Source organism: Bos indicus, chromosome 2 (genome assembly GCF_029378745.1).
Source record: "Bos indicus isolate NIAB-ARS_2022 breed Sahiwal x Tharparkar chromosome 2, NIAB-ARS_B.indTharparkar_mat_pri_1.0, whole genome shotgun sequence".
Lineage (NCBI taxonomy): Eukaryota > Metazoa > Chordata > Mammalia > Artiodactyla > Bovidae > Bos > Bos indicus.
Genome location: NC_091761.1, coordinates 112414835 through 112486923, shown reverse-complemented (window position 1 = coordinate 112486923; position 72089 = coordinate 112414835). Strand labels below are relative to the sequence as shown.

Genomic DNA, 72089 nt, shown 5'->3' with positions numbered 1-72089 from the left:
TTTACATAACGAAAGAAACTGTATTTAACAGTTTGCAAAATTTCTCAAATCTATTGGATTGACCAAGAAGTTTCCACAGCATCTTATGGAAAAACCTGAATGAGTTTCTTGGCCAAATCAATATTTCATAAACAATTTTTATTTTGGCATATGATAATTCAAAGCAATTCATAGCCTTTAAAAAATCCCCTGGTGGGCTAATGGTAAAGAATCTGCCTGCCAATGCAGGAGATGCAAAAAATGCAGGTTCAATCCCTGGTCCAAGAAGATCCCCTGGAGAAGGAAATGGCAACCCACTCCAATATTCTTGCCAGGAGAACCCCATGGACAGAGGAGCCTGATGGGCTACAGTCCATGGGGCTGCAAGGAGTTGGACATGACTGAATGATTGAGCACTACACTACAAAAAATTATTAGAGGTGGCTAGTACCAAATATTGAGAAGAAAAACAGGAAACCCTTGTTCTAAATTGGCATCTTCTTTTGTTCAATCAAATCAGCGTCAAAGCTGGTGGGATTTACTACTCAAGAGGAAAATGTCTCTTCTGACTCCATTGATTTCATCATTTTAATGCAGGTGGAACTTTGATTCTGTTGAGCCAGTTAAGCTGTGTTCTTGGTCTTCCAGTGCTTTATCTTAATACCAGGCAAATCCCTCATGGCTAGCAAATGTTTACTGAACAGAACCAAATTTATTGAGCATTCCTAGGTGCATGCAACCATGCCAGGCATTGTGCAGAGCAGAACAGGCCGGTAAGGCAGCATCTCCACCGCATGTAGGTTTAGAGTCTCTTGAAGGAGATATCACTATCAGTGAAATGACTGGGAAATGGTTAAGTAGAATGAACACGTGCCGACTACTTATGGTGTTGAGTTGCTTAGTGCTCTGCTCTGGACTGTCTCTCTATACTCACTTCCTTGGTGATCTTAGTCAAGGCTTCTTATTTTAAGTAAAATTATTTTATTATGATAAGGAAGATTATATTGTACAGTGTTGTGACTTAAAAAAACAGTCAAATTTCACTTATGGCTTTTAATGGCTTTAAATACCACTGATATGCTTCTGACTCTCAAATGTGTGTCTTCCACTCCAAGTTGTCCCACTTGCATCTCAAACTCATAGCCCAGACCCAACGTACTCCATGACCAGGCACTGTCCTCCTGGGAAATGACATCACCGTCCACCTGGCTGTTCAAGCCAGAAACCTGGACTGTCTAATTTCTCTCCTTCCCTAACCCTCCTTATCCAGTTTCCTCCAAGCCTGGCTGGCCCCACCTCCTCTACCTCCCAAATAATTCCATGGGTTTTTCACATCTTTGCTGCTTCCTTCAGTGCCTTGTAGTAGGAGCCTCCTAACTGGTCTCCTGACCCAACCCACTCTCCTTTGTGGTTACTGCCAAAAACATAAATCAGAGTCTGTCACTTATTTGAAATTCTTCACTAGAGTCTATACGTGGGTTAAAATTGGATAGAACCATGCATGTGTACAAATGAATAAACACATATAAAAAATCTGTAAAGCTGAATAGGATCTGTAGTCTAGTTAACGATGTTGTATTGATGTCAGTCTCCTGGTTTTGATATTAGTCTCTTGTAAGATCCTGCTCTTGGGGGAAGCTGGGTGAAGGGTACATGGGAATCTACACAACTTCTTATGCGTTTATAATTAGTTAAAAAATCAGATTTAAAAAATTTGCTCAAGAATGAAGAAAACCATTGGCTTTGTACTTCAGCAAATCCAGCTCCTTACCATGGCCTGTGGAAATCACTGACTGCTATGGTTCCTGCCAACCCTTTTCCAACTCCTCCCAATGTCATTGTTCCATCAGTTACACTTTCTCAGGTACAAGGGATTCCTGGCAGTTCCTAAGACATAGTGAACACCTTTCTGCTGTAGGACATTTGCATATGCTGTTTCACGTGCCTACAAATGGTATCCCCATGGCTGGTTCTTCTTCATCCCTTGGAAATGTCTTTCCTGGCACCTGACACCTATATCGGACCCCACTTGGCTCTTTTCCTTAACAGAACTCTTTGTGTTCTGTAAGGAGAGCTTGCCTAGTATTCATTGGAACATAGAGCCTAGTGAGAAAATATCACTGATCACATTTGTTTTACTTACTACTGTATCCTTGGTCCCCAGCATGGTGTGTGGCCAATCAGTTCAGTTCAGTCACTCAGTTGTGCTTGCCTCTTTGCGACCCCATGGACTGCAGCACGCCAGGCCTCCCTGTCCATCACCAACTCCCGGAGTTGACTCAAACTTATGTCCATTGATTCAGTGATGCCATCGAACCATCTCATCCTCTGTCATCTCCTTCTCCTGCCTTCAATCTTTCCCAGCATCAGTGTCTTTTCCAATGAGTCAGTTCTTCACATCAGGTGGCCAAAGTATTGGAGTTTTAGCTTCAACATCAGTCCTTCCAATGAACATTCAGGACTGATTTCCTTTCAGATGGGCTGGTTGGATCACCTTGCAGTCTAAGGGACTCTCAAGAGTCTTCTCTAACACTACAGTTCAAAAGCATCAATTCTGTATTCAATACATATTGACTGATAAAAAGAGCAAACAAACATGTTTAGGGTCCCAGAAAATGAAGATGTCAGTGTTGAAAGGAGCTTGAGGAAAACATTTTATAGAGCTTGCTAAAATTTGAATTAATAATGAGTATCTGGTGTAAATGTTGTATTCTATGGACTACTACTCAGCCATGAAGAATGAAACAACTGTAAAGAATGAAACAATATCACTGACAACAACATGGATCTACTTATAAATTATCATACTAAGTGAAGTAAGTCAGAAAGAGACAAATATCATATGATATCACTTATATGTGGAATCTAAAATATGACACACATGAACTTATCCACAAAACAGAAACAAACACACAGACATAGAGACCAGGCTTGTGGTTGCTGAGGGGGAGAGAGTAGGGGAGGGATGCATTGGGAGTTTGGGATTAACAGATGCAAACTATTATATTATACATGTATACACACACACACACACATATAACTGATGATTGTACACCAGAAACTAATACAGCATTGTAAATCAACTATTCTTCAATAACATAAATTAAAATTTTAAAATTCTATCTTCAAAATATAAATGGATAAGTTCAATTCCATTTTATGTTTTATCTGTTTTGAAATTTTATCTGCAACCTATTTTAAAACCAATTGCAGAAACTACTGCAATGTCTAATATTTTAAGTCTTCCCCATAACATCTGAATTTATTTAAACTCATTTTTTCTGATATTTTTGTGTGGGTAAAAGGAGGGAGATGATGCATATAAGTTACTTTATTTAAATATATGTTCCTCCTTATTGAAGCTCAATATGCACATTTCAGATAATTTAGAAAATACAGAAAGATAAAAATAAAAAGAAATGTCAGTTATCCTATTCTCCAGAGATCATCACTGTTCACACTTATATTTTCTTACTGCTCTATGAATATTTCTCTACCCAAATTAGAAACATACTATATATCAAATATCATACCTTGGCTTTAAAATTTTAACACTAACGTAAGCAGTTTTACATCAGTAGATACTTTTTGAAAAAAGCTTTTCAAATGATAATGCCATAGTTTATAAAGTGAGGTGCACTTCAGTTTATTATTATCCAATTAGAAATTTAGGTTGTGTTTTTTCCCCTTTCACAGATTTACAATGGGATGAATATCTCTGTCCACAAATATTTGTCAAAGTTTCTAATATTGGCTTAGAATAACTTTTTAGAAAGAGGATTATTGAGAAAGTTTTAAAGTTCTTGATAATATATATATATTTTTAAATATTTGGCCCAATTGTTTTCCAAAGGAAAAAAGAAAACAAAGACACAAATCAAAATCTGCATTCCCCTAGCTATTCCTTTATTACAGAGCCACTATGGCATTTTACTTTATTCTAAACCCAAACTGATATGACCCAGCCCATGTGAGAGCCCTTCCAAGAGATATATTATGTAGGTACCAGAAGGCCTCACACTGGGGTGACCCTGCATAAGAAATGATCTCAATGCATGGATAACCCAGCCAGTATTATCCTGTCTTCTGCATGTTTACTTCCTTATTATTCTAGGGAGAAGTGTTAGTATTCAGGTCTGGTTTCCTGAACCTTCAGTTGGCAAGAAAAGTGAAGGAAGTGGGTTAGTTTAAATTCCCAGGGTATTCCTTTGCATCAGTAAAAGTAACAATGTTTGAATAGATACCTGTATTTCAGCCGGGCCCCAGGGTGCCTGAAGAATTTAGGGCATGATTAAAAGAGTTGAAAGGAAGCGGTGTCAAAAGACCTAGAAAATCTAGTGTGTCGAGAATGAAAACAGGATTTCAAGCCTTTGAACTTCACATGCCATTCACAGCTGTGCATCCTGGCAGATTTGGGCCACTGGGTAAACATCTTTGGAAAAGAAGCGTTTGACCTTTGAAAACCTTTTTGCACCTGAAGGAAGATGAACAACTGCAGTGACAATGGGCTGACGAGTTTTCTGGAAATCAGTTATTTTTATTTTTAATGAGGTAGGACATTACTGCACGAGTAAAATGAGTATTTTTGGCTCTTCCATCTGTGTCTCAAGGACTAAGTTTCAAAATTGTGTTGGCCGAACACAGTGAGAGTTTTTCACAGTTTTGATTGTGGTGATTACCAACAAGTAAACAATGTCTGCGTGTGTGTGTGTACACAGTGGCAAGGATGTTAGAATTATATATTCTGTAGACCAGGGAATCCAATATATCCAGGTAGGTTGAACGTTTCTGCTCAGAGCTCTTAAGAGCTTCAGTGGTGACGAAAGAGGAGTCACTCAGTAACCTCAGAACAACAAAGCTTGGCATAAATATCCCTGTCTTCAAAGCAGCAGTTTTAGTGGACTTCTGTTCCTTTACCTCTGTATTTCCTGTTGTTCCAGAGCTTATGTGGCTAACAGAGATACAAATCACCATGCATGTGGCATGCTTCCCTTTGAAGGAATGCTAGGGTGTAACTAATTACTAAGCAAATGGACAATTATTTTTTGAGAGTTTTTATTCAGCATGTTTGTTGATACAGTGATTAGGCTATTTATAGTAATCTTTTCAAGCAGTTTCTGCATCTTTCCTTGGGCCAGCAAACAGATAAAATTCGTAGAGATTTGACGACGGGGTGTAAGAGTGGTAGCTCTTTTGGTAAGAATGTGGTGCTAATGAGGGCATGATCCCCTGAAGATCAGAACAGCAGTTCCATTGGTACTGACGGAGAATTCTCATCATCACCAGCTATCTCAGCTTGGGGTTATTCATCATCAGAGGAGCTGTATCAGTGGGAGAGGATGGTCCAGGGCAACCTTTTCACCATCTGTGGTTCACCTCCTAGTGATGAGTTGTCTCCGTTACCATCCTAGAACCTGAGGATTCTCTTCTTAGAGAAGAAAGAGAATTAACAGAGAAAATATGCCTCATGGTGCACCTCTGGCTTTTCCTTGAAATGCCAGGTATCAACTGGCAAAGCTAACACTTCAGGGAACACAAGTCATTCCCTGTGGTCACAGGAGGGAGGAAGTGACCTGAGTGGTACAGGAAGTGGTGTGGGAAGCCCTGGCAGTGCTAGTTTTAAACACACCTCCCATCTGACAGTCAGGGGCTTGCTCTGGGCACAGCTATCACCATACAACAAGCACTTGGTCAGTATTCACTGCTGAGATCAAGAAAGATTGAAGCTGCCCTTGCAAAACCTCATCAGACCACCCATCACCTTCCCTCCCACCCAGGGGATAATCTGTAGCTGGCCTAACCAATTTATGATGGAGTACAGGAAGCTAACAAAGGGATTTTCTGATCATGTCTTTAACTCTTTAAAAAACGTGCTTTCTAATTTAAGAGCAGAACTTGGCTTTTTCCTCTAAAGCCCTTTCCCATCATATGTATTATTATTGCTCAGAACTCTATTGTCCTAGATCTTCACACATCCAAAACTGAGGGCTGTTGAAGACATTTTTATTTATAGTTTTGGCCATGCCATGAGACATGTGGGATCTTAGTTCCCTGACCAAGGATCGAACCCAGATCCCCTGCATTGGGAATTCGGAGTCTTAACCACTGGACTGGGAATATATTTTTACAGTTAAAGGTAATACCATAAACTATGTTTATAAAATTAGCCATCTTCCCTTTCAGGGGATACTAATACCTAAATGTAAAATGTTTCATTTCTTTTAAGGAATATAGAAGAAATATAGCTTCCACCGTATAAGATAAATAGACATGATAAACCAATTCAAGGGATGTCTGAAGGATGGTTGTTCTTTCCCTTATGGGAATCTCAAGGTCTCTTTGTTTGGGGGGCCAATGAGTACAGCAGAAAGTAGCTAATTTATTTCACTTATTACTTTTACTTAAATATTTTAAAGTTCTTATAACATGACACTTCTCCCTTAAATATGGGTTACACATCTCTAAAAAGTCAGGACTTCTCCCTATCTTACCAAAAGATCTAACAACAGTAATTCCTCAGTTGTATCTAAGGGGCTTCCCAGGTGGCTCAGTGGTAAAGAATCTGCCTGCCAAAGCAGGAGATGTGGGTTTGATCCCTGGGTCGGGAAGATCCCCTGGAGGAGGAATTGGCAACCCACTCCAGTATTCTTGCCTGGAAAATCCCACGGACAGAGGAGCCAGGCAGGCTACATTCCATAGGGTCCCAAAAAGTCAGACATGACTGAACACGCACACACAGTTGTAGCTAATACTCATCTTCTTCCCCTGCCCAAATGTGCCCACTTGTCCCTAAATGTCACTTCAGCCGGTTCAGTTGCTCAGTTGTGTCCAACTCTTTGCACCACATGGACTGCAGCATGCCAGGCTTCCCTGTCCATCGTCAACTCCACTTACTCTTGGTTTATTTGAATCAATCAAGTCTGCACACTGCATTTGTTTATGTCTCTTCATCATTCTCTTTTAATCCAGAACCATCCCCTCCCTCTTTCTTCACTCCGTTGATGTAACGAAGAAACATCCAGCGATTTCATAACAATTAGTTCATTTTATTAATTGCTAAACAAGAAGCAACCACAAAGGGCAAATTAGTTTTGCCAACTTAATGAAACCAGATGTCTTCATTCCATGACTGGTATTTTTGGTCTGGGGTTTACTGATATTCAGCCTCAAGAGCAAAGGAAACAAAAACAAACCCTAACTTTGACTTGAATGTGACTAGCAGTTGTATGGCAGAATCCCTGTGATTTGGTTCATGAGTCTCTGAATCCTTGACTGCTTGTCACTAACTGGTACCCAGTTACTATGAATGCCCACTGTAGTTTTCATCTACCCTTCATGATATTCAGGTCACTTTTCAGACAGCCAACATCCTTTACCTGTGGGTCGCTTTTCAGAAGGTATGCAAGCCCCTACCAGCACTATGAAGTATCTCCGTGGAGCCTGTATGACTTAGAAAGATGTTTACTGATTTTCCCTTTTACTTGGTTGCAACTTAATTCTTTGGTACCCTTTTCTCATATGGAAAAGAAAGCCCCCGTGACAGAATGGTAGCTGGTACTAGTATTCCCTCCAGTAACTGGTAATCTTAAATCTTAGAGTGCACATGTATTAGGGATATGGGGAAAGGGTCCTTTATTCCAGTAGTCTCCAACTTTTATGACACCAGGGACTGGTTTCATGAAGGACAATTTTTCCATGGATAGGAGGGTGGGAAGGGCTTCCCGTGTAGCTCAGTAAAGCATCTGCCTGCAGTGCAGGAGTTCGTGTCCAACTCTTTGTGAGCCCAAGGACTGCAGCATGCCAGGCTTCCCTGTCCATCACCAGCTCCCAGAGTATACCCAAACTCATGTCCATTGAGTTGGTGATGCCATTCAACTATCTCATTCTCTGTTGTCCCTTTCTCCTCCTGCCTTCAATCTCTCCCAGCATCAAGATCTTTTCCAGTGAGTTAGTTCTTCACATCAGGTGGCCAAAGTATTAGAGTTTCAGCTTCAGCATCAGTCTTTCCAATGAATATTCAGGACTGATTTCCTTTAGGATGGACTGGTTGGATCTCCTTGCTGTCCAAGGGACTCTCAACAAAGAGTCTTCTCCAGCATCACAGTTCAAAAGCATTAATTCTTCTGCGCTCAGCTTTCTTTATAGTCCAACTCTCACATCCATACAGGACTATTGAAAAAACCATAATTTTAACTAGATGGACCTTTGTTGGCAAAGTAATGTCTCTGCTTTTTAATATGCTATCTAGGTTGGTCATAGTTTTTCTTCCAAGGAGCAAGTGTATTTCATTTCATGGCTGCGGTCACCATCTGCAGTGATTTTGGAGCCTCCCCCGCCAATAAAGTCTCTCACTGTTTCCATTGTTTCCCCATCTGTTTGCCATGAAGTGATGGGACCGGATACCATGACCTTAGTTTTCTGAATGTTGAGTTTTAAGCCAGCTTTCTCACTCTCCTCTTTCAGTTTCACCAAGAGGCTCTTTAGTTCTTCACTTTCTGCCATAAGGGTGGTGTCATCTGCATATCTGAGGTTATTGATATTTCTCTCGGCAATCTTGATTCCAACTCGGCATTTCACCTGATGTACTCTGTATATAAGTTAAATAAGCAGGGTGACAATATACAGCCTTGATGCACTCCTTTCCCGATTTGGAAACAATCTGTTGTTCCATGTCCAGTTTTAACTGTTGTTTCCTGACCTGCATACAGATTTCTCAAGAGGCAGGTCAGGTGGTCTGGTATTCCCATCTCTTGAAGAATTTTTCACAGTTTGTTGAGATCCACACAGTCAAAGGCTTTGGCATAGTCAATAAAGCAGAAGTAGATGTTTTTCTGGAACTCTCTTGCTTTTTCGATGATCCAGCGGATGTTGGCAATTTGATCTTTGGTTCCTTTGTCTTTTCTAAATCCAGCTTGAACATCTGGAAGTTCACAGTTCATGTACTGTTGAAGCCTGGCTTGGAGAATTTTGAGCATTACTTTGCTAAAGTAATTAGATGTGTGAGATTAGTACAATTGTGCAGTAGTTTGAACATTCCTTGGCATTGCCTTTCTTTGGGATTGGAATGAAAACTGACCTTTTCCAGTCCTGTGGCCACTGCTGAGTTTTCCAAATTTGCTGGCACATTAAGTGCAGCACTTTAACAGCATCATCTTTTAGGATTTGAAATAGCTCAACTGGAATTCCATCACCTCCACTAGCTTTGTTCATAGTGATGCTTCCTAAGGCCCACTCGACTTCACATTCCAGGATGTCTGGCTCTGGGTGAGTGATCACACCATCGTGGTTACCTGGGTCATGAAGATCTTTTTTGTATAGTTCTTCTGTGTATTCTTGCCACCTCTTCTTAATATCTTCTGCTTCTGTTAGGTCCATACCATTTCTGTCCTTTATTGTGCCCATCTTTGCATGAAATGTTCTCTTTGTATCTCTAATTTTTTTTTAAGAGATCTCTAGACTTTCCCATTCTATTGTTTTCCTCTATTTCTTTGCGTTGATCACTGAGGAAGGCTTTCTTATCTCTCCTTGCTGTTCTTCGGAGAGATAAGAGCTTCCATAAGCCTCTTATCCTTATCCATCAGAGGGCAGACAGACTGAAAACCACAATCACAGAAAACTAACCAAACTGATCACATGGACCACAGCCTTGTCTAACTCAATGAAACTATGAGCCATGCCATGCAGGGCTACCCAAGATGGATGGATCATGGTGGAGAGTTCTGACAAAACGTGGTCCACTGGAGAAGGGAATGGCAAACCACTTCAGTATCCTTGCCTTGAGAAGCCCATGAACAGTATGAAAAGGCAGAAATATAGGATACTGAAAGATGAACTCCCCAGGTCGGTAGGTGTCCAATACACTACTGGAGATCAGTGGAGAAATAACTCCAGAAAGAATGAAGAGACAGAGCCAAAGCAAAAACAACACCCAGTTGTGGATGTAACTGGTGATGGAAGTAAAATCTGATGCTGTAAAGAGCAATATTGCATGGGAACCTGGAATGTTAGGTCCATGAAAGCAAATTGGAAGTGATCAAACAGGAGATGGCAAGAGTGAACATCAACATTCTAGGAATCAGCGAACTAAAATGGACTGGAATGGGTAAATTTAACTCAGATGACCCTTATATCTACTACTGTGGGCAAGAATCCCTTAGAAGAAATGGCATAGCCATCACAGTCAACAAAAAAGTCTGAAATGCAGTACTTGGATACAATCTCAAAAATGACAGAATGATCTCTGTTCGTTTCCAAGGCAAACCATTCAATACCACAGTAATCCAAGCCCCAACCAGTAATGCTGAAGAAGCTGAAGTTGAACCATTCTATGAAGACCTACAAAACCTTCTAGAACTAACACCCAAAAAAGATGTCCTTTTCATTATAGGGGACTGGAATGTAAAAGTAGGAAGTCAAGAGATACCTGGAGTAACAGGCAAATTTGGCTTTGGAGTACAAAAGGAAGCAGGTCAAAGACTAACAGAGTTTTGCCAAGTGAACACACTGGTCATAGCACACACCCTCTTCCAACAACACAAGAGAAGACTCTACACAGGGACGTCACCAGATGGTCAATACCGAAATCAGATTGATTATATTCTTTGTATCCAAAGATGGAGAAGCTCTATACAGTCAGCAAAAATGAGACCAGGAGCTGACTGTGGCTCAGATCCTGAACTCCTTATTGCCAAATTCAGACTTAAATTGAATAAATTAAGGAAAACCACCAGACCATTTAGGTATGACCTAAATCAAACCCCTTATGATTATACAGTGAAAGTGAGAAATAGACTCAAGAGATAGATCTGATAGAGTGCATGAAGAACTACGAACAGAGGTTCATGATATTGTACAGGATGCAGTGATCAAGACCATCCCCAAGAGAAAGAAATGCAAAAAGCCAAAATGGTTTTCTGAGGAGGCCTTACAAATAGCTGAGAGAAGAAGAGAAGTGAAAGGGAAAGGAGAAAAGCAAAGATAAACCCATTTGAATGCAGAAATCCAAAGAATAGTATGGAGAGGTAAGAAAGCAGTGCGTGAGACCTGGGTTCAATGTTGGGAAGTTGCCCTGGAGAAGGAAATGGCAACCCACTCCAGTATTCTTGCCTGGAGAATCCCATGGACAGAGGAGCCTGGCAGGCTACAGTGCATGGGATCGCAAGAGTCCGATGCGATTTAGTGCTATCTTTCCTATCTTTCTAGGAGGGTGGGAAGCTGGTGTCAGGCGGTAATGCAAGCAAAGAAGAGCGATGCGGAGAGGCAGATGAAGCTTGGCTCACCCGCCACTCACCTCTTGCTGTGCGGCCTGCTTCCTAAGTAGCTGAGAACTGGTACTGGTGCACGGCCTGGGGGTTGAGGATCCCTGCTTTATATGCAATGAAGGGAAATTGCCACTTAAAAAAAAAATAGGACTCCTATTTAGGAAGTATTTATTAAATGGTACTCACTGTTTTGCCAGTTAAGGTTAGAGGTTATCCTTTCTTGCACCCGTGGACCAAAGTGCATGCATTGGCTTGTGTTCTAGTTCCAGTTAAACCATATTAAACTGGGAGACCCGAGGCAATCCACCCATTTTCCTTAGCCTTATATTCTCAATCTAAAAAATCAGGAGGGACTTCCGTGGTGGTCTAGTGGTTAAGAATCTGCCTTTCCGCACAGGGGATTCAGGTTCGATACCTGGCCGGGGAAATGAGACTCACATGCCTCGAGGCAATTAAGCCGGGATGCCACAACTGCTGAGCATGCGCTCTAGCTTCCATGTGCCGCAGCTAAGACCCGATGCGGCCAATTAAGTAAATTAAGAAAAAAAAGTCAGGGGATCCAACTAGACTTCTAAGCTCCCATCTAGCTGTTGAGCTTGATGACCTCATGACGTTAATAGTAACTTTAATTTTCCCATAGTGTCTCTCGCCTCCTCCCATAAATAACCTCTTCCAACAGGCGCTTGCCTCTGAATGTGTTGGAAGCCTCTGTAATGGTTTGGCAGCCATGAGTCAAGATGTCCTAGTTCTTACCCTTCAAGTATGACTTTGCTAAACAGGTAATTTCTTGTCTAGTTTTACCCACAGTAAGTTTCCCACATATGGTAACTACTCATCTTTTTAATTGAAACCAGTGAACCTAAATATATTTATGTTAAAATGTGGGTTATCAGAGGGTTGCCTAGAATTGATTACAGTAAAAAATATGTGGACCAAGCAAACAAGCTGGGACTGAAGAGTACCAGCTGAAAATGCAGCATACACAGTGTCTGAGCTAAAAAAAAAAAAATCAACCCTGCGCTAGCGCACATGTAGGTTCTTTTCCTCACTAATCCCCACAGCGACCAGGGGTAGAGCCAGCCCATTTGGGGAAGGAGCTGCTGCTGCTGCTGCTGCTGCTAAGTCGTTTCAGTCGTGTCTGACTCTCTGCGACCCCACAGACGGCAGGCCACCAGGCTCCCCCGTCCCTGCGATTCTCCAGCCAAGAACACTGGAGTGGGTTGCCATTTCCTTCTCCAATGCATGAAAGTGAAAAGTGAAAGGGAAGTCGCTCAGTCGTGTGTCCGACTCCTAGCGACCCCATGGACTGCAGCCCAGCAGGCTCCTCCATCCATGGGATTTTCCAGGCAAGAGTACTGGAGTGGGGTGCCATTGCCTTCTCCGGGGGAAGGAGCAAAGAAACTTAATTCTGAGCATAAAAGAGCAACGATTCCAAACCAGGTCTTCCCCATCCTCAGACCAGTTTTCTTCCCTGTGTTGCAACTCAGCCTTTTAAATTGTGTATTTGAGCAGTATTATTGTTTATACTTAGATTGTGTGTGATTCAAGATCTGTTCTCATTTTTCTCCTGCGTTACGCTACAGAATAGATACCACAGACACATTTAGAAACCTTTTCAGAATGATTCATATTGGGAGAAAAATCCAGCCACATGATATTTGTATCAGGTAGCCATAGAAACTGCAACTTCAATCAGTCTCTCATAAAAGTTCTTTTGTGAAGTTGAATAGACCCAAATTCCTGCTTCGTGGTTTAAAAACCCATCGGTTATTAATGTGTACGGTTATTTCCCCATCTCTTCTATTTTTGCTGTGTGGTTGGCACAGCCGTGGCCTTTGGCAGCAGCTGGGATATAAATATAAAGTGGGAATTGAGGCCCATTGGGAGTGGAAGAACAGCTGACGGAGCAGAGCAAAGCCCCAAGCCCTGCGGGGCCGACCAACCAGCCCAGGCTTGCTGGTTTCGGTCTGATTGACTTGTCGGCTTTGTGCTGAGTGAGGGAGCTTTCACGGTTTAAATGTTGGCATGGGAAGCGGTGTTTCTTGCCCTGAGAATATCCATCTCTATTTGTAATCTACATGGTAATTAAGGTCAGACTTTTTGATGGAGCATCGTCTGTGGCAGAATTTGAGGTGTGGTGTTCTATTATATCCCTCTTTCTAGAATATTTTAAAAGCTGCACGTTATATGTTAGGAAAATGTTTAACAATTGTTTATGGTTCCCAGTCAGCTGGCGTCATCCTTACTAATTCATAGATGTGTCACTTCATGAATGCAAGTACTTAAGTTGGCTATGTACCTGTCTAACACACAGATGAGAGTTCATAATGCTTATGATCCCTTTTGCAAAGGCTGGCAGGATTTTTTGTCATTGTTTTGTTTTATTTCTTTGGGATTGTTTCTTAAGCTTCTAGTAAGAAAATATTGCTATAGCTTATTAATTATAGTTTACCTGTAACCCAAATTATTGACAACTAGCTAACATTTTTCCACTAGGGGAACAGAAATCAAGTGCATTGTGTGGAAAATTTGCCACATATATTCAGCTAACAGTGAACAACTTTCTGTAGCAAACGTTTTTGAAATGCTCAGGTTTCAGTACATAGTCCCCAGTTTGGAGAACCTCAAATTTTCTGTAAAATTATTACTATTGTAACAGAAAATGAAAACATCAAATAATTAAAAGTTATTTTGCCTTTACATATTCAGGTATCATATGACCAAAACTTCTGTGCTTTTATGTTTTTCCATCTGTTTCTCGATGTTCTCATCTATAAAATGGAAATAAGCATAGTACCTACCTCATAAAGTTGTTGTGATGTTTAAGTTAGTTAATAGATCCAATATTTAGAACAGTGCCTGGCACACAGTAAATATTCAATAAGTATTAGCGTTATTATTATTTGTCTGATACTGTCAGGACTTTCTTCTTTCCTGGGTTGCTAATAACATTCTGTATCATATGACGTCTTCTGAAACTCATATATGAAAACTTCCTGGCCACATCCAGCTAAACCTGCTCTTCCTGCAGAATTTCCTGTCTTAGCACATGGCACCAGCAGCTACATGAACAAACCCTTCATTCCACCATGGCCCTGCATACCACAGGGCCTTTGCATGTGCTGGTCCTTGTCTTAGAATGTCCTTCCCGCTTCTCCCAGGTAAATTCTGCTTCTTTTCAAGATCACAGCTTCCTTATTCTGAGATGGCCTGTTTGACCTTCCTGAACAGGGCAAATATTCTACCCTGCTGTCTGTAATGTAACATGGGTACCACTTTACATTTCACTGAGTGATGATTTGACCAATATTTGTCTCTGCCACTGAAATATAAACTCCATGAAGACTAAGGCAGCATTAATTTTTGTTAGTTATGGTGTCCTCAGCATCTAACCCTGTGCCTGAATTACATGATAGGTACTTAGAAACATTTGTTGAAAGAATGGATTAGAAGACTGATGTTCATATATTACTTGAATTTGTGCACATATTATTATTGAATTCTAAAAATAATACATGGTATTTGTAATAAATATAAGTAACATAGAAATACATGAAGAAACAAAGAAAAGAAATATTCTTTTATCTTGTAATCCCATCTCTCTGAAGTATCCTCTGTTGTCACTCTTATTCAGACTTGGTTTATATCCTTTAGACTTCCCTCCTGTATTTATCAATAATACACATACATACATATATATGAAATCAGAATCTTATGAGGTATACAAAGGCTTTCATTTCATTTAATACTATACTGGGGCTATCTTTCTAGGTTGATACATAGGAATATTTTTTTTTTATATGGGCCATTTTTAAAGTCTTTATTGAATCTGTTACAGTATTGCTTCATTTTATGTTTTGTTTTTTTGGCCTTGAGACATGTGGGATCTTAGTTTCCTGACCAGGGATCAAACTTGCATCCCTGCATTGGAAGATGAAGTCTTAACCACTGGGCCACCAGGGAAGTCCTGAGGTTGGTATGTAATATGTCTCCCCCATTAAAATGATAATGAAATACTTTAGAAAGGTCTAGAAACAATATAATGAGCACACCTGTACCCACCACCCAGCTTGATAAATAAAGATGATCAATACATTGATCATATCCCCCTGCAACATCTTGAATTTAGTGCTTCTTGTCCCCATGAATTTCTTTATTCTTTGCCCAGAAGTTGAAAACTGCTCAGTCATGTCTGACTCTTTGTGACCCCATGGACTGTAACCCACCAGGATCCTTTGTCCATAGGATTCTCCAGACAAGAGTACTGGAGTGGGTTGCCATTCCCTTCTCCAGAGGATCTTCCGGACCCAGGGATCAAACCTGGTTCTCTCATGTTGCAGGCAAGTTCTTTACCATCTGAGCCACCAGGGAGGCCCATTCTTTGGCTACCTAGGTTTATACCCACCACCATGCGAGAGTTCTTGCATGTTTCCAAATTTTAAAACAATGGTATCATTCTATATGTATTTTCTGAAACTTGCTTTTTTCACTCAAATTTATGTTTATGAAATTCATTCAAACTGAAGTGGGTAGTTCAGGCTCATTCATTTCCCTTGATTCTAATGCAAGAATGTGATATAAATAGTTATCTATTCTTCTTTTGGTGCATTCCGATGGTTCCCTCTCCCCCCACTCCTTTTTTTAGTGTTTCAATCAATGCAGTTATAAAACATTCTTGAATTTCCCTTCTTTTGTGTGTATGTGAGAGAATTTCTCCAGAGTCTATACTTGGGAGGGGAAATGCTGAGCGTAGGGTATGGAGCTCTTCAGCCTTACTGGGTGGTGTCAGTTGGCTTCTCCCAAGTCTCCTCATTGTTTCTTACAGTTGCATAGTATTCCGTGAAAGTAGTATACACTAATTTATCCATCATTCCTTTTGCTAGATACCCATTTGTGATACCCAGTAGTACCCATTTACTGGATATTATTTGGGGAGTTAAAACCCATATTAAACATAAAAATCTTTCATAAAGCGATGACTACACTAGCAGAACACTTGAGAGCTTGGGTGGCCCGCTAGGGTATTTTAGTTTATTTGATTCACTCCATGTAGAGAGGCGGGTCAATTATTATTATTAATAATTTTATTTTTATTTATTTATTTAATTTATTTTTGGCTGTTCTGAGCCTTTGTTGCTGTGTGCAGCCTTGCTCTACTTGTGGTGAGTAGAGCCTACTCTCTAGCTGTAGTTTGCGGGCTTCTCGCTGCGGTGGCTTCTCTTGTTGCGGAGCATGGGGCTGTAGGGTGCTCAGGCTTTTGTAGCTACTGCTCCCAAGCTCTAGAGAACAGGCTCCGTAGCTGTGGCTCAGGGGCTTAGTTGCTCTGCTACATATGGGATCTTCCTGGACCAGGGATCGAGTCTGTGTCTCCTGTATTGGCAGGCGGTTTCTTTACCACTGAGTCATCAGGGAAGCCCAAGGCAGACCAATTATTATTATTGCTACTTTTTATCTTTAATGAATGATGAAACCAAACCTGAAGGATTAGAAATTCCAGGTCCTCGCTGTGTGGGCAGCAGAGCTCAGTAGAGTGGCTCGCATCCCTGGCTCATAGCTTGTTCCCTTCTCCTCTCCTTCTTACACAGTGCAGAGAAAAAATGTTGCCTACCATTCCAGTTCTACAAGGGTCAAGCCTTTAGGCACTTCAGGCATTGCACCCTGAGGGGAATTCAAGATGGAGAAAAACAGGAAGCATCCTGTGCTTTGGATATACTGGCCCCTAGGTAGTTAAGATGCATGTCTATGGAAAATTTGCAAAGACCCCAGATTCTTTCATCTTCCAGAACGTAGAAAAGCACTAAAATAAAAAACTTGAGATGTCTGTTTTTTGTGACTGGCAGTAATCTTATTAGGCTTGACCACATGTTTTTCCCAGGAAAAAGGTTCATGTATATCTGGCTCCTGCCTCACCTCTTTTTAGTAGCTCCTCAAAGCTATTTGAGAGGCTGTCTTCCGGGCTGTCGTCCTCAGTAAGATCTTGGATGAAATCTAACTCACAACTTTTATGTTGTGCGATTTTAGCTCAGTCAACAACAGCTACTGAGGGGTTCAGTCAGGAACAATAACTGGTCAGAGCCTTAGAAATGATGTCAGAGCAGAAGACTACCACAAAGTTGATGGAGGAAATGCACCTTCTTTGTCGCACCTGTGAAAACGCTGGGTATCTGCTCACAGGCTCTGTGACTGGACTGCATTGTCCTGGGAAAGGGGAAACAGATGGCAATTTAATAGGAAGCCTGATAGCATTGTTTGGGGTTGGGCGGGGATGATCCTCTGGGGAGCCAGGAGAGAAGCGTCAGCTAAGAGCCACGCCAGCCTGGAGAAGAAGCTTGCCACGGCCACTTTTTCCCTCCCCTTCTCTGCCTGGAGGAGCCCAGAGTGGGGTGGGAATCGTAGAGGTTTCCATTATCTGCCTGCCACTGGTTCTAACTCCTAGAGAAGCCAGAAGTTCTGACCACAGGGTACAGGATGTGTGTGTGTGTGTGTGTGTGTGTGTTTAGGAGAAGGTCTGGGATGGTGAATGCTGAGTATATAAAGAGTATCAGAGCAGGAATGCTAAGGATGGAGAAACACGTGAACCAGAGGTGTCCAGGGCATGGGACCCAGTGTGTATAATGCCCAACCCTCATACCTTCCTTTTTCCTTTTTATGTGCTGACATGAGTCTTGAACTTGAATGGCTCTCACCTGACTGTATATATGCAGCTGCTGTGCATGGCTTTCCTTGGGAGTGGTGGGGAAGCATGTTTCAAAAACCAGAAACCCAGGCTCTGCCACTAACCAGCTACGTGAGGCTGGGAAAGCCCTTTCACTTCCCCACAGCTCTTATATTTTAGAAGATGCCAAGATTCCTTCTTCCCTGCAGATTCCTTCTATCTTGTGCCTGCTCTGCAGATACAGGGTTGTAGGCTGCTGTCAAGGGTTTAAAAGTGAGCACACCACAATCCCATCCCAGCACCTTTTCTCCAGCTCCCACCTCAAGTTCTGAATTTCTAGCTCCTGGCTAGCAAATGAGTATCAGACAAAGAGTCAGAGTTCAGGTTGTCTGGGGAGCGAGGAAAAGAGGCTTGAATGACTCAAAGTCTGCTCAGTGCTTTCTTTGAGTTTGCTCCATTGAGGAGGTAGACTGAGTCACAAGTGTTATTCTGTAATACTGAGTCTTGTGGTCTTTCCGGCCAACACTATCTCCTGAAACCCTCACAACCCAAGACACAAACACCCACGCAGGTTTTGTACAGTGAGGCCACTCTTCAGTTCTCTCTGGGTGCCACTCACATGCCCCATGTCCCTTATTCTGTTCCAGGGTCCCGTCTGCTTGTTGCCTTGCCTGTTCTCGTTGTAGATTCTCCACCTACATCATCGTGTGAATTCCCACAGTTGCCTAGAAATCAATGGTTCCCCACCCACCTTCTCTGATCTGTGGCTCCCCTCTAGATTCCATGTTAAATGGCCACCAGACATCTCAACTTGGGTGACCCACAAGCATCTACACTCATTGTCCAGAACACACCCCTCAACTTAACTCCCAGCTGCTGCCTTTCTCCAACCATCCCTCTTTGATGGCCTTGTGGTATTTACAGCCTCAACTGTAAATACCACACTGGGAGGTCCCTTGGTCCCATCACTGCAACTTTCTACCCACATCCAATAAGCCTGTCCATTCACTTTGACTTTCCATATCTCACTCCTATCCAGGTTTTCCTTAAAACATGATTTCCTTTTCAAGCCAGTTCTCAGCTTGAAACTTTCTGTGGTTCTGCTCCCAGTAGAAGAAATTCCAAAGTCTTTATGATGACTTTTGAAGCCTGGCTGCCTTTCCAGCTTCTTACCCCTATCTGTGTTCCCACCCGGCAGCCACCTTGAGTTCAGTCCATGTATCACAGGCTCCTTGCTCTTCTGCAGGTGTATATAGCTTGTCCCCAGCAGTTTCCTCTTCCTGGAATTCCTCCTTCTTCCCCACACCCAGTCTCCTCACCTGCCTGGCTCCTTTTCTTCCCACCTTCTGGGACTTCAAATAGTATCTCCTCTTTTTTTTTAAAAGATTTTCTTTTTAACTTTTTGTTTTGAAATCATTTTCAACCTATAGAAAAACTGAAAAAGTAGTACAGAGAATTCCATCTATGCTTCTCCTAAGTCCTCCTAAGATTAACAACTTTCATGAGTATGTATAGTTACCAAAACCAGGAAAAAAACATTGGTATGATATTCCTAACTAAACTAAGCACTTATTCCAATTTCACTCATTTCCCCCATTATCTCTCTCTTCTATTCCAGGATCCAATCCAGAATCCACATCCCATTCGTTTGCTGTGTCTCCTTCGTCTCCTCCAATCTGTAACATTTCCAATTTTATTCTTCATAACCTTCAGACTTTTGAAGAGCACTCATCATTTATTAAGTAGAATGTCTCTCAGTGTCAGCTTGTCTGATGTTTTCTCAGGGTTTGACCAAGGTTATGAACTCCTGGCAAGACTTCCATAGAAGTTGTTTGTCTTATTACTGGTATTGTTAACCTCAGTCACTTGATTTCCCTGATGTCTGTCACAATGATGTCTCCCCTGTGGAGTTACTGTTTTGATCTTTTTTCCTAAAAGATCAAAACAAAACAGGGATGGCACTGAAGGATTTTAAGCAAGGGACATGATGTGTTTAGTGACGTGTGTTTCAAAAATGCCCTCTTTGTTGCAGCATGAAGAACAGGTTAGAAGAGGCTAGAATGTACCTGTAGGGGATTGCTTCAGGGTATATAATACAGTCCCATATGTGATGATAAAAATGGGGAGAAGTGGGCAGATTTTAGAGATATTCAGAGGGTAATATCATAATGCAGGTTAATGAGATCAGGCAGGTTCTGATATAATTGGCTTGCAACTGGGCTTGGGCAAAATCTCTTGAAAAGCACCCAGATGATTGTAATGTTCAGCCACACTGAGGTCCATGGCCAGCCCACAGCTTGCTCCAGATGGGCTTCAAGTTAATGCCACTCAGAGTGATCAAAGTCAAGATGCTCGGTATCTCTCTGGATACATGTGGAGAAAGATGGAAGTGGGGGGGGTCCCCTGCCAGCATCTCCTCTTCCTTGGGCTTCCTTGTCCCTCTTGTCTAGGTTGGTGTCCCTCGTAGGAGTTTCCATGCATCCTGCAGTGACCTTGATCCCTGATGACAATAATTGAAGTTGCTTTTCCAAAGCAAGACTTGGTGATTATCTGTTCTCTGTTGTGGGCAAGTGGCTGACTGTCAACATGTGGGATAAATAGACAAACTTTATAATATGTCTTCCCTGGTGGCTCAGACAGTAAAGCGTCTTGCTTACAATGCGGGAGACCTGGGTTCAATCCCTGGGTCAGGAAGATCCTCTGGAGAAGGAAATGGCAACCCACTCCAGTACTTTTGCCTGGAAAATCCCATGGACAGAGGAGCATGGTGGGCTACAGACCACTGGGTCGCAAAGAGTCGGACATGACTGAATGACTTCACTTTCACTTATAAAGAGAGAAAGAAGCTCAAAGTTTTCTTGGGATGCGGGTGGGATTTCAGGATTTGAATGTCTCCTGGTGTATTTACGAGATTTGCCGTAGGGACAAATCTCAGAGGCCGTCCGTGGGTTCCAACAAACCCTCCTAACTAGCTGATTTCTTAGAGTTCCTGGCAGTGCCTGTCACCAGCTTCTCCACTTTGTTGTGAAGAGTTGACCAGCTGGCTGCCATCCAGAAGCTGGTGATTGACAGATACCTGGGCATCTTTCCCAAGTTTCAGGGGAAAAAACGTAGTGAATAGAGTGTCAGCTGTCCAGGTACTGGGAGGCAAAGCTGATGACTTCCCCTAATATTTCCACCTGTGCTTTCAACAGAGGCAGTGTGCACAAATGAAGAGTACCGTGGAGCCCAGCTGAATCTGGCCACTGTGATGAGTGGAGGGGGCTATGAGGAATGGAGGCTATTACTGGGCATGAGGGATGGGAAGGCGTCAATATTTTAGGTTGTTCTTGGAGAAATAATAACCACAGAGGCAGCCAGTCAGAAAGGAGGTTGGTGGCCCCCTCCCCCATCCACCTGTTTCTTGGCAGTTAGGCAGCCATTAAATTAAAGAAATCTTTTTATTCCTGACAGATATGACAACCTCATGAGGAAAAAATAATGTTTTAACGCTAGATGGAAGATTAAAACAACATCAAGGAGGAAAACCTTTTCTATATAAGGGCTTAAACACTTGCCTTCTACAAAATGTTGTGAGTTAATATCTTTGTCTCAGGGGTATAATTTTTCTTCTTGAATCTTTAGAGTTATTTGTAGAATGGCAAACACTTTTCCAAAAACTGTCTAAAGTCTTGAATGCCTGCATCAGCTCTGTGAGTGAAGGACTGCAGAAAGGAAAGGGTAATTGTACTGAGGAATGAGAAAGTTACTGTCTTCACATGCCAGTGTGGAATCTAAATTAAGAGTTTTTTTTTTTTTTTTTAAAGCTTCAGAACTATAATGCCTTTAAAAAGTCTAATGATTTTTGGAAAGTTGGAGCAAAATGAATTCAATTACTGAATCACAGATGGTAATTAAAAATCAATGTATCCGTAATAAACTGTATTTATAGATTTTTCCATTGCAAAATGTATAGGATTTACAAAACTCAAATGATTAGAAGTATAGGTTAGATTTAGGAAGGAAAGCTGAGGGGCTTCCCTGGTGGCTCAGTGGTGGAGAGCCCTGCCAATGCAGGGACATGGGTTTGTCCCTGGTCTGGGAGAATTCCATGTGTCACAGAATAACTAAACCCATGCACCACAACTGCTGAGCAAACGTGGCGCAGCTACTGAGAACCATGCACCCTAGAACCCATGCTCTGAAACAAGAGAAGCCACCGCAGTGAGAAGCCCACACACCGCAACTAGAGAGTAGTTCCTGCTCACCACGACTAGAGGAAGGAAGACCCAGTGCAGCCAAAAATAAATACATACACAAAACTTAAAAAAGGAAAAAAACTGAATAGAAATGATTCCCTTCTGCAGATAACAGTGCCGTGCTTAGTTGCTCAGTCGTGTCCAACTCTTTTTGACCCCACGGATTGTAGTCTGCCACCGCCAGGTTCCTCTGTCCCTGGGGATTTTCCAGGCAAGAATACTGGAGTGGGTTGCCATGCTCTCCCCCAGGGTATCTTCCCAACCCAGGGATCGAACCCAGGTCTCCTGCACTGCAGGCAGATTCTTTACCATCTGAGCTACCAGGGAAGCCCACAGATAACAATCAGTTCAGTTCACTTCAGTTGCTGTCATGTCCGACTCTTTGTGACCCCATGGACTGCAGCACGCTAGGCCTCCCTGTCCATCACCAACTCCCGCAGTTTACTCAAACTCATGTCCATTGAGTCAGTGATGCCATCCAAACATCTCATCCTCCGTCGTTCCCTTCTCCTCCCACTGTCAATCTTTCCCAGAATCAGAGTCTTTTCAAATGAGTTAGTTCTTCTCATCAGGTGGACAAAGTACTGGAGTTTCAGCTTCAGCCATCAGTCCTTCCAATGAACACCCAGGGCTGATTTCCTTTAGGATGGACTGGTTGGATCTCCTTGCAATCCAAGGGACTCTCAAGAGTCTTTTCCAACACCACAGTTCAAAAGTATCAATTCTTTGGCGCTCAGCTTTCTTTATGGTCCAACTCTCACATCCATACATGACTACTGGAAAAACCATAGCCTTGACTAGACGGACCTTTGTTGGCAAAGTAATATCTCTGCTTTTTAATATGCTATCTAGGTTGGTCATAACTTTTCTCCAAGGAGTAAGCGTCTTTTAATTTCATGGCTGCAGTCACCATCTGCAGTGATTTTGGAGCCCCCCAAAATAAAGTCTGTCACTGTTTCCACTGTTTCCCCATCTATTTTCCATGAAGTGATGGGACCAGATGCCATGATCTTATATCTGAAGTTATTCTGCCCCAGATAAGTAGCAGGGAGGGAACACAGCTCCACCCATTAACAGAAAATTGGATTAAAGATTTACTGAGTATGGCTCTTCCTATCAGAACAAGACCCAGTTTCCCCTTCAGTCAGTTTCTCCTATCAGGGCAGACAGACTGAAAACCACAATCACAGAAATCTAACCAATCTGATCACAGGGATCACAGCCTTGTCTAACTCATTGAAACTATGAGCCATGCCATGTAGGGCTACCCAAGACAGAACTCTTTGTGACCCCAAGGACTGTAGCCTACCAGGCTCCTCCATCCATGGGATTTCCCAGGCAAGAAAACTGGAGTGAGTTGCCGCTTCCTTCTCCAGGGGACCTTCTCAACCCAGGAATCAAAGCCAGGTCTCCCGAGTTGCAGGCAGACGCTTTACCACCTGAGCCATCAGGGAAGCCCTACAGATAACAATACGTGATGTTAAATTTGGTTCTTGTACTGTTAAAGCAATCAACATATATAAAATGAAGCTAGAGTAAGTTATACCTTAACTTTATTGTGTTTTGTTTTTCACCACAGAAGTGCTTTTTAACTTGTGATTTATCAAGTCACATGATGTTCCGTTATGTGAGTATGAAATTTGCTCAGTCATGTCCGACTCTTTGGACCCCATGGACTATACAGTCTATGGAATTCTCCAGGCCAGAATACTGGAGTGGGTACCTTTTTCCTTCTCCAGGGGATCTTCCCAACCCAGGGATCAAACCCAGGTCTCCCACATTGCAGACAGATTCTTTACCAACTGAGCCAAAAGGGAAGCCTGAGAATACTGGAGTGGGTAGCCTATCCCTTCTCCAGCAGATCTTCCCAACCCAGGAATTGAACTGGGGTCTCCTGAATTGCACTAAAAGTGTTAATAAATTTCTCATTAAAAAAATTACAGTTAGAAAAATGTGCTTGTCCACATTTTTAGTAGCACAGCTATCAGAATTCCAAATGATTTTTAAATGGATATTTAGAACACATTAGGGTAGGTGTTATGTTTAGAGCTTGGGTGTTATTGAGTATTAGCCATGCCCTCCTCCAAGGGATCTTCCCAACCCAGGAATCGAACCCAGGTCTCCTACATTGCAGATTCTTTACCATCTGAGCCATCAGGGAAGTTTATATATTTAGAGCTTGGATGTTCTTATTGAGGATTATTCATTTTGAGATTCAACAGCAATGAGAACTTGCTTGGGCAGCCTTTCCTTATATTCAGGGAGAAAGTCCAGTCTGGGACATCTGGGTCCCAGAGAGGTACCTTCTCCCTGGCTCACAGGGGGGCCACTCACTCAGTTCCTGGATTCAAATGTTCCCTCAGCCACTTTTAGCTCTGACACCTTGAGCAAGTTACGTGACTTTTCTGTGCCTTAGTTTCCTTTTCAGTAATTTGGGGACAATGGTCTCTTCGTAGGTTTGCTGGAGGATTAAACCGATTTACGTAAAGTTCTAAAACAGTTTATGACCGGTATGTAGTAAATCCTCAACAGAGTGAACAAGGATTATTATTGACCTTAGAAAGCTCTCATTCTTTCTAAAGAATGGGCTTGAGTAAATATCTTTTGAATATACTTAGCAGCAGAGAGAATCATTTTCAGTGAACAGTTAAAATTATTTGGATATAATAACTTCTCTTCAAAGCCCAGGCATCCATTGTTCAAGAAGAAAATAAAAAGACAAAGGGGGAAAATTCCTGGCCAAGGGACAAGTTGGGAGGATTGTTTTAAAGCAATCATTGTGTTCAGGTGGCCTGGCAGCTACTGTAAACAGGGAGGGAGGGAAGGAGGAAACCAGAACCCATTGTGGGTCCAGAAAATGGATGTCTTTTCAACTAAACAGATTGCTATCAGCCTCTCACAGCCGACTCTTATTCCTTTTTGCCTGGTCATTTCCTTTACTGAGTGTCTGTAAGAACCACCCACTCGAGTGTTTCTCAGGATTATAGGTTTTTAGGTCAAACAGAAACCCAGGGAGCGCCTGACACAGCCCTGTACCCGCAGTTACATTATACACCGGCTGGATGACATGGACCCCGCTGCTGGTGTGTGTTGCATGGAGGCTGTTGTCCCCGAATCTGTGGAGATTCGTTTACAGTGTGGCCAGCAGCAACCAGGCATACAGGGTAAGAGCATGGCTCTGAAGTCCTGAAGCTTTCCTGTTGGGCTGAAGGCTGAGTGTAGGAAGCTCCCGCCCCTCCGATTCATTTCAGAAGCTGGACCTGCGGGCCCGATTCGCCAGCATCCTTTGTCATCCTCAGCACCCACGATGGATGAGATGCCGGAGCCCCCGGCCATGACTGTCCACCTGCTGGCCAACGCGGGGCAGGGCTTGCTTTTGCAGCAAACCTTGGATCAGCTCCTAGACTGCATTTGCCCAGATATCCGTCTCTTTCTTGTGTCCGAGCGGGCCAGTCCAGTGAAATACTATGACAAGTGCCACTCCAAGCGGTCACGCTTCCCGGGGATGTCTGTTCTGCTTTTCTTGAAGGAGAACCTAGGTGAGGAGAGGCTATTCCACGTGCTGGACTCCTTACAGCATTGGCCATGGCAGTGCTACCCCACTCAGAACGCCCAGGGAAGACCCTGCCCCTACATTCTTGCCAATCAGGAATTCTACAGCCTGGACAGCCAGATGCCCATCTGGGGTGTGAGGCAGGTGCACTGTGGCACCGAGATCCTGAGAGTGACACTCTACTGCAGTTTTGATAACTACGAAGACGCCATCCGGCTCTACGCAATGATCCTGCAGAGAGAAGCCACCTTGCAAAAGAGCAACTTCTGTTTCTTCGTGCTCTACTCCACTGAGACCTTTGCCCTGCAGCTCTCCCTGAAGCAGCTGCCCCTCGGAACATCGGTGGACCCCAAAGAGGCTTCAGTGTTGCAGTTCAAGGTCCAGGAGATTGGCCAGTTAGTGCCTCTTCTACCCCATCCCTGTGTCCCCATCAGCCGCACCCGGTGGCAAACACAGGACTATGACGGCAACAAGATTCTGCTTCAGGTATGTCTGTTTGGTCTCTGTGATCTCTAGATGCCCATGTAGCCGTGTGATTTGACAGCCAAGAGATGAAGTAATGTCGTGGTTCTCAACCTTGTTTGAATACCAGGATCTCTGGGGAGCTTTCAAACCTCCTCATGTCATGACTTCACCCCAGATCAGTTAGACTGGAATCTTTGGGGGCACCCAGGCTTGGGTAGTTTTTGAAAGCTCCTTGGATAATGCTAATATGTAACTTATAGCACAGTTGAGAGTCACTGATTTAATCAAATCCCCTCATCTGACAGAAGAGGAAGTTCAGCTGCTGTGACCTGGTAGCTTACAGCATGTAGTTTGCAGTAGACTCAGACAATGTCCCATTTTTCAGATTTTTCTTTAACCATGTTCCTCAACTAGACACAAATATTTTGCCCATCTTCCGGTTCAGAAATTTCATTAGTTCTTTCCATGTGAACCTAAGAAAGCTGAAGTTATAATTAAAGTTGGGAATGTTAATTATGTTGGGCTTCCCTAGTGGCTCAATTATAAAGAATCTGCCAATCTCCTGCCAATGTAGGAGACGTGGGTTCGAGCCCTGGCTTGGGACAATCTCATGGAGAAGGAAATGGCAACCCACTCCAGTATTCTTGCCTGGAGAATCCCATGGACAGAGAAGCATGGTGGGCTACAGTCCATGGGATCACAGAGAGTCAGACATGACTTAGTGACTAAAACAGAAACAACAACAAATGTTAAATATGCCGTCCTATGGACTTAACTTTAAAGTATCTTGCATCACTGTCAAAATTTACCCCAAATCAAGTTAGATGGTTAGAACCCTTCAAAATTGAGAAAAGCTTGAATTAAAAGATCTTCTGGTAAGCATCCTACTGAAAGCAAGCATAATTACAGTTACCACGTGTCATGTCTTATACTACATTATGTGGCAGTTGAACCTTGCCACTTAGTAGCACCATGATTTTTGAACCTTGGTTCCTTTGTTAGCACAATGAGGGTAGTATAACATCTTCCTAGAGGACAGGTTGTTATTTACACTAAGTGACCTGACATTTATAAAGAGCTTAAGATAGTGCCCAGAAAGCAATTTTAGCTCTTATTGTTTATATTATGCCCTAGACTAAGTATTTCACTTTGATTATTTTATTTAGTCCTTCTTACAACCTAGGAAGTTTTACAAAAGGCAAAACCAAGGAGTAGAGGTACCAGCTACTTGCTCAAGACACAAGATTAAGTGTTTACCTGGCTCAGAAACCAGGCAGTTAACCACTGCAGTCCAGTACTCTGTGTAAGTGTGTGTAGGCAGGGAGGTGTACGTGATATTCACAGCAAAGTTTCTGTCCTTGAGAAATGGTCAGGAAGTGCTTTAAGACCTACTGGATAAGGTAAAAACAGGCTAGAAGATGAATTATCCTTCCCTTTGATTAATTTTGTTCTCATCAGCTTTGAGTTATTAATAAAATATGAGTCATACTTATTCTATATGAAACGATCTCTAAATCCTTTACCTTCTCATTCACATAAGGCAGATAGACACTGTTTCTGTTAGTTGCTTATTATATAATTCACTAATTTGCAAGGCATCTAAAAATTTTCCTTCAGTCTTAATCTCCAGAATTCAAATCTCGCTGTCGAGCAAAAATATAATAAGTGCGTGCAGCAGGAGAGACATTTCTGTTCTAAAGGCTACCTGACATTTTTACTTCTGAATCATGGCTTATACAGCTTAGCTCCATTGGAAAGTTAGGTTGAATTTGGGGAGTGCAGAATAGTTTTTTGGATAAATGTCAATGAGGTTAGGCTTTTGCAAACGAAATGGGGAATTATCTTCTGGGAACTTCTATTTCTGGTGTCATATAAAAGTCCCTGAAGAATTCATGTACAAAGGATCGGATATAATACACTATATAAGATAACACGTTATAGCTACTTCACTCCTATAATGGGGTGAATTTTTCAGGATATGAAACCCATTGCAAACTTCCTTGTGGGGAGAGAGAATGAGGGGTAAATGCATTGGCTTTGTGTGAGCGTGTGTGTGTGTGCGCGTGCGTGTGTGTGCGTGCATGTGTGTGCAAGCCTTAATTTTATTTCTTTTTTAAAATTAAAATTTTTTATCTTTTTAAATAAATTTATTTATCTTTTAATTAAGGATAATTGCTTTACAGAATTTTGTTGCTTTCTGTCAAACATCAAGATGAATCAGCCATAGGTATACATATGTCCCCTTCTCTTGAACCTTCCTCCCCATCCCACCCCTCTAAATTGTTACAGAGCCCCGGTCTGAGTTCCCTGAGTTATACAGCAAATTCCCATTGGCTATCTATTTTACATATGGTAGTGCATATGCTTCCATGTTACTCTCTCCATATATCCCACCTTCTCCTTCCTTCCCTGCCCCGTGACCATAAGTCTGTTCTTAAATTGTTTTTTGTGCATAAGTAGCCTGGGTCTTAAGAAGGAGGCCGTGGAGCTGACTCTGAGCTCTGTTACTTCCCCAAATAGGCCACTGTGGTCAGCAGCTGGCTGCCAGCAACTCTGAAGATGATCCATTTGAGTTCTTCACCCCACAAGGGTCCCCTAAAATTTCTGGACTTCACGTCAGTTGTACCAACTTGGATCAGACTCTCTTCTCTGTCAAATGCACTCAGTCACTCACTCAAGGGAATGGGGTTCTGTGGATAGCTTAGTTCTGAGGCAGAGGCACTCCTCTCCTGCATCCTTAGGTTTTTTTCTGGACTCAGACTCTCTTGGGACTCCTGGGGGAGGGGGAACAAGAATTCCCAGGGAAGATCAGTGAGGGGACAAATTATGGGTAGCACAAATGACTGATGTCCACCACGGAAAAAAATAATACAATGCAGGAGACCCGAGTTTGATCCCTGGGTCAGGAAGATCGCTTGGAGAAGGGAATGGCAACCCACTCCAGTATTCTTGCCTGGAGAACTCCATGGGCAGAGGAGCCTGTTGGGCTACAGTCTATGAGGTCACAAAGAGACAGACATGGCTGAGGGACTGAGCATGCATGAATGCATTTACAGGAGAGTCATAATCACAAGTTCACTTCTCCACATGTAACCCTTCCTCAGGGCCGGGATGGACGTGTGTTGAGGGGGTTGCAGGGGGTGGTTTGCTAGATCCAGTGAGGGTGGTGGGCAAAGCTTCCCCGAGGGGTGAGACCTGGCCCTGCCTGAACTGGAGAGCCCAGAAGGAAGTAGCCAGATGGAGACGAGAGGAAAGTGTTCTGAATGGAGGAGATGATGGGTGAGAACGTGTAGAATAGCATTTTCTTAGCCATTATGTTCAGAAAGCACCCTATAGCCCCATGTGGCTGGAGAGAAGGGAGGGGGTTAGGGGAAGAGGATGGGGAGGTGGGCAGAGGCCACATCCTCAGGCACGTGGCCAGCCACTGGGGGTAAGCACCATGGGGACAGGGACCATTTTTGGTCCACTCCTGTATTCCCAGTACTTACAACAATGTCTGGCACATGGTAGGCAAAACCATTCTTGGGTGAATGAGCAAAAGCCTTGCCAAGTAGCTTCTATTTTATCCTGACTATAATCAGCAGTCACTGATAGAGCCTCTGAATGGTAGTGACATGTACAATTTGCATTATGAGATCAAAACGGGGGATATACATGGAGATGCTTTGTAAAGTGGAAACTGTAGTGTAGTTATTGTCTGCGTAAGAAGGATGCTGTGTCTCTCTCCATGTCTTTTCCTATATGACCTCTTGTCAGTGCAGACCGTCTGATGCTTCTCAGAGCCTGGGATATGTGTTTTTGAGAGATTGATATTAGGGTACATAGTAGATGCTTGGTAATGAATGCATGTCTGAATACGTGATCAGGAATGTCAGTGTTTATTCATTCACCAAATACTTATTGAATGCATACCTTGGGCTACCCTCTTCTCCACTTGGCAGTTTTCATCCTACAGTCTCACTCCTTAGTGGATGTAACTGTTGTTGGGTGTTTGACATAAATTAGGGGGGCTTCCCTGGTAGCTCAGCTGGTAAAGAATCTGCCTGCAATGCAGAAGACCCCAGTTCAATTCCTGGGTTGGGAAGATCCTCTGGAGAAGGGATAGGCTATCCACTCCTTGAGCTTCCCTGGTGGCTCAGCTGGTAAAGAATCTGCCTGCAATGAGGGAGACCTAGATTTGATCCCTAGGTTGGGGAGATCCCCTGGAGAAGGGAAGGGCTACCAGCTCCAGTATTCTGGCCTGGTGAATTCCATGGACTGTATAGTTCATGGGGTTGCAAAGAGTTGGACATGACTGAGTGACTTTCATAAATGTGGGGAAATTCTCAGTCATTATTGTTTCAAATATTTCTAGTATTTCATTCTCTCTTCTTCTGGTATTTCCATTGTATGTCAATTACTCTTTTTGTAGTTGTCCCAGTTTTTAGGTTGTCCATTCTGATTTGTACGTTTTGTTTCAGCCTGTGTTTTCCTCTCTGTTTTTCTTTTTCAAGGATTTTATTGGTATGTCCTCTAGCTCAGAGATCGTTTCCTCAGCTGTGTTTGGTCTACTAAGAAGCCCATTAAAGTCATTCTTTATTTCTGTTACAGTGTTTTTTTGTTTTTGTTTTTTAATCTTTTTGGTTCTTCTTTTAGGACTTCCATCTCTCTTTTCAGATTGCCATCCGTTCTTGCATGCTATTTACTTTATCCATTAGAGTCTTTAGTATATTAATCAGAATTATTTTAAATTACTGGCCTGATAATTCCAACATCCCTGCCACATCTGATTCTGATACTTGCTCTGTCTTTTCACTGTGCCTTTTTACCTTTTGTAATGTCTTGTAATTTTTTTTTCCCCTGATAGCCAGGATGATGTAGGAGACATAGGAACAGCTGTAAATAATGCTTTACTAATGTGGTGGCAAGGAGTTGGGGGAAGGGAGTCATTATAAGATTAGGTCTCAGTCTTAATGAGTCTATGCCTTGAACTTCACAAGCGTTTACACGTTTTTTCTCTCTTAGGTGGAAGAGAATGGCTAGAGTGGGCTAGAGTTGAATACTTCACTTCTCTCACATGAAAGGCTAGATGAAGCTGGAGTTGGGTATTCCTCTTCCACGGGTCAGTTCACTTCAGTCACTCAATCATGTCCAACTCTTTGCGACCCCATGGACTGCAGCATGCCAGGCTTCCCTGTCCATCACCAACTCCCAGAGTTTATCCAAACTCATGTCCATTGGTCAGTGATGCCATCCAAACACCTCATCCTTTATCATTCCCTTCTCCTCCTGCCCTCAATCTTTCCCAGAATTGGGATCTTTTCAAATGAGTCAGCTCTTCGCATTAGGTGGCCAAAGTATTAGAGTTTCAGCTTCTGTAGGTCAGTTAGGCTATGATGATACACCAGCATGTTAGACTTGGGTTGACTAGTTTCCCTGGAAAGAAGGCCTTTTTTCTTTTTGGCCACACATGTGGGAACCATGCAGTCTTTTTTTTTTTTCCTCAATGTAGGAGAAATCTTCTTGCTATTTCTTAGAATCACTTTTAGTAAGAGACAATATTTTTTTCCCTGCGTGATGTCAGATTTTCCTTAACAGCTTGATCATGTTTCAGTGATGCAGTCTCTTATTTCTCAAGTGTTTGGAGCCAAATGTGTGACAAATAATCTTCCTGTTCATCAAGGTATTTGCTAATGTTCCCTGAAACTCGAAAACACCTAGCTCTCAATCTGTAACATTTTACAAATATTTCTTAGAAAGATGTGCTCTAAATAAACAGAATCTCTACAAATGCATTTCAATTGCTTATTTGGCAAGAGAAGCTTCATTTTCTCTTGAGATTTATCTCAATCACTCAGCATTATGTTTCTCCTGAAAATTCTTCACTCCAACTGTACAACCTGCATTTCTATAGTAAAAATTTTGTACTTTCTTCTACCATATGGTCTAAGGACTTCTCTTAAAAAAAGGAAAAGTTGATGTTCTCTCTCTTAAAGATTGCAGAAATGACCATCCATAGGATGGATGTCCTTCTGCAGTTTCTTGAAAAGACTTTGTATCCACTTAATGGCCAATCATTAGGGGACATACATTTCTACACACAAACAATTTGATAGGCATTAAGCTTTATTTATTTATCCAACAGACATCTAGTGATTACTTACCACATGTTGGGCATTGTGCTAAGTACTGGAGATATAGTGATCAAGATGGTGTATAAAGTCCTAACTCTTCCAGTTGGCAAAGTCTAGAAGAAGATCTAGAGAATTTGAGCACACAACTGCAGAATAGCATGGTGACTACTAGGATACGGAAAGTACAGGCTGCCAGGACAGCAAGTAGTATGATTAATGATGATGAGAGTAGCCAACTGATGTTTAGGAACACTGTGTCCTGGGCACTGTTACAGTTTAAACTTCTCAGCAACTCTCTGACACTGGTACTTATTATCATCTCCTTCTATGTATGAGGAAACCAAGGTACAGAAAAATTAGGTAACTTGTTTCAAGTCCCACAACTAATAAGTGACAGAACCAATATTTAGGGGCACCTCTGATGGCTTCCCTGGTGGCTCATGGTAGAGAATTGACTTGCAATGCAGGACACACCAGTTTGATCCCCGGGTCAGGAAGATCCCTTGGAGGAGGAAATGTCAACCCACTCCAGTATTCTTGCTTGGAGAATTCCATGGACAGAGGAGCTTGGCAGGCTACATGGGATCGCAAAGAGTCAGATGCCACTGAGCGGCTTTCACTTTCACTTTCACTTTCTTTTCTGGTCGTTCAGTGGTAAAGAATCTGCCTGCCAATGCAGGAGACACAGGTTCAATCCCTGGTCCAGGAAGATCTCTGGAGAAGGAAATGGAACCCACACCAGTATTCTTGTCTGAAAAATCATGAACAAAGGATCTTGGCTGGTTATAGTCCAAAGGGTCACAAGGAGTCAGACGTGACTTAGCGATTGAACAACAACCCAGATTCAGTAACACGGAGAAGGCTTCTAGGAGGAAATGATGTGTAAGCTTGGAGTTGACGAAAGGTAGGAGTTTTCAGGAAAAAGAGTCAGAGGTGACATATCCCAGACAGAGGAAATAATATACACAAACACTGGCATTAGGAAAGAACAAATAATGTTCCAAGAATTGAAAAAGGCTCAATTTTGACAAGAGGAAGAAGGGGTGAATTAAGCTGGAGTAAGAAAGGCCAGACTGTGAAGGGTATTCATTGTTGTTCAGTTTATCAGGCATGTCTGACTCATTGTGACCCCATGGACTGCAGCATGCCAGGATTCCCTGTCCTTCACTATCTCCTGGAGTTTGCTCAAACTCATGTCCATTGAGTTGATGATGCCACCCAACCATCTCATCCTCTGTTGCCCTGTTCTTCTCCTGCCTTCAATCTTTCCCAGCATCAGGGTCTTTTCCAATGAGACGGCTCTTCACATCAGGTGGCCAAAATACTGGAGCTTCAGCTTCAGCATAAGTCCTTCCAATGGATATTCAGGGTTGATTTCCTGTAGGATTATCTGGTTTGATCTCTTTGCTGTCCAAGGGACTCTCAAGAGTCTTCTCCAGCACCACAATTTGAAAGCATCAATTCTTTGGTGCTCAGTCTTCTTTATGGTCCAACTCGGAAAAACCATAGCTTTGACTATATGGACTTTTGTCAGCAAAGTGATATTTCTGTTTTTTAATACTCTGTCTAGGTTTGTTATAGCTTTTATTCCAAGGAGAAAGCATCTTTTAATTTCATGGCTGCAGTCACTGTCCACAATGATTTTGGAGCCCGAGAAAATAGTCTGTCGTTGTTTCCATTGTTTCCCCATCTATTTGCTGTGAAGGGTATGAAAAATAAAGAAAGTGTTAGTTGTTTAGTTGTGTCCGACTCTATGAGGCCCCATGGACTATTGCTCACCAAGCTCCTCTGTCCATGGAGTTCTCCAGGCAAGAATACTGGAGTGGGTTACCATGTCCTTCTCCAGGGGATCTTCCCGACCCAGGGATTGAACCTGGGTTCCTATATTGCAGGCAGATTTTTTACCATCTGAGCCACCAGGGAAGCCCTGAAGGGTATGGTGGTCTATTTAAGGGATTTGATTTTATCTTAAGAAGAGCAGGGAGCCACTTGAAGCAGGAGGGTGACATGATAAAACTGTTTTCAAAGCTCCTCTGGTTGTAGAGTGGAGAATGGATTAGAGGGAGGCCAGGAGCACCCATGAGGTGTCCCGACAGATGGCTGTTGCAGTATTTCAACGAGTGATGCTGACATCTGCCCTAGGGTTAATGGCAGTGGACATGGAGGGACAGGAAGACCCGAGAAGTCTTTGGAAGACAGAGTCCATGGGAATGGGTGACATGGAGGATGAGGAGGGGAAAATGAAGCTCTTGCTTGGCTAGCATGAAGCAAATGATGCCAGGTTCTATGAGAGGGAGAAGAGTTAGCAGAATAGATTTAGTGAGAGGAGGGCGATGAGTTCACCTTTGGACATGTTGAGTTTTAGGAGCTTGTGCCTGGATGACGGTTGGATAGATAAGTCTGAAGCTTAAGAGATGGATCTGAACTATAATGACTTTCCGATGCCTTCATCAGTTAGATAATAGTTGAAGGCATGGGATTTAATGAGATTTTCCTGACAGAGTGTGCAGACTGAGAAGAGAAGATGGCCCAGGTTAGCACTGAAGAACTATGTCCTGTGATGAAACTGAGAGGGGTGGATGGAAAAAGAAAATCCAGAAGAATGTGTGGACATAGAAATTTAAGGAGAAATCTTCAAATGTAAAGGAGAAGGGTCAGCCTTGTAAAATTCCAATAGAGTTCAGGTAAAAATTAGTGACACGGAGGCTCCTCTAGATTGCATAGTCTAATATCAATCCTGAACAATTTCTGAATGTGTAAATAGCCAGATTCCAGTTCCAGAAGAGAAAAACTTTATTAGATTAAAGAAAAAGGTAGAACATAATGTCCAGGAAGCAAAGGTGGCAGCTCATCCTGTTGAAGGACTGTACCTCTTACTTCTATTCAGTTCAACTGACTTTATTGAAAGTCTGCATGAGCACAGCATGGCAGAAGCCTGAGTATGATGTAATCTGTTCTTTGAAAGTGAAGTGAAGTCACTCAGTCGTGTCCGACTCTTTGCGACCCCATGGACTGTAGTCCACCAGGCTCCTCCATCCATGGGATTCTCCAGGCAAGAAAACTGGATTGAGTTGCCATTTCCTTCTCCAGGGGATCTTCCCAACCCAGGGATCGAACCCAGGTCTCCTTCATTGCAGGCAGACGCTTTAACCTCTGAGCCACCAGGGAAGCTGTTCTTGGCACTTACTTAATGGAAAACATTAACTCTTCTCCTTGTCCCGTAGGTCCAGTTGAATCCAGGACTTGGTGTGAGGAATGGTGAGCCTCCTTTTCTGAATGGCACCTTGGGAGCTGACACTCTTCCCCATGGCTCCAGGCTGACCCCTGTCTCTGCAATCAGGACCCTAGAGTTGAGGAGTCGAAGGATTCGGGGCAGGAGGTTCAAGGTGAGCTCCGTGGAGCTGCCTGAGCCTGGTGGGCGGCCAGTGTCAGACGGTTCCAGTAACACTTGGTGGAAAAGCGCTGGTGGCTCAGCTCAGCCCAGCAGCCCAGCCACGGAATCCCAACCGCAACTGTCTTCTCTTCACCTCGAACCCGGGGCCAGAATGAAGGTCCTCGGCCGGGAAAACAGCTTCGAGAAGCTGGAGGCAGAGACAAATGTTGACACCGGATTCACCATGGTCAGTTCTGAACCCAGGCCATCTTTTGCAAGCAGATTTCCAAGGAATCTTCAGACCCACCAGCCACCATCATGCTTGTCAACCTCTTTCTCAGGGTCAGCTGCTTCCAAAAACAACAGGATCTTTAAGGAAAGGGTTCACCCCTTGCCACTTGCTGGCCAAAGGGACCTTGGTGCTAAGAAGATACTCTCAAAATGTCCCCTTCCTCTGCCAGTCCAAGGTGAAGCAAAAGAAGCAGAAGAAGAATTCTTTATATAGCATAAGATGACTATGGTTTTCTAAAACTCGAGATCAAATAGGATGTTCTAGAAATGGAGCACTGACCTAGAATCAGCCTGTTTCTTGTTCATCTGAGGGGGCCTGAACGTGAGCCATGCATCGATCTGCATCACTTTTATTTCAAATGTTCCAAGTCTAGTGGTGCTGTGTGGTGTTGATGAGTGGTTTTTATTTGCTGTCGTGGTCATGAGGGAATTCAGCCAACGCACAGGGAAAAAGACCAATGGCTCACATCCTTGGGGACACTCTAACCCAGCTGGGTGTGTTGAGTTCAGCCTCTATCAGGATAATTGCATTGTATGCAAATGAGTCAGATGTGTTATGCAATGCTGATTAGTGACTGTAATTTGGTTTTAATTTTTACTTGGGCTGCATAGCTCATGCCCCCGGGACAGAATTGGACTATTTATTCTTTAGTGTTTTTTTAATTTTTATGTGACCTCATTTGGTAACTAGGCCCTGTTCACCACGAACCCTCCAGTGATTTTTGCCTTGGAAGTTGTTTGCATCTGGAATGAGTTAACATGCAAAATGTTTTGAAAATTGCAAACATTTTTTTTTTTCCTGTTTAATGAGCAGCAACCCTGGAAGCCAAAAAAAATCAGGTTAAAAGTGAAAGCTAGGCTCCAGGGTTTTCTCGCTCCTCCATTTCTTGTTTGTTTCTGTACTACTCTAGTGGGGCCGGTGGTTCATATAATTAAGCAGAGTGGAGTGGGATGTGACTGGATGATTCAAAATCTCCACCGAGTGCGGCAGGAAGATTGCATTGGTTTCGTCACTAGAGCAGGACTTGGGTTCTTTTGGCCATGTACAAATTGCTAAATTCCTTTGTAATTCTCATTCATTCATTTATACATTCACTGATGTAGCAAATTGTATCAAACACCTCCCTTTGAATAAGACATTGACATGGTGCACATAGGTTCTGTGGCCATCAAACCCAAAACTTGTTTATGGTTTTGCCTTATGATAAATCCATTCTATCAGCTTTTAAGAACATGTTGGAGTGCAAACATTTCCCTGGGGAACGTTTCCACAATTGATACCACACTTGCTGCATCAGACTGTATGAAGAACCCGTGGCTGAAGATTGGGCATACTGTGAACTGCAATTCTAATCATAATGGGCAAATACTTAATTGCTCACATGGTGTCTTGTTTGATTGGGTTGATACTCACATGTTCAAAAACACCTGAGGTCTGTGTGTTTCAGTTAATTTATTAAGGTTATTTTATTCCAAGAACTTCATTTTCCAAAACAGATGATAAGTGACTATAAATGCTGACTTAATCGCTGGATCTTTTGAAGACCCTAACACTTACCACACCAATTGCAGAGAAGGGTGAGTTCAGACTTAAGGCTGAATCTCATGGTAGCGAGACTGGACTGGATTTATGTGCTCTGTCTGTCTAAAAGAGTAGAAATGGAAGACAGCTGCAAATGGACAAAGACAAGACTTATAAATGGATTTTTGTCCTTACACTATCAATATATTCTCATCCCCATCTTTTTCTTTCCCTCAGATTAGAGTTAGATCTTAGAATGTGGAATGAAGAACTTTTAGTATAGTTTTCTATAATAGGTGTTTAAAAAAAATTAAAGTATTATTTAAACTGAACTATTGAGCTGCCTTGAAAAGCACAGCAGGAAGTTTTCAGGTTTCTTTCTGGCTTTTTTGAGGTTATCTAATTCCTTTAGCATAATACATGGGTAAGAATAGAAGTACATGGAAATCATGAAGAATATTGAGGAATTTGAATGATAACTTACAAAATTGACTTGTAAAATAAGAGTGTGCTTATAAAGTATCACCTTCTCTATCCTCCTGCTCATGACAGGAATTCAGTTTACCATGTGATAGGAGAGAAATACCAGTGGGTGGATGAGAAAGGCCCAAATTTGGGTCTTAGTTTTAAAATTTGCTATTTATATGTAACCTTAAACCTTTGATCTTCTGTTGCCTTATCTTCTGCACCAAGGTTGTTAGAAAAATCAACATTTGCATATGCAAGCATTTGGATATTGTTAAACACTGTAAATATGTAAGATATTATAATTTCAAATGATGCTTCATACCCATATTTTTAAATGTATTAACAATAAAGGATTTTTTAAAAACAACCTTTAGTAAAAGCAATGATAAAAGAAAAAAAAGAAAATCCAGTTCTCATATTTTTGCAATATGTGTCATTTTTGTTTATATATCTGGAGGAAAATTATAGGATCAAATATATCCTAAAAGTTCAAAAGAAATTACATATAACAAGAGATAAACTATGAACTAGTCTAATCCAATTTAACAAATTATCCAGATTCTTTACTTACTTGTACTGTATTTCTTGAAATGTAAAATGTATCATGAGGGACTTCTGATGATCAGATAATTGTATATTTTTTATAGGTATATTAAAACTCAGTTGCATTTCAGTTGTTTGGCTCTTTTTAACCTGCATAGTATTCACATTTTTTTGCAAGCATTATTTGGATATTGCTAAACAATAGAAACGGTAACATTTGGAAGCTTGCAAATGTGTTTGTTACAGGAAGTTGTCGTTTAGTTACTGAGTCCATGGACTGTAGCCCGCCAAGCTCCTCTGTCCATGGACTTCTCCAGGCAAGAATACTGGAGTAGGGTGCCATTGTCTTCTTCAGGCAATATTCCCAACCCAGGAATTGAACCTGCATCTTCTGCACTGCAGGTGGATTCTTTACCACTTTACCTAACAGGGAAGCCTGTTAGGGGGAGTAGAGAGGGAAGGAGAGGGACACACCTTGATTGACGAAAGTAAGTGAGCAAGGGTCTCAGCTGCACCCCATCTGTCCTTGGCTCTGACAGTGTCACAGAATCCAAGCTTGTACTGCTGGCCACATGACAGACCAATAAATCCAGAGACAAATTATTGACGCAAGGAATAGTGATATTATTCAGAAGCTGAGATGATGGTGGACAAGTGTCCCAAAGAACCATCTTACCTGGGTTTTGGATGCTAGTTTCTTTTACAGAACAAAGGTGGGGGCAGAGGTGAGGATGTAAAGTAAAAAGGGTGATCAGATCAGATCAGTCTCTCAGTCGTGTCCGACTCTTTGCAGCCCCATGAACTGCAGCACGCCAGGCCTCCCTGTCCATCACCAACTCCCGGAGTTCACTGAGACTCACGTCCATCGAGTCAGTGATGCCATATGTTGTTGCAAACATTTCCTGGTTCTGGGGACTAGAGGGGATGTATTCATTTCTTTCTTCCTGCAGTCATTCTTACGTGGGCTTGGTCAGGAGGTTTCCTGTGAACTGAGCAAAGATGTTTTAGTTTAACATTAAGGCACAGGAGATGGGGTTCCCAGAGATGGGCCATTATGTATACTTTAAGCTATAGGCAACATTCCTTTGTAGCAATTAACTTGTAGAAAAAGCGATACAAAGGTTAGAATAAAAGAAACAAATCCAATATGGAGTCAGATTTGTTCTTCTTTATTACAGCCGGGCTTTGTGGAACTGACCTTGGTCCTTTCACCACTGACAACAACCCAATTACACATAGGAGGTGCTGGAGGCAGGGGTGGGAGGAGGTGAAAACCCCTTCCTTCCCTCCCGGGTAGAGATTCAGAAAGGGGAGGGAAAGGGGAGAGAAAAGAATGGGTACAGACCCACTGTCTGTTAATTGGAAACTCCTAACTTTCATTTCCTTGTTATAAAACCTAGTCAGAAATTCCTGGGATAACTTAACCTTAACCCTGGATGCCTTTCTTTTTTTGACTGCCCAGGGGCTTCTCTAGTTGCAGAACCTGGGCTCAGTTGTCCCACGGAATGTGAGATCTTAGTTCAGCGGCCAAGGATCAAACCCGCATTCCCGCCACTGGACTGCGTACCTCCTGGCTTGGTGGCTCAGATGGTGAAGAATCTACCTGCAATGCATAGGTCTTAAGTTCAATCTCTGGATCGGGAAGATCCCCTAGAGAAGGGAATGGCTACCTACTCCAATTTTCATGTCTGGAGAATTCCATGCATAGAGGAGCCTGGCGGGCTACAGTCCATGGGTCACAAAGAGTTGGACAGGACTGAGCGACTAACAATGCATTGGAAGGCAGATTTTTTTTTTTTAGAGTTTTGGCTTTTTATTTTAAAATTTTTATTATTATTATTTTTTTTTACTTTACAATATTGTATTGGTTTTGCCATACATCAACATGCACTCGCCATGGGTGGAAGGCAGATTCTTAACCACTGGACCACCAGGGCAGTCCTCCCCGCCCCCCGCCCCCGGCTATCTTTCTTGTCTTATCTAAGCCACAGTGTGCGGATTTTTCCCCTCCCTTTGCTTTTCCTTCTTTCTCCGTACCCCTCCCTTTTCATTCCTTTGTCTTTCTTTTCCTTCTTTTCTCTTCCTTCTGTCTTTTCCTCCCTCTGTGTTTCTGTGGGGGTGTGAATTTGATACTCTCTTCATTCTTCACTCTGTTTAAAATACTTCGTCTTTGCAGCATTTCCCAAGATTCCTCAGGGATTGACCTGTAACTAGAACTTCTGACAGCTTGCCTTGGCTCAGCTCAGAGAGGATTAGATGGAAGGTTTACTTTTTCTCTGAGGACATTCTCTCCACTTCGCATTCATTGCTGGGATCCTGCTCCGTGGCTGTTCCACCTGCATCACTTAGAAATGAGCCTGTCTCTCCTCCCATGGCTCGCTCCTTCCTTTCACATCTCTCCAACCTTTCTCTGAGGTCTGAAGATATTTCCTGAGCATTTCTCACAATTAGCATTTTAAAATATTGTCCATCATTTGTGACAGGAAAACAAAAGGTGCTTATGGCTCCAGAGAGCACATAATGAGGATTTATGAAAAGTTGAGAAGTCTAGTTATTCCAGAGAATCTATCTGACACAATAAGGTCTCTGCTTAGCATGAACAAGGTATCCTATTTGAAAATTGCATTTGCCAGAGGTGATTCTGAGGTTTTTAAGAACAATAATTGTAAAGAAGAGCAACAATACTAAATCTTGAATTGACGATGACTGACTTAAGAACTTCCTTCCCAGGTGGGAGTTTCTCGCCTATGTATTTCCTGCTTTACACCAAGCCTGTAAGGTAGGTGCTACAATGATTCCCATTTCACAGATGAGAAAACCAAAGTACAGAGAGGTCAAGAGCCTAATCAGGAAGGGAGATCTCTGTTTCCATGTGATGCCTCCCTGCCTCCACACCTTGTGTCCTGACAACTGGCATGCCGCCCTGGTTTCCTCTTTACACGCCCCAGACCTGCCCTGGTGGGCTCCATCTTGTCCTGTAGGTTTTAGGGTACACACCCTGTCAGGACAGGCCTGACTAGATGATACCCTATTAAACCATCCTGGGCACCAGACGCTGCTGCGGTCCTAGGATTGTGGTTGATGCATGCTAATGTCTATTATAAATCATAATCCTTTTTATATCCATTTTCATGGGACAGCATTTGCATCTTGCAATTTTCTCTTGCTTTATGCAATGGTCTAAATTACGAAACCAAGTGTGACTGAATCTTAGCAGGACTGGACTTTTTAGTGGGGTGTGTGAACGCTTCCCTTGTTTTCCACTAGAGCATTAATCTGTCAGTAGAGGGCACTGTTGTTATACAATCGAATGACTGCAGGGGGCCTCTCCAAGCTTTTCCCCTCTGCTTCAATGCAAGAGAGTACAACATAGATATTTTTAAATTAATTTATATTCAGGAAATTTCCCCATAGGCGTCTCAGCAGGAGGTAGAGCCCACCTGAAACACTTTCCATCCTTGCATCCCTCGAGGTAGTCACGACGCCAATCTGGTGCTCTCCCCTGGAGGTTTGATGTGGGAAAACTCCTTTAGGCTCGGGGGTGACGGGCAGAAGTCCCAGGGAGAAGTGATGTCAGCCTTTGGCTTTCGGGCTTGTACCCCACACTGGTCCAGAGGCCTGATTTTGGTTGTGATTCATCCTCCTTTTGTTCTTTTGCATTTTTGGAGTCAGTTCTCCCAGCCTTCTGATAAATCTGTTTTCAGCTTGAATCAGTTACAATCAGTTCTGTTCTTGCACCAAATAACAGAGTGAAATCGAGTGAGACAGAGTGAGATCGGGGTTTGGGTCAAGCACAAAATTGGGGCACATCGTTAGGGAATTGTGTTTTCAAAGGGATAAACAAAGCTGGTTAAAACAGGTCGTTTGGGGGTTCAGTGTCTCTTTGAAGTTCTCTTGGCTTTGATTCTTTTGATTCTTTTCGTTTGGGATTGCTTCTTTCTTCTCCCTCACGGCTGGGACAGTAAGAAGACCCACCCCTGCCCCTTTAGCAGGCTAAGAAGGAAGCAGCAGGGGACTCACTGGGGGAGCAGAGTCCCTTCTGAGACTCAGGTCTGCTCTAGACTTGTCTAGGGACGGTGAAATGAACCCTATGTGCTACATGTGGTCTGGCTTAGGTCACCAGGAGGACAGGGCCTCCAGTTAGTTAGAGCTGTTTGGCTTATAAGCAAGAGAGACTGAGAACTTAGTTAAACAAAAAAAGAGAAAGAAGGAAAGCTACTGGATCAAAGCTACTGGATCCTTTAACTCAAAGTTTGCCTCAGAGAACCTTAGCCCCAGGGTCACATTCCACCAGCGAAGCCTCCTAGTGGAGAGACCAAGTCTTTTCTCGGAGTTCCAGAGAAGATTCTCTGATTGGTCTGGCCTGAGTCACATGTCCATACTTGGATCAATCACTGCACCCAGATGATGGGATTCTCTGATTGGTGAGGCTGTGGCTCCATATCTATTTCTGTGAATGAGATTTGGGGGGATACAAGAGGAGGAGTTAGCCCCACTGGAAGAAAATTTTCAAGTTTATTGACTATGCCAAAGCCTTTGACTGTGTGGATCACAACAAACTCTGGGAAATTCTTCAAGAGATGGGAATACCAGACCACCTGACTTGCCTCTTGAAAAATCTGTATGCAGGTCAGGAGGCAACAGTTAGAACTGGACATGAAACAACAGACCGGTTCCGAATAGGAAAAGGAGTATGTCAAGGCTGTATATTGTCACCCTGCTTATTTAACTTAGATGCAGAGTGCATCATGAGAAACGCTGGGCTGGGTGAAGCACAAGCTGGAATCAAGATTGCCAGGGGAAATATCAATAACCTCAGATATGCAGATGACACCACCTTTATGGCAGAAAGTGAAGAAGAACTAAAGAGCCTCTTGATGAAAGTGAAAGAGGGGAGTGAAAAGGTTGACTTAAAACTCAACATTCTGAAAACTAAGATTAGAGCATCTGGTCCTATCACTTCATGGGAAATAGATGGGGAAACAATGGAAACAGTGAAAGACTTTATTTTGGGGGGGGCTCCAAAAATCACTACAGATGGTGATTGCAGCCATGAAATTAAAAGATGCTTACTCCTTGGAAGAAAAGTTATGACCAACCTAGACAGCATATTAAAAAGCAGAGACATTACTTTGCAACAAAGGTCCGTCTAGTCAAGGCTATGGTTTTTCCAGTGGTCATGCATGGATGTGAGAGTTGGACTATAAAGAAAGCTGAGCACCAAAGAATTGATGCTTTTGAACTGTGGTGTTGGAAAAGACCCTTGAGAGTCCCTTGGACTGCAAGGAGATCCAACCAGTCCATTCTAAAGGAAATCAGTCCTGAATATTCATTGGAAGGACTGATGTTGAAGCTGAAACTCCAATACTTTGGTCACCTGATGGGAAGAACTGAGTCATTGGAAAAGACCCTGATGCTGAGAAAGATTGAAGGTGGGAGGAAAAGAAGATGACAGAGGATGAGATGGCTGGATGGCATCACTGACTCAATGGACATGAGTTTGAGTGGACTCCGGGAGTTGGTGATGGACAGGGAGGCCTGGCATGCTGCAGTCCGTGGGGTCTCAGAGTCAGACACGACTGAGTGACTGAACAGAAAATGTGGGTTCCCGTAGGAAAGGGACTTTTTATTTATCAGAAGTATTGAGAAGAGATGTTGGCAGACAATAGAAGCAGATGTCCTCTGCTGACTGCAACTCTAGCTGGTAAGGAAGGAACACCTTCTGTGTGGTCTCTGTGAGTAGAAATCTGGATGTAGCTCCTAGATGCCTTTTCCTTGCCACGAACCTAGTTTTTTTATTTTTTTAATAAAATCAATCTGGGGATAATTTTTTTTAATTAATTTATTTTATTTGATTGTGTTGAATCTTAGGTGCAGCCCACAGGCTCTTTGTTGCAGCATTGGTTGGGGGCTGGTGGTGGGTGGGGGTGGGGGCTTCTCTAGTTGTGGTGTGTGGGCCTTGTTACCCCATACATGTGGGATCTTAGTTCCCTGCATTGGAAGGCAGATTCTTAATCGCTGGACCACCAAGGAAGTCCCAAAAAACATAGTTTTGACAGCGTGAGACCTTTTAGCATCTGGCTTCCATCAGCCCCTTTTGTTTTCTTTTAAAACCTGTATTACTTTCCTAGAGTTGTTTAACAAATGACCATAAACATCATGGTGTAAAACAACAGAAAGTTATTCTATCACAGCTCCAGAAGCAGTTGTCAGAAATCAAGGTCAGACACGGGGCTGCTCTGCATCCAGGGACACATTGGAGAATCCCTCTCTGCCCTGTCCAGCGTCTCCAGATGTTCCTTGGCTGTGGTTGCAAAACTCTCATCTCTGCCTTCATGTCCACGTTACCTTCTTCTCTTCTTTATGTCTCCCTATGTCTCTTATCGGAGAAGGCAATGGCAACCCACTCCAGTACTCTTGCCTGGAAAATCCCATGGATGGAGGAGCCTGGTAGGCTGCAGTCCATGGGGTCCCTAGGAGTCGGACACGACTGAGCGACTTCACTTTCACTTTTCACTTTCATGCATTGGAGAAGGAAATGGCAACCCACTCCAGTGTTCTTGCCTGGAGAATCCCAGGGACGGGGGAGCCTGGTGGGCTGCCGTCTATGGGGTCGCACAGAGTTGGACACGACTGAAGTGACTTAGCAGCAACAGCATGTCTCTTATAGTGACACTTGACATTGGATTTCAGCACCCTTTCACCCTATACATAATTCAGGATGATCTCCTCTCAAGTTCTTTAACTTAATTACATTTGTAAAGACCCTTTTCCCAAAGCAGGTCACGTTTACAGGTGCTGGGAGTTAGGAGATGGACACGACTTTTGGGTGGACCACCGTTTGATCCACTGTAGAGCCCCTACAATGACATGGTTTACTTTGTTCTGGTTTAGTTATCTATTTGTACTGTCTGTCACTCTACTTTAGCTCACATTTCTCTCTCTGTCTCTCTCTCTCACACACACAGGCACTCATATACACACACAAATATAACCTCTGTCAGAGTTAGGACCTGTCATCTTTGTGACTGTAGTCATAAGACCTAAAACAGTACCTGAACCAGAGTGGACAGTGAGTGTTAGTTGATTGAATACAAGGATGAAAGAGTTGCTTTTCTTGGATTGTGTCCTGTTACCATGGGGGCAGGAGGAAAAGGGGACGACAGAGGATGAGATGGCTGGATGGCATCACCAACTTGATGGACATGAGTCTGAGTGAACTCCGGGAGTTGGTGATGGACAGGGAGGCCTGGCATGCTGCGATTCATGGGGTCGCAAAGAGCTGGACACGACTGAGCGACTGAACTGAACTGGAACTGGACCATGCCATCCATGTATTTAGTGAGCCCCTAACCCACTGCATTCATGCTGGCAGGTATCGATCTCCGTCTTCCATTTTAAAATTATTTATTTATTTATTTTTGGCTGCACTGTGTCTTCTCTTTTGCGTGGCCTTTTTCTAATTGTGCCGAGTGGGGGCTCCTCTTCCTTGCACTGCATGGGCTTCTTGTTGCATTGGCGTCTCTTGTGGAGCATGGGCTCCAGGCACTCGGGTTTCAGTAGTTGTGGCTCCCCAGATCTAAAGCACAGGCTCAGTAGTGGTGGCGCACAGGCTCAGTTGCTCCGGGGCACACGGGATCTTCCCAGACCAGGGATTGAACCAGTGTCCCCTACATAGGCAGGTAGATTCTTATCCACTGTGCCACCAGGGAAGTCCCTTCAATTTTCATATGTACTCTCTGAGGACTGTTTTTGTTTTTTGTTTTTTTTTAATAATTCTGGGTGAATGCTTCTGCCCTTTAATTCAGAGCAACAGAATTTATGTGCCAAGTGATGAGCTAGATGCCGCCCTAGGAGTTAATAGTAGATAAAGACATGTAGAAATACATATTGCCTAGATTTAGCCTTATTATAATTACCAGTCCAGCTGTAAACAATATTGACTTTCCCCCCTCCTCTCGATATTTGTCTCATCTCAAATTATAGATTAAGCTAGCAGTCCTTGGGCCATGTGTGCTCAGAGTCTTTAAGTATTTTTTTGATCTAACTCTCCTTTTTCAAGTCAGTCACCTCCCTCAATTTTTATTTCCTTAACTCAGCACTGAACAACTGAGACATGAAAAAGAGGCTTTAGCTGGACTCCAAATTGCTTCTAATAGATTGAAAAGTAGGAGGCTAAATCTTATTTTTGACTGCCTTAGTCTATTTTTTTTTTTTAATTATAATTAACATGCTTTGCCACCCAAGCAGTTCCCAGCACCTACTGGGAAGAAGTATGAATGGAGTAATTTCTCTTGAGAAACTTTCCAGACACAGAGATAATTGAGTGACAGCAGCGATGCCCCCACAGCTTTGCAGGTTGGTGTGTGAGCACCGTACGCACACGGAGGGTTTTGAAACGTCTTCTCAATAAATCTCCTTTGAGCCCCTACCTCCAAGCAGCACAGGGCTAGACACTTAGGAAACATTTGCCTGGTTTGGGACTGGAGGGATTAGAATTGATTCTTGCAGTTTTCTCATGAGAGAAAAGTTCTCACATTTTTGAAGAAAGTAGTCAGTGTACACTAGAGAACCAGGCTTCAATTAAATACGTTGCACATTGCTGTGCTAAGTGAGCAAGCTTTAGGAGGGCCCTGCAGACACCACAAAAATGTTCCCCAAGTGCAAAAGCATAAAAACATAACTGCCTTGCTTAGATGTTGCCCTACAAAACTTAACACAGGACTCCTAAGGAAAGAAGAGCAGATTGAGTCGATCCAGGAGATTCATAATTAGTGAACAAATCACTGCCTTAAATGGTTACTCAGTGGTTTTCCCCGCACGGAGGAGGGGCAGAGTTTGCTTTCAGTCACACCCATGAAAGTCTTGCTGAGGCCGAGTAATTTAGTGTAAAATCTGACTTTGGGACTATTTGCAGTTTGCCTAGGAAAATGAGGAATTCCAATGAGGCCACTGAGGCCTGCTTCATAAGGAACTTCTTTTTCCTTTTGTTGTGAGCATAATTTAGCAAATAAGCAAAACTTTAGCTCTGTCCTGGGAAGTCTGTATTAAATCTGAAGTGTTCCCTCATCACCTCTTGAATTCAATATGTTGGACACCATTCAGTTATACTGCAGACTGACATTTTTCTGTCCTATATGGTGCTCAAATGAAGATGATTAATTTCTGCGCCTATGTTAGGTTTTTGTAAGGACACTTCTGCTGAAAACTTAGGAGCTAGATGAGGAGGAAATGTACATAATGGAAACAAGCCAAGATGCTCTTGGCTGTGACTTGTGGCTGTGACCGGTTCCCTTGCTCCAAGAGGAGTGAGGGAGAATGTGCCTGGGAAAAAGGCAATGAGGAAAGATATTTTTAAATGTATTAAGAAAGAGATGCCAGAATCTCAGAAGTTTTTACAGAAAGGCAAAGGCTTTGTTTCTTTGAGTTGATAGCTCTGTAGTTTCTGCTCAATTATCCCTGGGTCAGACTTCCCCGGTGGTGCTAGTGGTAAAGAATCTGCCTACCAATGCAGGAGATGCAAGAGACTCAGGTTTCTTTGAGTTGATAGCTCTGTAGTTTCTGCTCAATTATCCCTGGGTCAGACTTCCCCGGTGGTGCTAGTGGTAAAGAATCTGCCTACCAATGCAGGAGATGCAAGAGACTCAGGTTCGATCCCTGGACTGGGAAGATGCCCTGGAGGAGGACCTGGCAGCCCACTCCAGGATTCTTGCCTGGAGAACCCATGAAAAGAGGAGCCTGGTGGGCTACAGTCCATAGGGTTGCAAAGGGTTGGACATGACTGAAGTGACTTAGCCCGCATCTCTGGGTCGTAGTCACACAAAGATTCAGTGAGGTCAACGTCCACAGGGTAAATGAGTGACTTAGGGGGTGGGAGTGACTGGGAGGTGCAGTTCTGCCCCATGAGAGACTGAAGGCAGAAAGGAGGGCTATGTCCCTGGTTGGTCATTTTATTTTGCAGACAAGGGGCAGTTGGGGGAGAAGGAAGGAATGAGTCTCCTCAGATAGAAGCCAACCACAGGAGCAGGAACAGGAACAGAAATCAGGCCAGGATCTGCTCTCAGCTGCCAGTGGCCAAGGCAGCAGGATCTTTTGTTTAAAGTGACAGGAGCTGAACCAAATTTCCTGATGCTCTGTGGATGTGTTGCCAGGGGGACAAGTGAAGGCTGCGGAGCATCCTAGACACGGTGGCTTAGTCAACGTGGGCTCAGAGCCAAAGTCCACTGGCTTCAGGCCTGGAACTAAGATAAATCCCTGAAGACAAGAGAAAGTGACACTGAGGTGTCTGTGTGTGTATGTGTGTTTTGTCCACCTGCCAAGGGGATGCACAGGTCTTTAGTAGGATAATAATCATCACTCAAGCATAATGAACACTCAATATGTCCAAGGTGATGTTCCTTTTTTAAAAAATATTTCTTTATTTGGCTGCACGGGCTGTTAGTTGTGGCATGCAGGGTCTTTGATCTTCATGGCAACATACAGGATCTTTAGTTGTGACATGAGAACTCTTGGTTGTGGCATGTGGGACTAGTTCCCTGATCAGGGATCAAACCCAGGCCCTCTGCATTGGGAGCACAGAGTTGTAGCTATTGGGTCTCCAGGGAAGTCCCTAAGGCCTTGTTCTAAGACTTTTTCGGTGTACAACTCAAAGTCTAAGATTTTTACTTATATGTGGCTCAGTTCAGTTCAGTTCAGTCGCTCCATCATGTCCGACTCTGCGACCCCATGAATCACAGCACGCCAGGCCTCCCTGTCCATCACCAACTCCCAGAGTTCACTCAAACTCATGTCTATCCAGTCAGTGATGCCATCCAGCCATCTCATCCTCTGTCGTCCCCTTCTCCTCCTGCCCCCAATCCCTCCCAGCATCAGGGTCTTTTCCAATGAGTCAACTCTTCACATGAGGTGGCCAAAGTATTGGAGTTTCAGCTTCAGCATCAGTCCTTCCAATGAACACCCAGGACTGATCTCCTTTAGGATGGACTGGTTGGATCTCCTTGCAGTCCAAGGGACTCTCAAGAGTCTTCTCCAACACCACAGTACAAAAGCATCAATTCTTCTGCTGCTGCTGCTAAGTCACTTCAGTTGTGTCTGACTCTGTGTGACCCCATAGACGGCAGCCCACCAGCCTCCCCCGTCCCTGGGATTCTCTAGGCAAGAACACTGGAGTGGGTTGCCATTTCCTTCTCCAATGCATAAAAGTGAAAAGTGAAAGTGAAGTCGCTCAGTCGTGTCCGATTCTTAGCGACCCCATGGACTGCAGCCTACCAGGCTCCTCCGTCCATAAGATTTTCCAGGCAAGAGTACTGGAGTGGGGTGCCATCGCCTTCTCTGCTTCTTCAGCACTCAGCTTTCTTCACAGTCCAATTCTCACATCCATACGTGACCACTGGAAAAACCATAGCCTTGACTAGACGAAACTTTGTTGGCAAAATAATATCTATGCTTTTCAATATGCTATCTAGGTTGGTCATAACTTTCCTTCCAAGGAGTAAGCATCTTTTAATTTCATGGCTGCAATCACCATCTGCAGTGATTTTGGAGCCCCCAAAAATGAAGTCTGACACTGTTTCCACTGTTTCCAATCTATTTCCCATGAAGTGATGGGACCAGATGCCATGATATTAGTTTTCTGAATGTTGAGCTTTAAGCCAACTTTTTCACTCTCCTCTTTCACTTTCATCGAGAGGCTTTTTAGTTCCTCTTCACTTTCTGCCATAAGGATGGTGTCATCTGCATATCTGAGGTTATTGATGTTTCTCCTGGCAATCTTGATTCCAGCTTGTGCTTCTTCCAGCCCAGCGTTTCTCATGATGTACTCTGCATATAAGTTAAATAAGCAGGGTGACAATATACAGCCTTGACATACTCCTTTTCCTATTTGGAACCAGTCTGTTGTTCCATGTCCAGTTCTAACTGTTGCTTCCTGACCTGCATATAGGTTTCTCAAGACGCAGATCAGGTGGTCTGGTATTCCCATCTCTTTCAGAATTTTCCACAGTTTATTGTGATCCACACAGTCAAAGGCTTTGGCATAGTTAATAAAGCAGAAATAGATGTTTTTCTGGAACTCTCTTGCTTTTTCCATGATCCAGCGCATGTTGGCAATTTGATCTCTGGTTTCTCTGCCTTTTCTAAAACCAGCTTGAACATCTGGAAGTTCGCGGTTCACGTATTGTTGAAGCCTGGCTTGGAGAATTTTGAGCATTACTTTACTAGCGTGTGAGATGAGTGCAATTGTGCAGTAGTTTGAGCATTCTTTGGCATTGCCTTTCTTTGGGATTGGAATGAAAGCTGATCTTTTCCAGTCCTGTGGCACTGCTGAGTTTTCCGAATTTGCTGGCATATTGAGTACAGCACTTTCACAACATCATCTTTCAGGATTTGAAAGATATGTGGCTCAGTGGTAAAAAAAAAAAAAAATCCGCCTGCCAATGCAGGAGATACAGGAGACATGGGTTCAGTCCCTGGGTCGAGAAGATTCCCTGCAGGAGAAAATGGCAATCCACTCTAGTATTCTTGCCTGGAAAATTCCTTGAACAGAGGAGCCTGATGAGCTACAGTCTATGGGGTCTCAAAGAGTCGGACCCTACTCAGCCAGTGAGCGATTACATATGTTAACTCATTTAATCCTCACAACGACTCTGCAAGGGAGGTACTATTATTATCCTTATTTAACAAATGAGGAAACTGAGACAGAATATAAGCACAAGTGTCTACTTGTGCAACAATATAGAGCCCAGGCTGAAAAATCTGTAATTCCCAAACCTATGTTGTCTCACTATATGTGAATATATGACTGAATAACGGTCCCCAAAGACATCCACTTCCTAGTCTCTAGAATCTATGGATATTACTTGATGTGAAGAAAGAGACTTTGCAACTGTGGTTAGGAATGTTGAAATGGGGAGATTATTCTGGATTATTATCCCGTGGTGTCTAAATATAATCACAAGTTTTCTTACAAGAGGGAGATTTGACTACAGAAGAGGCAGAAGGTGCAGTGATGATGAAAACAGGGGGAAGAAGGTGATGTGATGGGAGGAAGGAGTCATGAGCAGGTGGCTTCTAGAAGGTGGAAAAGGCAAGAAAACGAAGTCTTCTTTAGAGCCTCCAGAAGAGCCAGCTTTGCCAACATCTTGGTTTTCGTCCTGCCAAACCCATTTCAAACATAATAAATTTGTGTTGGTTTAAGTCACCAGGCTCATGATAATGTGTTACAGCAGCTGTAGGAAATGAATGGACCATGATTCTCAACTCTTTTCATGCTGCTGCTGCTGCTGCTAAGTTGCTTCAGTTGTGTCCGACTCTGTGCGACCCCATAGACGGCAGCCCACCAGGCTCCCTCATCCCTGGGATTCTCCAGGCAAGAATACTGGAGTGGGTTGCCATTTCTTTCTCCAGTGGAGGAAAGGGAAAAGTGAAAGTGAAGTCACTCAGTCATGTCTGACTCTCAGTGACCCCATGAACTGCAGCCTACCAGGCTCCTCCGTCCATGGGATTTTCCAGGCAAGAGTACTGGAGTGGGGGTGCCATTGCCTTCTCCAACTCTTTTCATAGAAAAGCATAAAGGTGATGCCTGTCCTCAAGGCATATACTCACATTTTGATACCCTTGACTCCCACCAAATTAAATAGTGTATGTATCAATATATGTTGATATGTTTGTCTGTGTATGTACATGTACATGTTTGTTTGTTCAGTCATCTGTGTTATTTATATTACACATGTATCTGATTCCTCTAAGAGGTGGTAAGACCTGGAAAAGTACAGCTTGTCTTAAATTATCATATTTCCCAAGTCATACCATAGGGTATTTAGCTCATAATAGATGTTAGATAGTTATTGCCTGCATTATATTGACAATCATGTCTATGGGTAAAATTTTATTCTATAACATTAACAACGTCACTATTTAAAGAGTATCTTCAGGGGCTTCCCTGATGTCCAGTGATTAACAATCCACCTTGCAATGCAAGGGTTACGGGTTCCATCCCTGGTTGGAGAACTAAGATCTTGGACGCCGTGGAGCAACCCCTGAGTCTGCAGGTACCAGTTAAAGAGTCCGAGTAATGCAATGAAGACCCCTTGTGCCACGACTAGGACCAGATGCAGCAAAAAAAAAAAAAAAAAACAACTGGTCTGCCTTCTTTAAAATAAAAACTATCTTCGATCTAAAATACAGGTTTTATTAGTATTCATGGATTGGGGGGCCAACACAAGATTAGTTTCATGCACAGATGGTTTATTACTCTCCCTTCCCAAGAAGAGGGGGCAGCATGCCATGCTATGCAGGGTCACATGGATCCAGGGTCGGTCAGAAGAGGAGGGAGAAAACATGCCCAAAAGCCTTTATTGTGGTGTCCAGAGAAGGAACAGGTGAGACAAGTCTTCAGGTTTAGGACTGGCTAGTTTGATTTCCGGCTTCCCTGGTGGCTCAGGTGGTAAAGAATCCACCTGCAATGTGGGAGACCTGGGTTCAGTCCCTGGGTTGGAAAGATTCCCTGGAGGAGGGGATGACAACCCACTGCAGTATTCTTGCCTGGAGAATCCCCATGGACAGAGGAATCTGGTGGGCTATCATTCATGGGGTCGCAGAGTCAGACACGACTGAGCGAGTAAGCATGCCGGGTGTAGGGGCCGGATCTAGTCGGCTGGTACCTGGCCCTGGAGTGAGTAGGATCAGGCAGATTGGTCCAGTGTGAAGAATTCAGGGAGAGCCAGATTAAGGTGATTGAGATGTGGACTCTGGATTGACTGTTTTGTCAGTGAAAGGCTTGCTCTCAGGTAAGTCTTTTAATTATCTCAGGAAGTGGCTAGTCCTGAGAGGGGCAGTCTCTCCAGGCTCAGCAAGGCTCCAGATGTCAAAGCATCAGAATAAAAAGACACACTTAATCCAAATGAAGAGACCACTTCCGGACGTATGGAACAGGGAGAGTATGATGGTGACGGTTTTCCCGAGAACTTACTTGTTTTGCGCGTGGCCTCATGCCGTGTGTTTTGCGTGTGTGAACTCAGAACCTTCTGAGCCGGTGATATTCTAGCTAGGTTAAGTAACTTGCCCAAAGCCAGTCTGCTGGTAAATGCCTAAATTAGGATTACCATCCTAGACAGTCTGGCTCCCGAGAACCTCAAAGGGGCCCAGTACTTTTGATGAAGGTGGCACGTGGTGTAATTGCTCAGTCATGTCTGACTCTGTGACTGCATGGACTGTAGCCCACCAGGCCCCTCTGTACATGAGATTCTCTAGGCAAGAAGACTGGAGTGGGTTGCCATTTCTTTCTCCAGGGGATCTTCCTGACCCAGGACTCAAACCTGGATCTCCTACATTGCAGGTAGATTCTTTACTGACTGAGCCATCAGGGAAGCCCTGAAGGTGGCATGGGGCAGTTCAAAAAACACAGCAGAGGTAGAAAATGGACTTGGTGAGAAGGTGGGTGCGAGTTGACTATACATTCTTCTCAGTGGGGAGAAGAATGAAATATTATGTCTATTTTAAAATTCTTCTTTTTTTATTTTAGTTTAATTGCTTTACAATGTTGTATTATTTTCTGCTGTACAGCAAAGTGAATCAGCTGTATGTAAACATATATACTCCCTTGTGGAACTTCCTCCCACCTGCCACCCCATCCCACCCCTCCAGGTCATCACAGAGCACAGAGCTGAGCTCCCCGTGCTGTACAGCGGATTCCCACTAGCTACCTGTTTTACATAGGGTACTGTACATATGTCAGTCCTCATCTCCCAACCCTCCCTTCTTCACTGTGTCCACATGTCCCTTCTTTATGTCTACGTCTCCATTTCTGCCCTGAAAATAGGTTCATCTGTACCGTCTTTCCAGATTCCACATATATGTTTTATTTATTTTTTTATTTTATTTTTCTTTGTTATTTTTTAAATTATGAAATCATGATAACTCATTTACAGAAGACTTGGAAAATGCAGAACAAAGTTACATATAGTTCCACTATGTGGAAGTCACTCAGTCGTGTCTGACTCTTTGCAAACCCATGGACTATACAGTCCAGGGAACTCTCCAGGCCAGAATACTGGAGTGGGTAGCCTTTCCCTTCTCCAGGGCATCTTCCCAACCCAGGGATCATACCCAGGTCTTCTGCAGTGCAGGCAGATTCTTTTACCAGCTGAGACACAACAGCTATTTTTTTAAAGTAGATAAATTAAGATTTTTAGTTGGAATTTCAATATCAACTAAAAATCAATAGAATTCATAGAATGAACATACAGAATAGTAGAAGGATATAGTAGTCGTGGAAATCACCGTGAACCCATTCAACATAGTTAAGATTTATACAGTTTCACACAATTGTAGAATGCAAATTCTATTCATGTTCTCATAGATTATAAACTAGGAGACACTAGAATATAACCAGGGACATAAAAACAAGGTGCAAGTTTTCAAGGTCTAAAGGTATTGAAATCATAGAGAGTCTGTTCTCTTATCACTGTGGAATTATGTTAGAAATCAATATCAAAAGATATTTGAAAATAACTCACATATTTTCAAGGGCAGTGTGACATTTACCAAGAGAGATCTTTGACTTAGCCATTGAAAGCCTAAATAAAGTTAGAAGCCTGAAAAAACACAGAGGGTGATTGCAGAGGAGAAAATATTTAAGTGAGAAATTAGTATCAAAATGAGAAATTATGTGTTTTAAATGAATGAAAAATACGTGCACACAAAATCTCATCAAGCTTGAAGAAATAAATCCTCTGTATGATACTGTAGTCTGGTATGTGTTCAAATGGACCTGAGTTAGTTGTCTTACATTAGAAGGCACTCTTTAAAGAAAAATGGTATTAAGGCTTGGCTTTAGTAAGTGGGTGGGCTTCCAGTGGGTGGGCCGTGCCAGCATCTCCATCCCAATAACCAGGCTGGGAGCAGAAAGAGCCTGTCCAGGGAAGAGGTAAGGGAGATGGATCCAGAAGGTGTAGGGCTGGCAGACTCGCACCATATCTCAAAGTGTCGTAGTCACTTGCCAGTAGGGAGAACAGCATTTCTGAAGGGTCAGAGTGGGGTGTTCGTGGAGGGAGGTCAGGTTCTAGCCAGGCAGTTTAGAAGAACAGAAGAGAATAAAGCTGGCCTTGAAGAACCCCTGCTGCTGGTGGTAATGTATTACAAGGAGCCAATTTTAGACCCTTCTTATCTGGAAGCTTCCGAGACCATGCCTTACCGGAGCTCTCCAAGCCAATACAATGCTAGACAGTGCCCAGGATCCACTTAAGTTTCTGTCTTGTTCTGGAAGCCTAGACTTTGTGTTAAAGTGAGCCTGGTAGGACTGTATCACAACCAAGGAACTGTGGGCCTCCCTCAGAAGAGCATTCAGAAATAGTTACACAGTTCAGTTCCATTGAAAAAATCGACCCAAACGGGGAAAGCTGTCACACATCTGCAATATGCACTGTCACCGTTTTTTGTTTCTTAAGCTTTTTATTGGAGTAGAGTTGATTTACCATATTGTTAGTTTCAGGTGTACAGCACAGTGAATCAGCTATACATATACAAATATCCACTCGTTTTTCGATTCTTATCCCATACAGTTCATTACAGAGTATTGAATAGTTTCCTGTGCTATACAGTAGGTTCTTTTTAGTTATCAAGTGTGTATGTGTCAATCTCAATCTCCCAATTTATCCTTATCCCCCTTCCCACACCCCCCCCACCCCCCGCCACTGGTAACCATAAGCTTGTTTTCTACATCTGTGACTCATTTATAAAACAGAAATAGAGTCACAGATGTACATTCTCTCTGTTTTATTAAGTATCCGCAATTCTCAGAGCATCAGTCTTCTATATTATACGAGTAGGGCACTATTGCCACCTTGTGATCAGAGATAGAAGTGTTTTTATTCTGGGAGTTGATTATGTCATATTAATATTCATTTCAATATGCATTAGCTGCTTCATCTGCTTTTGAACAATTCTTTTTCTTGTTTTGTTGCTTCGCATATATTTACAAGAATTTGTACTAAAGTAAAAACTAAAACAAAACTCTGCATTAACCCAAAGTGGGCAAAAAACCGCCCCAAACCATTAGGAGCAAGGGAGGGGCCGCCGTCACCAAGTGCTTCTGTGCCATGCTGCGCGTTCTCAGTCGTGTCCGACTCTTTGTGACCCATGGACTGTAACCCACCAGGCTCCTCTGTCCACGGGACTCTCCAGGCAAGAATACTGGAGTGGGGTGCCATTTCCTTCTCCAAGGGATCCTCCTGACCCAGGGATCAAACTGGCGCAATCCGCATCTCCTGCAGTGGCAGACCGAGTCTATCACTGAGCCACCTGGGAAACCCAAGTGCTTCTAATCCACACCTATTTTTCTCAGATGAGGTGAATCTAGTAAATTTGGAGCCAAACACTGAAAACAGCCAGACACTTGTTAGATTAAATTCTAGCCACTCTACACACCCTTTCAGGTAAATATTAAAAAGCTCTCTGAATTTAATTTTGAAAGACGCTTGGAGCTGCCTCCGAGTTTGATTTAGTACATTTAGCAAAGGGGATGAAAGGGTTATTACAAAATCGGTTTAAAGATTTTATAAACTTTATTATTATTATTAGGGCTTCCCATGGCTCTGGTGGTAAAGAAGTCACCTGCCAATGCAAGAGACCTAAGACACATGGGTTCGATCCCTGGATCGGGAAGATCGTTTTTTGGCCATGCTGCGCAGCTTGTAGGACCTTAGTTCCCTGACCAGGGATTGAACCTGGGCCATGGCAACGAAAGAACCGAGTCCTAACTGACAGGCCACCAGGGAATTCCCCTATAAACCTTACTTAGAAAGAATATTCCCAACCACTACAAATTTTAAAAAATATATATTACTGACAGGAAAACTTCACATTGATTCTAAGGTAACATAAACCTTTTTTATGCTTCAGAAAAGAGAACCCCTATCCCTGTCATGGGAAGACTATGGATTTTAAATGTCATCTGCCTCCTATGCAATTTTCACCCGTTTCTTTCTCATCAGGAGCCACTGCAATTTGTCCCTTCCTGAAGGCCACCCGTGGGTGGCTATGAACTATTTTCATGAGAAGTTGTCCTTATAATATTTCTTTCTGACCTTTTATTATTTCTCATTGGACTCTTTCATCATTCTCTTCCTCCTTCATCTCAGCACACATCACTTTTTTCCTGGTCTCTATTGTTTTTAACCTTTTAAAAGTTGAAGTATACTTAATTTACATTGTTGTGTTAGTTTCAAGTGTACAGCAAGGTACAGTCTTTTCAGATTCTTTCCCATTATAGGTTATCTATATACAAGATATGGAGTATAGAGTATAGTTTCCTGTGCTATATAATAGGTCCTTGACATTGACATTGACATTGAAGTTGCTCAGTCATGTCCGACTCTTTGCGACCCCATGGACTGTAGCTTACCAGGCTCCTCCATCCATGGAATTTTCCAGACAAGAGTACTGAAGTGGGTTGCTATTTCCTTCTCCAGGAGATCTTCCCGACCCAGGGATCGAACCCGGGTGTCCTGCATTGTAGGCAGACGCTTTACAGTCTGAGCCACCAGGGAAGTCTCAGTCCCACTAATAGGTCCTTAGTGGCTATCTAATGGCACCCCACTCCAGTAGTCTTGCCTGGAAAACCCTATGGACGGAGGAGCCCGGTAGGCTGCAGTATGTGGGGTCGCTAGGAGTCGGACACGACTGAGCGACTTCACTTTCACTTTTCACTTTCATGCACTGGAGAAGGAAATGGCAACCCACTCCAGTGTTCTCGCCTGGAGAATCCCAGGGACGGGGGAGCCTGGTGGGCTGCTGTCTATGGGGTTGCACAGAGTCGGACATGACTGAAGTGACAGCTTAGTGTGTATCTGTTAATCCCAAACTCCTAATTTATCTCTTCCTCCATCCCCTTCAGGGCTTCCCTGGTGGCTCAGTGGTAAAGAATCTGCCTGAAAGTCAGGAGACATGGGTTTTATCCCTGAGTTGGGAAGATCCCCTGGAGAAAAAAATGGCTACTCACTCCAGTATTCTTGCCTGGGAAATCCCATAGACAGAGGAGCCTGGTGGGGTCACAAAAGAGTGAGGCACTTCTTAGCAACTAAACAACAATCATTCCCTTTGATAACCATGTTTGTTTTCTATGTCTGTGGTCTCTTTCTGTTTTATAAATAAATAAGTTTATTTGCATTTTTAAAGATTCTACATATAAGTGACATAATATTATATTTGACTTTGTCTGACTTACTTCATTTAGTATGAGAATCTCTAGGTCAATCCCTGTTGCTGAAGATAGCATTATTTCATTCTTTTTTTTTAATGTCTAAGTAATACTCCATTGTGCATACACACACACACACACGCACACACACACACACACACACATATATCCCATATCTTCTTTATTCATTTGTCATTGGACACTTAGTTTGCTTCCATGTCTTGGCTATTATGAATAGTGCTACAATGAATATAGGGGCAATGCTCATAACTTTGAATATTATTATATACCCTGGAGAAGGGAAAGGCTACCCACTCCAGTATTCTGGCCTGGGGAATTCCATGGACTGTATAGTCCATGGGGTCACAAAGAATTGGACATGATTGAGCGACTTTCACTGAACAGGAAAGTTCTTTGCTGAGCATGGAAGGAGTATGTGTTTGTAGAGGGAAAATACAGGTCTTATTGTTTCTGTTGGTTAAAAATAAGAATCTAGGCCTTATTCAGATATGCTTAGCAATAACTCAGACAAATAAAGAACAGATCAGGATGCTAAAAGATAAGGTACCTAGTATTTAGAAGAAGTAGCCTGATCGGACAACTGAAGTGTTAGTTTGAAACACATCCTGAACAGTGATATCATTCTAACTTTCCAGGAAAAACCCCAGGGAACTCAGACAAGAAATGACTAATGTTAAAACTACTCCCTGTTTTAATATGGCTCATGGGAGCCTGTGTGGATCCAAGACTAAGAAGAGAAGAATCCTTTAGCTGCTCTGGTGTAATACTCAGATAGCAAATTTACTAGGGTTTCCTGAGGACATGATATCCCAGCTCCTTGTTATCCTGCATAGCTTTCCATCAGAGTCAGGCTGATTTCTTGGGTGGAGTTATGGATTTCTGGGTCAGTGCCAAGACAGCATGTCTGAGGCCCTTCCTAAACCCATACCCTCTTGATCCTTATAATTACAGCATTCTTTTTAGTTTCCAGCTCTGAAAAATGTTAGCAATTTTGTGCACAAGGGTGCAGGATTCTTGTATCACTAATAGCTTCCATTACCAGCTGAACTTCTGATCTTTCTCACTGACTGTTCAATCTTCCTGAAGCCCTGGACTGGGTTCCTGTCTAGTTAGGAGGTGCTGAGTGGACAAGGGTCTCCAGGTCTGTCCAAGTAGGCTCTGGATGCCCCAAGATTCAGGCATCACCACTCCCACGTGATACTTGTCACACACGTTGCTCTTAGAACTTTTCATGTAGTTCTTATTCTCCCAACTAAACTGGAAACTCTTTCAGGGGCGAGGAACCTATCAATTGCCTTCAGCTCTCAAGGAAGCCCTGGAAACTTATAGGAACTCTGTAGTGTTTGCAGCTGATAATCAGGTAATGAAGAATGAGGAGGAGGAGCAAGAGAAGTCAGTAAGGGACAGATATACACAGAACCAGGGGAATCTGAAGGGCGACACGAAGACTCAAGGTTCAAAAGCCCCGGATTCAAGTAGGATGGTCACATCTAGTGCAATCCTGGGCTGATGATGCTTTGATTGGCATCTTGTCATTTCTGTTTAGAGTTTGGGGGTATCTAGCAGGAGACAACTGGAGAAAGCAATGGCAACACCACTCCAGTACTGTTGCCTGGAAAATCCCATGGACGGAGGAGCCTGGTAGGCTGCAGTCCATGGGGTCGCTGGGAGTCGGACGCGACTGAGCGACTTCAGTTTCACTTTTCACTTTCATGCACTGGAGAAGGAAATGGCAACCCACTGCAGTGTTCTTGCCTGGAGAATCCCGGGGACGGGGGGAGCCTGGTGGGCTGCCGTCTATGGGGTCGCACAGAGTTGGGCACGACTGAAGCGACTTAGCAGTAGCAGCAGGAGACGACAGAGAGGAAGGTTGTTCACAGGGAAGGAAAGAAGCCAAGGAAACTTGTCAGCAGAAGGCAATGAAGATGCTTCCCTCCACTTGCTGTTCTCACCTGGGTGCTGCTCTCATGGGCTCCGGTAACCCGAGGATCCACAGACCAGAGGTCTCCTCCCTGGCAGAACCAGCTGGAGGCCACTACCAGGCAACTTTGGCTCTTGCTGGTGGTAAAGTTCTAGAGATCACCCTCTCCTGCATTTAGACGCTTTTTTTTTTTTTTTACTATAATGCCCCTTGTGTCACAGGGTGGTGGTTAGAGGCATCTTAAATCACTGACGTCAAGTAGATCCAGGGGCCAAGGACAAAGTGCCAACGTCTGGGGGACCCGTATCAGGGCAGTAGATGGAGCAGCCAGACCAGCCCTGTGCCCAGAGTGGGACAACCGGGACTGAGCTTTGGGGTGGCTGCTGTCCCGGCTGCTGCTGCTTTTCTGTTCTTCTGCCCAGAGTTTCCTCCACAGACGGATGGGTCTGTTCCACCATCCACTGAGAAGGACGAAAAGGACCAGCGGCTCCAGCAAAGGTTTGAGCATTTAAGCTGTGGTAGTGGGTAAGTCCGGAGAAGGCAATGGCACCCCGCTCCAGTACTCTTGCCTGGAAAGTCCCATGAACGGAGGAGCATGGTGGGCTGCAGTCCATGGGGTTGCAAAGAGTCAGACACGACTGAGCGACTTCCCTTTCACTTTTCACTTTCATGCATGGGAAAAGGAAATGGCAACCCATTCCAGTGTTCTTGCCTGGAGAATCCCAGAGACGGGGGAGCCTGGTAGGCTGCCATCTCTGGGGTTGCAGAGTCAGACATGACTGAACCGACTTAGCAGCAGCAGCAGCAGCAGTGGGTAAGTCTGGCAACAGATGTAAAGCCATAAGCAGGGCAGATTGGTGACAGGGGGGTACGTCGTAAGCCTGAGGCCTCACGGCAGGTGCCACAAAGGTTTGGGAGGCACAGAAGCAGATGGGGAAGGGAACCAAAGTTTTCTGCAAACCTCCTCAGGCAATGTCCTGAGCTAGCATTTTGCATCTTATCTCACTGGTTTGCTCTTACTTTTAATTATGAAACATTTCAAACATGCAAAAGAGTACAGAAAATAATGTCTCGGATACTCCCATAGCTGCACCTAACAGATGTCAACGCGTGGAATTTCTCCCCATCTCTTCTGAGGTCTTTTTCAGCATCTAGGCCTTCAGTCCTTGAAGGCGTTGCCTGGGGTATGTGGTAGAAGACCACCATTTTACTATAATTTTAAAAACAAATGAAGAAGCCAGAATAAATATTTAACTTCCAAGGAGGCCGGTTGTAATGTGGTTCTTGTCCTTGAGATTTATTTGTATATTCTGTTATTATCTTCTCTTCTTTTTTGAAATTGGGATTTTTATTTTTAAAAATTTAATCAGAATATGATTGATTTACAATATTGTGTTACCTTCCGCTATACAACCAAGTGAATCAATTACACGTGTTCATATATCCACTCTCTTTTAGATTCTTTTCCCATTTCGGTCATTAAAAGAGCACTGAGTAGAGTTCCCTGTGCTATAGAGTAGACTCTTATTTCTAAAACTATTTTAATGTTTTTTTATTACAGGAATTTTAATCATAATTCTCCTTCCTTATATAACTGTTTCTGTTTCCCTGTGCTCTCATGATTTTTTTCCTTTTGTGTAGTTGCAATCACGTAATTCTGAATTCTATTTCTCCTCTGCCACAGCCACAAAATATTCTTTCATAAACTTATTCTATGGCTAACATCCATGGAAAATTGCTGTGCTTACCTGCCATTCTGTTGAGCTTGTGTGCCCACATTTCCTTTGGGGGAAAATATTAAATGATTTCTTTTGGCTTTTGGTTTGTTCCTCTTTCAATTCCAAGTTATGATCATGAAGATTTTTTGGATGCATAGAATTGAGCAGATCACACTCCTAATTTCATAGCATATAGTCCCCATTATTTTATGTTGCAATCTCTCTCTCAGCATTTTATTTTCCTCTTTCTTCAGTCCTAGTTCCTAAGCTTATTTCCCTCCTTATGTCTGGTGTATTTACTATATGCCTTTCCAAATGACTTTATAAGTTTCTTTATACATGTGTTCATAAGAAACATGTACTACTTTCTGTTTTAGAAAACGGACTTAAATGGTGCGTGCGTGCATACTCAGTTGCTAAGTTGTGTCTGACACCTTTTGCAACCCCTTGAACTGTAGTCTGCCAGGCTCCTCTTTCCATGGGATTCTCCAGGCAAGAAAACTGGAGTGAGTTACCATTTCCTTCTGCAGGGGATTTTCCTGACCCAGGGATTGAATCTGTGTCTCCTACATTGGTAGGCAGATTCTTTACCACTGAGCCACCTGGAAAGCCCAAATTAAATGGTATCATGCCTTAAATCAGTTCTGCTCCTTACTTTCTTTTTTCATTGAACATGTGGCTTTTGAGATCTGTCCATGTTGCTGTATGTACATCTAGTTCCTTCCTACCGCCTTTCTTCTGTACGTGTGGTGCGCAGTTTACTCATCTGTTCCTGTTTTTTTAAATTTTTGTTTGTTTGGCTGTGCTGGGTCTTCGTTGCAGTGCACAGACTTTCTCTAGTTGCCACACATGTTTAGTTGCCCTACGACACGTGAAATCTTAGTTCCCTAACCAGGGGAGTTCCATCTGTTTCCATTTTGATAGACACCTTCATGATCTCTCACTCCTAGAAGCTCCAACACTGTACTCAGCCCATGAGTACACGGTCTCGTGGGAATCTTTAGGAGAATTTTTCTGGGAAATAGATTCAGGAATAGAAAAGCTGTGTCTGAAGGTGTACGATTCTCTGTTTCACAAAATCCTGCTAGACTGTTATCCAAAAGGTCATACAAGCTATGGTCCTACCAGCAGCTCATAGGGTTCTTATTTTTCTACATCCCAGCCAATGAAAGATTTAATCAAAATTCAGGATTTTTACAATCTGGTGGGTAAAGATAGTATCTCATGGTTTTCTTTAATTTTTATTATTTTCATTTAAAACATTATTGAAATAAAATTTATGTCCAATATTGTATAAGTGTCCAGTATAGTGACATGGAATTTTAAAGGTTATACTACCTTCGTGTGTGTATGTGTGTGTATGAATGTACATGTGTGCTTGGTCATGCCCAACTCTTTGCGACCCCATGGACTGTAGCCTACCAGGCTCCTCTGTCCATGGGATTTCCCAGGCAAGAATACTGGAGCAGATTTTCATTTTCTACTCCAGAGGCTCTTCCTGACCCAGGGATTGAACCTGCATCTCTAGCTTCTCCTGCATTGGCAGGTGGATTCTTTACCACTGCACCACCTGGGAAGCTCCACACTATATTCATAGTTATTACAAAATATTGGCTATGTCCCCTGGGCTGTACAATGTACCACTGTAGCACATTTTATAGCTAATAGTTTGTATCTCTTAATGCCCTACCCCTATATTTCTCTTCCCCTTTCCTTCTCCCCATTGGTAATCGCTAGTTTGTTCTCTATATCTGTGAGTTGTCAGGGTTGTTTTAATCTACATTTCTCTGTTGCTAGTGAACAGTTAGTTTCTTTTTCATAAATTGCATATTACTATCCATGCTTGAACTTGACTCACTGATCACAGCAGTGACAGCCAAAATGTCTGTTGGGCTGTGGATAGTGCCTGGTCATGTCCGACTCCTTCCAACCCCGTGGACCCACCAGGCTCTTCTGTCCGTGGAATTTTCCAGGCATGAATCCTGGAGTAGGGTGCCATTTCTTACTTCAGGGAATCTTCTCGACCCAGCAATTGAAACTGCTTCTCTTGTGTCTCCTGCATTGGCAGGCAGGCTCTTTACCACTGAGCCACAAGGGCTTCCTGTTGGGGTCAGGGTGGGGCAAAATTGCCCATGATGAGAACTACTAGATTAGACAGTAGATAAAGATAGATTAGATTAGATAAAGATTTTCTTAATTTTCTGGATTTTCTTAATTTTCATTTTGCTCCTAAAGAACAAGATATTGGTTTATTCTTCTAGTTCGATCATGCTTCAATCTCAGTGATTTCTGCTTTTTCTTTCCTATTGCTTTTGGACTTTTTTTAGATTCACTTTATTTTCAGTTCAGTTCAGTTCAGTCACTCAGTCATGTCCGACTCCTTGCGACCCCACGAATCGCAGCACACCAGGCCTCCCTGTCCATCACCATCTCCTGGAGTTCACTCAAACTCACGTCCGTCGAGTTGGTGATGCCATCCAGCCATCTCATCCTCTGTTGTCCCCTTTTCCTCTTGCCCCCAATCCCTCCCAGCATCAGAGTCTTTTCCAATAAGTCAACTCTTTGCATGAGGTGGCCAAAGTACTGGAGTTTCAGCTTTAGCATCATTCCTTCCAAAGAAATCCCAGGGCTGATCTCCTTTAGGATGGACTGGTTGGATCTCCTTGCAGTCCAAGGGACTCTCAAGAGTCTTCTCCAACACCATAGTTCAAAAGCATCAATTCAGCTTTCTTTACAGTCCAACTCTCACATCTATACATGACCACTGGAAAAACCATAGCCTTGACTAGATGAATCTTTGTTGGCAAAGTTATGTCTCTGCTTTTCAATATACTATCTAGGTTGGTCATAACTTTCCTTCCAAGGAGTAAGCGTCTTTTAATTTCATGGCTGCAGTCACCATCTGCAGTGATTTTGGAGCCCCCAAAATAAAGTCTGACACTGTTTCCACTGTTTCCCCATCTATTTCCCATGAAGTGGTGGGACTGGATGCCATGATCTTCGTTTTCTGAATGTTGAGCTTTAAGCCAACTTTTTCACTCTCCTCTTTCACTTTCATCAAGAGGCTTTTTAATTCCTCTTCACTTTCTGCCATAAGGGTGGTGTCATCTGCATATCTGAGGTTATTGATATTTCTCCCGGCAATCTTGATTCCAGCTTGTGCTTCTTCCAGCCCAGTGTTTCTCATGATGTACTCTGCATATCAGTTAAATAAGCAGGGTGACAATATACAGCCTTGACATACTCCTTTTCCTATTTGGAACCAGTCTGTTGTTCCATGTCCAGTTCTAACTGACCTGCATGTCAGTTGCTTCCTGACCTGCATACATGTTTCTCAAGAGGCAGGTCAGGTGATCTGGTGTTCCCAAATCTTTCAGAATTTTCCACAGTTTATTGTGATCCACACAGTCAAAGGCTTTGGCATAGTCAATAAAGCAGAAATCGATGTTTTTCTGGAACTCTCTTGCTTTTCCCATGATCCAGCGGATGTTGACAATTTGATCTCTGGTTCCTCTGCCTTTTCTAAAACCATCTTGAACATCTGGAAGTTCACAGTTCACGTATTGCTGAAGCCTGGCTTGGAGAATTTTAAGCATTACTTTACTAGCGTGTGAGATGAGTGCAATTGTGGAGTAGTTTGAGCATTCTTTGGCATTGCCTTTCTTTGGGATTGGAATGAAAACTGACCTTTTCCAGTCCTGTGGTCACTGCTGAGTTTTCCAAATTTGCTGGCATATTGAGTGCAGCACTTTCATAGCATTATCTTTCAGGATTTGAAATAGCTCAACTGGAATGCCATCACCTCCACTAGCTTTGTTTGTAGTGATGCTTTGTAAGGCCCACTTGACTTCACATTCCAGGATGTCTGGCTCAAGGTGAGTGATCACACCATCGTGATTATCTGGGTCGTGAAGATCTTTTTTGTACAGTTCTGTGTATTCTTGCCATCTCTTCTTAATATCTTCTGCTTCTGTTAGGTCCATACCATTTCTGTCCTTTATCGAGCCCATCTTTGCATGAAATGTTCCCTTGGTATCTCTAATTTTCTTGAAGAGATATCTAGTCTTTCCCGTTCTGTTGTTTTCCTCTATTTCTTTGCATTGATCGCTGAGGAAGGCTTTCTTATCTCTTCTTGCTATTCTTTGGAACTCTGCATTCAGATGCTTATATCTTTCCTTTTCTCCTTTGCTTTTCCCTTCTCTTCTTTTCACAGCTATTTGTAAGGCCTCCTCAGACAGCCATTTTGCTGTTTTGCATTTCTTTCCATGGGGATGGTCCTGATCCCTGTCTCCTGTACAATGTCACAAACCTCATTCCATAGTTCATCAGGTACTCTGTCTATCAGATCTAATCCCTTAAATCTATTTGTCACTTACACTGTATAATCATAAGGGATTTGATTTAGGTCATACCTGAATGGTCTAGTGGTTTTCCCTACTTTCTTCAATTTAAGTCTGAGTTTGGCAATAAGGAACTAATGATCTGAGCCACAGTCAGCTCCCAGTCTTGTTTTTGCTGACTGTATAGAGCTTCTCCATCTTTGGCTGCAAAGAATATAATCAATCTGATTTCAGTGTTGACCATCTGGTGATGTCCATGTGTAGAGTCTTCTCTTGTATTGTTGGAAGAGGGTGTTTTCTATGACCAGTGCATTCTCTTGGCAAAATTCTATTAGCCTTTGCCTTGCTTCATTCCATATTCCAAGGCCAAATTTGGCTGTTACTGCAGGTGTTTCTTGACTTCCTACTTTTGCATTCCAGTCCCCTATAATGAAAAATACATCTTTTTTGGGTGTTAGTTCTAAAAGGTCTTGTAGGTCTTCATAGAACCGTTCAACTTCAGCTTCTTCAGCGTTACTGGTTGGGGCATAGACTTGGATTACTGTGGTATTGAATGGTTTGCCTTTATTTATTTATGTTTATTTATGTTTGTCACTTTATTTATGTTTGTCTAAATAACTGGGTTGGAGTCTCATTTATTTATTACTGCTCTTATCTGTTTCACTCTATGTTGTCAACTGGGTTTCAAGTAGGCTTCTGTATCTCCCAGCCCAGCCCATGCTCAGAAATCTTTTTGTATCACACTCGAGGCTTTCCCATGGATATTTCATCACTTTGGAGAAGTTGTGCTTTGCCAGTTCTTCCCAAAGTTCCCAACTTTCTCCATTATTTGGGTTTTTAGTGTTTTCTATTTTCCTCAAAAAATGAGTTGCCATTTATATCTTTTTTATGTGTGCATTTGATTCTTTTCATAGTGGAAACAATGGTATAAACACCTTTCAACATCATATAGTCTCAAATCTGATATGCTAATTGCATTGGGTCTGATTTGAGCAAACTATATTGTTGACAGTGAGTCATCAAAAAGTATGTACAGTTTGTAGGAACAGCTCAATGTCACTTGCTTATATCAACCTTCATAACCATCATCCAAATTTTTATTTTTCACAAACTAAATTGTGCTACCACTGTATTGTTATAAACAGCAAAAAGACAAATCCTGATTGTGATGCACTGATGATTTAAACATAATGTTTTTCTTGTCACACACAGAGGCGTTTAATAGATGATGACTTGTATAAATGTGGTGGCCCAGTACATCTAATGACTGGAAGTGACAATGCTGCCAGCAAAATACAGATGTCAAGGTGAGTTACCTGGATAAAAAATGCTGAGACATGGGAGCTCTCTGCTTCCTTGTGGCACATAGATTTTATGAACAAAGCCTGCCAACTGCATACATTTATGAGCTTTTTGTACTCTCTTGCTCTAAATGAAATATACTCTTCATGTCCTTAAGCCATAATCTCATGTCCAAAATTTAAACTTAAAAAGATATATACCCTTCTGGTCTCAAAATTCTCTCTTAGTAGTCTAAAAGGACTTGAAATTAACGAAATTTAAACTCTTAAAATAACCACCACTCAGAGGCAGTAGTGACCATTTTATTAAAAACAGTTTGTCATTGTTAAGTGTAATGTCAAGTTTCAGTTTACAGTGGTACCACCAGGGCAGAATAAAAGACCTGGTTGTCCTTCAACGTCTTATTCTTCCCACCTCGCGTTATTGCATATTGTGCAATGGAAAAGTGCGGTTTAAAAAAAACTTATTTGTAATTATTATCATTATTTGAAACCAACCAAACAAAATGAAGTATAAAGTGTTCCTAAAAGTTTTAAAAAAAAGTGTTGAAAATTGGGTGCACAAGCTTTCCTCTCATTTTAAAAGGAGCATGCATTGCTTTTAACTACCCCAAGAATTCTATTCATGTCAGCAAAATGATATCTTTATATAAGAGTCATAATTCTTGGTACCCTTTAACAGTAAAAAGAGTATTAATAAGTTTATGTTAACAGCAGAGGTCTCTTTCTAAATTCAAAATAGTGTGATTTTAGAATTCTAAGTCATCGACTTTTTATGATGTGGTGACAGTCCGTTAATTTCATGAGCTCTAGCTTTCTTTATGAGAAACACTGATTTGTGTGTGGGTGTTGTTGAAATATTGATATTGATCAAGTTTCACGATTAGGTCTTCTGTATGGTTCTAAAACACTTGAAAAAGGGAGGTGCTAATTGTATCGATCAAATTCACAGCTTGTATTGAGGAAGTCGGGAACCATCATTGACTCAATTTAATTAACCTGTAATACATCAAGGAGATTCAATCAATTGTTTTGGGGTGGAGTTGCTCTTTGCTGGGATAAAACTTATATCCCTTCAGTGTTTACAGCACTCCTTCCTTCCCTGTTTGCTACAGAAAATCCTTTATTTGTCAGGTCCCTTCCTCCCTCATGCCCACATTACCCACTAATCACTGAAGAGGAGACCATCCCGTTTGCTGGGAAAGAGATTAGATTGGGACACATAAATAAAAATTGGAGGGGGGCTGTGGAGAAAACAAGGTCCTTAAATTAGGGCTAAGAAGGGAGTATGAGGGTTTGTCTTGAGAGAGTTTCCTCAACAGGATGAGAAAGAACAGAAAGGAAAAAAGGTGAGTCATGATTTTATACTCATCAATATGCTTTGAGGTTTACCTACTAAGAAGAGATTTCTATTTTAATTGCTATGAGTTGTTGAATTGTTCTTCTCATGGGGTCACTAAGAGTCAGACATGACTGAGCGACTTCACTTTCACTTTTCACTTTCATGCATTGGAGAAGGAAATGGCAACCCACTCCAGTGTTCTTGCCTGGAGAATCCCAGGGACAGGGGAGCCTGGTGGGCTGCCATCCGTGGGGTCACACAGAGTCGGACACGACTGAAGTGACTTAGCACAGCATAGCATAGCATAAATAGTGATAAGAAAATCACTATTTATTTTTGCCATAATAATTTTTAAAACAATTTAAAAAGATTTAGCATGCATTACTATACCATAAACTATTATTTGTCCTACTGTAATGGTAAATGATTACTATATAATATAGGGATTCTTACTGTATTAACTCATATAACATTTATGAATCACATAATAGGGTCCCTTGATTTTAGTGGTGTTTTTAATGCTTCCCTGGTGGCTCAGCGGTTAAAGTGTCTGCCCGGAATGTGGGAGACCTGGGTTCAATCCCTGGGTCAGGAAGATTCCCTGGAGGAGGAAATGGCAGCCCATTCCAGTACTCTTGCCTGGAGAATCTCACGGAGGGAGGAGCCTGGTTGTAAGGCTACAGTCCATGGGGTCACAAAGGGTCGGACACGACTGAGCAACTTCACTTTCACTTTCTAATGTTTCTTTTCCTGATTTTTAAAATTGGTATCTTGGGGGGAAAAGATTAAAGAAGATTATAAAGAAAGAAGAAAATGTTATTCATGATCTGACTGAGATGTTGTAATTTATAATAAGAAATATATACTTGATTTTCATCCCCATTTCTGGCACAGAACTCCTAAAACCCTTGGAATCTGCTAAATGACCAAAAGATATCTTTTGTTATGCTGATAAAGGGACTTCTGGATATAACTAAGGATTGGGGCTTGTTGCCTGAAGAACAAACCATGTGATTAAAGGTTGGAATTTTCAGTCCCACATTTTAGTCCTGACCTCCTGGAAAGGGTGAGGGGCTGCAGGCTGGATCTGTCATCAATGGCCAATGATTTAATCAAGCATGACTGTGTAATGAAGCCTCCATAAACCCCCAAAAGGACAGGGTTTGGAGAGCTTCTGAGTTGGTGAGCACATGAGATTTGGTGTGAATGGTGCACCCAGAAATGTCATGGAAGCTCCATGCTCTTACCCCATATCTTACCCTATGCATCTCTTCCATCTGTCTGTTCCTGAGTCATATTTTTTTATAGTAAACTGAAAATCTAGCAAAAAAATGTCAGTTCTGTGAGCCACTCTAGCAAACTAGTTGAATCAGGAGCGTGGACATGGGAACCTCTAATTTACAGCCAATCAGACAGAAGTACAGGTGACAACCTGGGCTTACAATTAGCATCTGAAATGAAGGGCAGTCTTGTGGGCCTGAGCCGTATATATTAACATATATAAAAACCTCACTTTGAAGGGTGTTGAGAAACTAGAAGGGGGAGTTCTTATCCTTGGCAAGAACTCAACGAATGTATTTCCTGTTTGGAAGGAAAAAAAAAAAAGAGAGAAATACAACAGCAAAACCAAACCAAAACCAAAGGTTGAGATCATATTAAAAAGTCACAGATGCCAACTGAAAGAGCTCTCAATGAACAAACTAAAGTATTTTCAGCAACAAAATAAATAATAACTGTCTTTAATTTTAACCCAAAGAAGAAAATACATATTCATGAGTCCATCCTGATATAAATAAATGATTAAATAAATAAATGAATGAAGGGAAAGGCTGACACTTCCTTACAGAAGAATTCCAATTAATAAATGGAGGAGAGAGGGAAATAGAAAAATCACCATTAGAGCATTGCGATAATCATTGCTGAAGGCAAAATCCACTGATAAATGCTAAAATTCATGGGGAAAATTTAAGAAGAAATAGGATATTTCCCTTGAAATATCTCCCTTCAAATACTGACTAATTACCATGGTGGCTTTTACACATACCTATTAATACACGTTCTTTGACAGGCCTTCTTCCAGGAGGGTGAGCTTATCTCCTGTCCCCTTGAGTGTGAGGTGGGTTCTGTGCTGCTGCTGCTAAGTCGCTTCAGTTGTGTCCAACTCTGTGCGACCCCATAGATGGTAGCCCATCAGGCTCCGTCGTTGAGTCCCGTCTAATTCAAGGGTATGGAAAGAGAAAAGTAGTGACTCTGTAGGGCCAAGCGATGAAGGTTAGCATCACAGCAATAAGACATGTTGATCTCACCAATGCCCTGACACAATAGGATGAGAAGGGCTCCTTGTCGTTCTGGTAAACTTCCCCAAATCTACCACCTCATCTAATCACAAGAAATCATCAGCCACATTCAAATAGCCTAAGAAATGCCCAACCAGTATTCTTCAGAAGTGTCAAGGTCATGCAGGACAAGAGGAGACTGAAGAACTGTCACAGATTAGAGAAGACTAAGGAGATGAGGACTAAATGCCAGGTGATGGCCTAGACTGGACTCTGGAACAGAAAAAAGGCATCCATACAGAGCCTGTAGCTTAGCTAACAGTATTGCATCAATATTAGTTTCTTAGTTTTGTCAACTGTACTATGGTTATATAAGACACTAAAATTGGGGGAGATGGGATGAAAGCTATATATATGGAAACACTGTACTATCTTCGTGATTCTTCTATTAAGTCTAAAATTATTTCAAAATAAAAGTTAGAAAAATAACTCAGTGAATGAGAGAGAGTTATAAA

At 42.7% G+C, this 72089-nt stretch overlaps 1 protein-coding gene across 1 annotated transcript; it reads left to right on the top strand.

The window, feature by feature from the left end:
- Nucleotides 1–25011: 25011 nt before the first annotated feature.
- On the top strand, nt 25012–38591 carry FAM124B (family with sequence similarity 124 member B). Its single transcript, XM_019977733.2, has 2 exons — nt 25012–26172; nt 35489–38591. The coding sequence occupies exons 1-2, from the start codon at nt 25441–25443 to the stop codon at nt 36140–36142; spliced, it is 1386 nt and encodes a 461-aa protein (XP_019833292.2). The 5' UTR covers nt 25012–25440; the 3' UTR covers nt 36143–38591.
- Nucleotides 38592–72089: the final 33498 nt, after the last annotated feature.

Bases quoted from the DNA above. Each gene is read 5' to 3' on its own strand.
- FAM124B (XM_019977733.2), top strand. From the start codon at position 25,441: ATGGATGAGATGCCGGAGCCCCCGGCCATGACTGTCCACCTGCTGGCC. The intron at 26,173-35,488 runs GTATGTCTGTTT...CTTGTCCCGTAG, and splicing joins GCAACAAGATTCTGCTTCAG to GTCCAGTTGAATCCAGGACT.